At 39.9% G+C, this 72,089-nt stretch overlaps 1 protein-coding gene and 1 long non-coding RNA gene across 2 annotated transcripts; one reads left to right on the top strand and one right to left on the bottom strand.

Moving 5' to 3' along the window:
* Positions 1–16,612: 16,612 nt before the first annotated feature.
* On the bottom strand, positions 16,613–38,478 carry HADH (hydroxyacyl-CoA dehydrogenase). The gene is made up of 8 exons (XM_075200733.1): positions 38,273–38,478; positions 24,886–25,014; positions 23,203–23,360; positions 22,648–22,774; positions 22,244–22,333; positions 21,912–21,984; positions 17,594–17,710; positions 16,613–16,978 (listed from the first exon to the last, which is right to left on the bottom strand). Exons 1-8 carry the CDS (start codon positions 38,399–38,401, stop codon positions 16,860–16,862), a joined length of 942 nt encoding a protein of 313 aa, XP_075056834.1. The 5' UTR covers positions 38,402–38,478; the 3' UTR covers positions 16,613–16,859.
* Positions 38,479–42,288: 3,810 nt separating this feature from the next.
* On the top strand, positions 42,289–45,298 carry LOC142142998 (uncharacterized). Its single transcript, XR_012689447.1, has 2 exons — positions 42,289–44,203; positions 44,922–45,298. It is a non-coding gene; the product is annotated as an uncharacterized LOC142142998 (long non-coding RNA).
* Positions 45,299–72,089: the final 26,791 nt, after the last annotated feature.

Here is a 72,089-nt window from a genome sequence, read left to right as displayed (position 1 = left end):
ATTACGTTCCATTATGACTGAATTCCCAGATCCTAGAAAGGAGTTAGCTAAATGTCAGAAATTTCTTAAAGACTTAGGAAATGCCCACAAACCAACCAATAAGGATTGGCGTGTAGTGTTGAGGGCGTGTCTTCCTCCCAATACTAACATACAAAAATTTATTGAAGATTGTTTGTTGGAGGAAGATGACACCTTGACTGATGAGATTAACCAAAAGAATATAGAAAGAATTGTCAAACACTTAGCCATATATTTTCCAGTAGTGGTAAACTGGAGTAAGATTTTCACCATAAAACAAAAAGACAGTGAAACTGCAGCGGATTATTTTGGTAGAGCTCTTGCATCAATGACACAGTTTACGGGGATATCAGATATAAGGGAGAACCCACATCATAGGGAAGTAGCGGTAACAGTACTGATGGATGGTTTAAAGGAAAATCTAAAAACAAGAGTACAAACCTCAACCCCTGGTTGGAGAGGCAGCACGGTAGATTCTCTTAGAGAAGTTGCTGTGGAACACGACAAAAATATCTTTAGGAAAAGGGAAGAGAAGAGTGACAAGTTGATGACGGTGAGTATACAGGCATTAGGGGAAATGCATACACGACCACCAGCATATAACCCACATAACGGGAAACGCAGAATGTTCAGATGTTACAATTGCAAAGAAGAAGGACATATGAGAAAAGATTGTACAAAGGGAAGGTATAATCCTAATGAAGGGTCACATAGATATCCTCCAAGGAGGGATTCACATAGACTAGAAGACTCACATTTACCCGCGCTTATTACAGCAGCAAATGCTGCGCGGGAAATCAATGGTCAGCGCTAGGGGTCAGGTCATACCTGTAGTCTACAGCCAGTGAGGTTAACTGAGAGTCAGAGTGAAAAACCAACAATGATAGTTGACATAGCTGGTAGGAAACAAACCTTTCTTGTAGATACAGGGGCGGCCCGATCTGTGATAACCTCTCCTTTCAATCTACAGGTGACCAGTAAAACCATTAAAGCTATGGGGGTAACGGGAAAAGTGTTACATTATCCTCTAACTAAACCCGCCGAAGTTACTATCGGGCCTCTGCATACTAAGCATTCGTTTCTCTTAGCTGCAGCGGCTCCTACTAACTTGCTAGGGAGAGACTTGTTATGTAAAATGGGATGTGTCATATACTGTACTTCTGATGGTGTGTTCTTAGATATACCGGAGAAGGTCGCACATGAGGTACAGGATATATTGGACACCCCTCAAAGGTTAATGTTACACTCTCCTGTTATAGAACAAAGTCCATCTCAAGTAAAGGGGATGATGCTGGAAATACCAGGTTCCCTATGGACCAGAGATGGACAGGACACTGGACTGATGGCAAACGTAGCCCCTGTCATGGTCAATCTAAAAAGTGGTAGGATAGCTCCAAAAATCCCACAGTATCCATTAAAACCGGAGGTGGAACTAGGATTATATCCTGTTATTGAGAGGCTGTTACAACAAGGGATTTTAATTCGTACAGCTAGTACAGCAAATAGTCCCATTTTCCCTGTGAAGAAGAATGGGGGGAGGGGCTATAGATTAGTCCAGGACTTAAGGGGAATTAACGAAGTTGTTGAGAGCCAATTCCCCGTAGTGCCGAATCCAGCTGTCATCCTCATGCAGATTCCACCGTCTGCCAGTCATTTTACTATCATTGATCTATGTTCTGCTTTCTTCTCAGTCCCTCTTCACCCTGACTGCCAATACCTTTTTGCATTCTCCTACAGGGGAGTGCAATACACATGGACCAGACTACCCCAGGGGTTCATTGACAGCCCCAGTATTTTCTCCCAAGCCTTACATGACTGTTTGCAATCCTTTCAACCCCACAATGGGTCTGTTCTAATTCAATATGTGGACGATTTGTTGTTGTGCTCTGATTCTTTTATGTCATGTTTACATGATACTAAATTGTTGTCGCTTCATCTTTCACAAACAGGACACAAGGTGGCAAAGGATAAATTACAGCCATGTCAGACTAAGGTCAAATACTTAGGACACTGCCTCACTAAGGGGCTAAGACACCTGACAACCGACAGAATTGAGGCCATACAACACATGACTCTGCTGCAGAGCCAGGAGCAGATTCGTACTTTCTTAGGGATGTGTGGATACTGTAGATCCTGGATCCCAGGTTTTTCTATTCTGGCATTACCATTGCAGGAGCTAGTCTCTTCCTCAAAACCAGAACGTGTTGTACACACAGAAGAGTCAGAGCAAGCGTTCTTTAATCTTAAAGATAGTCTGACTAGAGCACCTGCATTGGGAATACCTGATTATGAAAAGCCTTTTGAGCTATTTTGTACAAAAGCTGATGGTTGTGCAGCAGGTGTCCTCGCACAGAAACATGGTGACGCTAGCAGACCGGTAGCATACTACAGTGCACAATTAGACAATGTGGCAAGATCACTCCCAACATGTCTCAGAAGTGTAGCAGCAACGGCTCTTCTGGTGAGTAAGAGCGAGGACGTAGTATTAGGACATAATTCAACTATCTATACACCCCATGCTGTATCAGCTCTGTTAAATTCAGCCCAAACCAGACATGTTTCTTCAGCTAGATTCACAAAGTGGGAACTAGCCCTGATGGCACCCTCAAACATCACCATCAAACGATGTAGCACCTTAAATCCAGCTACATACCTTCCGTATGTGTCTCTAGAGACACAAAGGGTGGGAGGTGAGGAGACCCTGGTTGATGATGAGTTAGGCAAGAATACTGACACGCATGACTGTATGGAACACCTGAATCAGACCTTTACTGCAAGGCCCGACATACGTGACACCCCCTTAGAAAATGTAGATTTTACATTTTATACAGACGGAAGTTGCCATAGACAGACAGAGACAGGAGAGCTATGTACTGGTTACGCTGTGGTAGACGATCAGGATGTGGTAGAAGCTGAACCCCTTGGCCCACCTCACTCAGCCCAGGTGGCGGAACTAGTAGCACTAAGGAGAGCGTGTGAATTGGCAGAGGGTAAATCAGCCAATATATATACTGACTCTAGGTACGCCTTCGGGGTAGTGCACGATTTTGGGGCCCTTTGGCGTCTTAGAAACTTTACGACAGCAGCAGGTACACCAGTGGCACACTCACAACACATAAAAGGACTTCTGACAGCGATACAGTTACCCAGAACAGTAGCCGTCATAAAGTGCAAAGCCCATACCTTTGAAGAAGACCCAGTGTCATTGGGCAACAACAGGGCAGACAAAGCTGCTAAATGGGCAGCAGGGCAACCTATGACTGTATCGACCGAGACTATGATGGTTTTTCAGACATTAGACACGCAGAAATTAATTGAAATGCAAGATTTGTGTTCCCTGCAGGAAAAGGCGGTCTGGAAGGCGAAGGGATGTGGTCAAGAGTCCTCAGGACTCTGGAGGGATGGACAAGGTAAGCCTGTAGCTCCCCGAACATACTATCCAAGCCTGGCTGAAGCAGCACACGGCTTGACTCACCTGGGTAAAGAAGGTATGTGCAAACTGGTGAGAGCATACTGGTGTGCTCCCGGATTTTCCTCTCAGGCGGGTAAGAAAGCAATGTCATGTCTTACTTGTTTGAGGAAAAATGTTGGGAAAACTATTCCAACTGAGCCATCCCACATCCCTCCTACAGACGGACCTTTCCAGGTAATACAAATTGACTACATCCAATTACCACCGTGCAGGAATCTAAAGTATGTGTTAGTGTGTATTGATGTGTTTTCCGGTTGGGTAGAAGCATATCCGGCAGCCACTAATACTGCTGTGTTCACTGCAAAGAAAATTGTACAAGACTTTGTGTGTAGGTTCGGTATCCCTAGAATCATTGAGAGTGATAGGGGTACCCATTTTACTGGTGATATCTTCCAAAATATGTGTAAACTCATGGGAATCAGTAGCAGACTTCACACCCCTTACCGACCACAAGCCAGTGGTAAGGTGGAGAGAGTAAACGGTACTATAAAGAACAAGCTGGGTAAGATAATGGCTGAAACTGGGTTGGCATGGCCTGAGGCTTTGCCGTTGGTCCTACATAGCATTCGAACCACTCCTAGACCTCCTCTTAATCTGTCCCCCTTTGAGATACTGTTCGGACGACAGCATCATTTGATCGTGAGTCCACAAGACGACTTGAAGTGTAATAATGAAGTGACTGTACAATATCTTATAAATATGAGTAGACAGCTAAAACAACAACAACAAAAACTAAAAATGCTGTCACCTGGTATGCCAGAGACGAACTGTCATGATGTTGAACCTGGAGACTATGTTATGATCCGCAATTTCTTACGTTCAGGTTGTTTAACAGACCGTTGGGAAGGCCCGTACCAAGTGCTGCTGACCAGTACTACATCACTGAAGGTTGCAGAAAGAGACACTTGGGTCCATTCCACCCACTGCAGGAGAGTCCATAATACGGAGAAAGTGCAAGATAAAACTAAGACCGACGACATAGCTGTCACTTGTGAGCCTGTACCGGGAGACCTAAAAGCCTGCAGTCGAGACACCTAAACCAGAGACGTTGCCTCAGAACTATCTTTCCAGCGATGAAGTGGCGGTTTTTGTTTTTCTTTTGTTCCAGGATTTTCCTTGTTTTTACTCTTTCTAGGACATTCTATTTTTGTGAAGGAGGATGGAGGACGAAGGAGAGTTCTGGGAGTGATACGGATGAAATGGAGGCCGAAGAAAAGTTAATAGGATACTCAGAGCAGCCCATTATCAAACTTGGTCCAGGGGTTATGAAAAGGTCTGCTAGCTCAGGAACTCGGAGGCAGTGTGAGGGGCTATTGTCTGATGAGTATTGTATCTGCAAGTTCTGCGACTCCCTAGTTGAAGAGAGATGCATCCAACGATGCCAGTCCCCCAGTACTCTGAATATAGGCGGGCATCCTTTGGAGGATTATCCCTCCCTGGTGGGTAAGGTGCTAAACCAAACCGAGTGTTGGGTGTGCTCTCACGTGCCTCAAGGGCAGCATAATATAGGACTAGTGCCATTCCCTCTAAACATATCTGAAGTACTCGAATTGAGGGGTGGGAGGCCCATAGAAGGGAGGTACAATAATACTAGGTCCCTTAGTCTGACGCTTCGACAATACTCCATAGGCAGATCTTTGCTGTGCCTAAACATATCTCATGCAAAGCGCCTGGAGAATTGGGAGGCTGACCTATCAGATCAGACAATGGCTCGCCACACTCATTTTAGAGGGAGACTAACAAGGTCACTACTAGGCAGGAATGTTGATGGAGGTCACAAATTAGGGCGTATAACCAAACATAAGAAGGTATCCATTGGAAAAGTCTCTACAGATAAATGTAAAAATGTCATTAATGCCGACACATGTCTAGAACAAATGGAGACACTGGGCATGGGTAGTTTTATCAGAAGTCTGTGTGATATAATTCATGGGCATACGGCTCCTTATGTTCTCCCTGATGATGTGTATTTTGTTTGTGGGAGGAAAGCTTATTCCTGGGTGACTCCGAGTTCCAAGGGCTTGTGTTTCTTAGCTAAACTGGTTCCTGAAATCATGACTATTACTCATGAAGAAATGGTTGATATTCACAAGACTACATCACCACCATACATACACACACAGTATGAACACCGTGGCAAGAGAAATATGATTCCTGGTGAGGAACCCATAGCTACAAAATTGATTAGTGAAACTGCTGGTTTCCAAGTTATGGTTGCTCTAGATCTCACCAGGACCGCTCGGGGAACATTAAACTTTAAATATATCCAAGACCTAGCCAAACTAATAGATAATATCACCGAGATGTATGATGACACTTTCAGGTATACTGGAAGGGAGCTACAAGCGTACAAGAAGGAGTTGGTGCAACATAGACTGGTACTAAATTATCTCACCTCTATTACTGGTGGGTACTGTGTGACACTGGCCACCCAGTTCGGTGTCAAATGTTGCACGTACATTACTTATAATACTGATGACCCTAAAGAGGTTATAGACCGGAAGATGGATGAAATTTTACAGCTGAAATGGGAATTTCGAAAGAGCCATAATTCTTCGTTATATGAGGTCGGGGAAAAGGTGGCGGGTTGGTTCTCGTGGTTGAACCCTGTGAAATGGTTCTCCGGTCTGGGGGAGTGGGTACAAGAAATGGTTGCTAGTGTAGGTAAGCTCCTTCTGCTTATACTGGGTGTCATCTTAGCAATTGGTTTAGTTGTCAAATGTGTTCCTACTGTGTTGAAGTGTGGAAAACGGTCTCATGGGAGTAACACTGAGAAAGAGACTGAAAGGGTGGTACCAGATACCGAGATCATGGTCTGTGAAGAAGTATTGTATAATCCTGAACTTGAAACGGTGATTGGGTGATAGTTTACTACACTATCAAAGGGTGGAGCTGTCGAAGTCAGCAAATTGGATAAAGTCATTTCAATTAAAGTCTAGCAAACTTGGTTGTCGCTGTCTGAAAAGATGCGTATGGTACGCATCTACGTAGAAGGGCACGCTACGGCATGAAAGGGCGTACGCAGCCACTACACGTGGCAGCAACAGTAATTGGTCTTTTACCATACATTCGCACAAACACGCATACTTATAAAATAGTATACATTAATGGTAGTTGCAACACATAGTCAGTTATGTCGAAATATAGTAGTATTTATATGTTATATCAGAGTTACATGCATATTAGTGAAATACACGGAACGGGTTGAAGGAATAACATCATGAGTGGTATCATAATGAACCTTGTTACATATCCTACTGTTTGGTTCACTCTGCGAAGGAATCGCAGAGTGCATACGCAAGTTATGAATGATAGGGAATTATGAACTACTTAAGACTAAGGAATCCTGGCGGGAAGAGCAGAACATACCCCCTGCAGAGATGACCCCCTCCTTTGGATTCCTTAGGATGAACCAGCCAATGATTGACGACCCCTTGGACATTCCTGAGACCCGGACCAATAGATGCAAGCTATACCATCTTCATTGTATTACTGTATTTGATTGTGTATATAAGCAGCAGCTTGTGATCCAGAGTGCAGACATCTTGTCCCCAGACTTCAGGATTGAATGACTGCACTGGATCCAGAGCGCCTGCGATAAGTAACGGCTGTATTTACTATTACTTCGCTTGAGCATATTATTCTACTTTTTGCGAATAAATCTTTGTGCTTTGGAAACACAAATCGAGGTTCGACAATCGTTATTGGTTAGCGACAATACGCACATAACAGAATAAATTCAAGTTAACTGGAATTGTTTTTAATGTTATGGAAAATCACCTATGGCACGCATGTATGATCCATATTTGTGCATGAAGGAATCTGGCATCTCAGACACATGTCGTGTGTGTCCGTGCAGCAAAATTGTATCTGGATCCTAATAATACATTTCATCCTGAAAACAAAAAGTGCCTTCTTACAAATGCAAACAGGATTCCATGTTCAAAGAGAAAAACATTCTAATGAGAAAAAAAATAGTTCATGACAGTTATTACAAGAAACACATATGTTAATATATTGATATACACTATGTGGACAAAAGTATTCGGACGCTCAATCATTACACCAATAGGGACTGTAATGACATTGTATTCAAATACATATACTTTAATATGGAGTTGATCCCCCTTTTGCAGTGATAACAGCTTCCACTCTTCTTGGAAATAATAAATAAATAATATCTGCATAAACAACGAGTTCTTATCTCCATCAATTCAATGTTCATATCAGCTGTGTACTATAATAAATAATGTACCCCCTCATTATAAATTATTAGGGATCTTAATCATCATCATCATTTATTTATATAGCGCCAGCAAATTCCGTAGCGCTTTACAATTGGGAACAAACATTAATAAGACAATACTGGGTAATACATACAGACAGAGAGGTAAGAGGGCCCTGCTCGCAAGCTTACAATCTATAGGACAATGGGAGTTAGAAACACAAGGGCATGTGCTACATCATATTGCACAATGGACCAGCTAGAACGCAAAGGTAAAAGTATTGAGTGGGCTGTGTGTGTAGCAGTGTTGGTCGGAGGGTTGTTGTCTTGCGTTAGCAGTGTAGAGGATGGTAATAGGGTAATCTAGGAAAATTAAGAAGGTGGTTGAGGAATATCATAACATTGTCTGAAGAGGTGGGTTTTCAGTGAACGCTTGAAGGTTTGAAGACTAGAGGAAAGTCTTACTGTGCGAGGGGGGGAATTCCACAAAGTGGGTGCAGCCCAAAAAAAGTCCTGTAACCGATGTGATGAGAGTGGAAGAGAGACGCAGATCTTGTGCAGAATGGAGGTGTCGAATTGGGAGATATTTTGAGACAAGTGAGGAAATGTATGTCGGTGCAATTTTGTTGATGGCCTTGTTAGTAGAAGAATTTATATTGGATTCATTGAAATACAGGCAGCCAATGTAGAGATTGACAGAGTGGCTCAGCAGAGGAATAACGGTTAGTAAGGAAAATCAATCTAGCCGCTGCGTGCAAAATAGATTGTAGGGGTTCAAGTCTGACTTTGGGAAGACCAGTAAGGAGGGAATTGCAATAGTCGATGCGGGAGATGATGAGTGCATGAATTAATGTTTTTGTGGTGTCTTAAAAGTGACCTTGGACCTCTGTTATCTTGTAATTTGGCCTACAGTGACTTGAAATAGCTATATTATTTACACATTATCCCATATATTATTTAAATGTCACCCATATAAATATAGTATTTGGATTGATCCCTATGTTCTAAGGGGCTCGGAATCTAGAGTAAATGATGATACAAGTGAAAATCAAAATATTAATTCACATTGTGAAGAAAGCAGACTTCACTAGGAAGTGGGCAGATTCGGGAGATTGCCGCACTCTCCCGGGAGTCCGAGAGACTCTCACAGAATGCGGGAGTCTCCCGGACATTCCGGGAGAGTTGGCAAGTATGTATATAAGCATGGGCTCCAGCTTTCACTTATTTTGCATGTACATTCTTAACTTTGGACACTGCTATTTAAGGATTGTGGATGTGTGCAGTTCAGAGTATAATGGAACTGTGACATTTAAGGGGTTTAACAGCACAAATTTCAATGATATTTTGTGTATAAGCCACTAGGTAAATAACATAAAGGAGACAGCGGTCCTGTGGTCTGAAACACATCACTGATGAAAAATAGTGACTGGGCTCCAGACGGCTATAGGTAAGCTCACAATGGAGTAGAACTGTGGATCAAAAGATACATATCAGATCACACAACTTCTTGTACCTGGTCATGGAAGTGATAAAGCAACAGAGGGGACTCTCTTGTCAGCGATGCAGGTGCAGCTCCTCATGGTCAGAGTACCCATCTAGTAGTTTACTGGTGGCTTATTAATGAGTGTTACTATTAGTACAGGCACATTACTGGCCCCAGTACAATCCAAATAACGTAAAAATTAATTATTAGGTGTTGTGCATTAACCCCAATGGAACCCCATCCCAGGTAAAAAATAAAAGGAAGAAAAAACACAAGAGTGTACATCTATTTTAGGTGACAATCATGTCTTGAATAATACATGTATGTCATTTTTCTTAAATCCATGTGAATCCAAGCGTGCAATTATGTGCAAAGAATTAATTTAGTGTCAAGCCAGGAACACACTCCATTCTGTTCTGTCCCATATTATGGCATTAAATGATGCAATCAGTCAGTGATAGTGCAAACCCTTTATGTAACATTGGAAAAGTAATAATGTGTGGTCCTTTGGAGCAATCAGGTGGCACATGTGAGTTAACTCAGAATTTAACTTTATTAAATAAGGATATTGAATGTGTGTAAATGAAAAGAGACTACACTAATAAACAAGGTAAAAGTGCTCAAAGCTGCACTACCAACTAGGAAAACGTTTCCTAAAGTGCTCACAGCACTAGTGCTAGAGTCCAAGTGTCGCTCTGTGCAGACGCTTCTCTTGGGGGGTCCTCTGTTTTTCTCGCAGCAATGGCCAAATAACAAAAACTCATAGGGGGGTTTAGTAGGGGTCACAAGCTACAATCAAAATACTGAGGCTCATGACTGCACCCCTGCCATTTAAAGGTGGTAAACCCAATGAATTTATTGGTTCAATGGATACTTTGTTTTTTCATGTTCATAAATGCATACAGATGAGTTGTAGCCACCAAGGACAAGGGAGAAGATGCATTGTATTCTTTGATATGTATTAACTGTTTGCAAACTCAATCCACTGAGCGTTCAAACAATGCACTGAGAAAATTAGTCTGTTAAACACCACACCTGAGTCCAATGTGGCTAACATGCAAAGAGAGATGCTGTATAGCAAAAAGCACCTCTTATTTGCTTTAACTGGTTTATAAGCATTGTAGGCAAGTAGAATCCTAAAATGTATACAAATCCTTTCTATAAAAAAACAAAACCATCAATGATCGTTAGGCAATAAACTAAACAACTGCTGTAACGTATATCAGACACAACCTTCCATTTTTGATTGCCTTATGGTAATCTACAATTAAATATAGAATCTAAAATGTGAGATCCCTAGTAGTTACTGGAATATATAATACAATAAATGGCAGCTGTATGGTATCATAGACCATGCTTTCCATCAAGTGAGATTTAAGACGTGAGAAGATGTTGAATTGATGCTTTTAATCTGCATCACGTCAATAGTTCAACACTTCAAACAGTCTTGTAGGTGAATAAAGGATGCAGAATTCCCTGTGTGCTAGTTACCACCAAAACACTAGAATATAGTGTAATATTTCAAACATCTGCATCACAGCCAGAGGGAACATTGTGCGCTGCACATTGCAGCCTTCCAGGTCTCCTTCGCTTGACTATGTCCAGATCTACAATGACAACTGTCCTTTTTAACCATATATTTGGCACTTTACCGCCCCCCCCACAAAAAAAGAATATATTTTTTACCCTAAAAGTAATTTTAATTTTGTGGCACCATTCAGAGTTTGAAAACTGAATCGCTGGGATTCAACTCTCTCTTAGAAGAGGTATTTAGTGCCCTCTAGTGTCAATCTAGGAGATAATTTGTTACAACTACATTTTTCTCTAGTTTAGGGTCCTCAGTTTCAAGCATGTGTTAGAAGACGTTTACTATCCCTAACGGTATACAAACAATAGTGTTTAGTTAGTATATACTCTGCATTGATTAGAGTTCCTTAGTAGAATAGATGGATGCTTGATGCTTAGTAAATGAACTGTCAGTACACACTTCGTATACTTCTGAACGCATATTACTGTATATTTTTGGTGCATCAGGTGTTCAGAGAAGCAGTGTGTACTGACATCAAGATCAATGATTTTTGTAATGTTTATTTTTAACTCAGATATCCAAGCTTGGTGAACACAACTTAAAGCACTGCAAGGTTCATAAACAGCTAAACATCAGTGTGTACATACACTGATTTATGGATTTTAGATTTTTTCCTTCTAGGCAATAAGTAATTGTGGTCACTAAGGTTACAGATATCAAAATGGGTTATTATGAGTGATTACTTATACAAGACAGGCTCATTCAAGTTTGTCTAAAGGTAGAGCTACACTTGAGTACTCTTAGCTGCTTTTGCATTCTGTGAAAGAATACAATGTAAACAAAAACACTACTCAAATTTATTATAAGTGTTCTCCAGTTAAAAAAAATACTTAATTCCTTCTGCCTCATGTGAGCCCCACACATTAGTACATTATTTATTATTTTTACTTAGCCAGCAATCCAGTGCCGATTGATCTATATGTGACACTGTACAGCACTCATCTCCCTGCTGCCAGTCTGCATGGAAATGGTCGGGTACAGACCCATGTAAGCATGCAGCATTCCTGCCTACATTGTACATTACTGCATCGGGCATGCTGTCTGAACCAAACAAAATATAGCAGCGCTAAAGTGGTTTACAGCAAATAATAGACAATAACTAAATCTATTTCTTGCAAACCACTATAGTGCTGGTAGATTTGGATCATTCATAGTTGTTCTCTCTTAGGGTGGCAGCATCTCCAATATTTTTTTTTAGTGGCAAGGTAATTAGCACCTTATTAGTTTTTTTTTCCATAATGGATGCTGCACAGAAACCCGGTTTTCCAAATCATTTCCATGCAAATTGCTAACAGGGAGAGGAGTGGTGTACTTTGACTTTAAGAGCTGGACTAGTGACTATATACAGGACTCATACATGTGTTGGGGTGGTAGTGGGAACTATAAATAAACAGACAATACTTACTGGGGACACAATTAATGGTCAACTGTGAGACAGATAAATCTCCAAAATATTCAGCTTATTTATTGAAATAGATGATACAGTCTGTTCAGACATATTCCGACGTCACAGCTGAGTTACACCTTAAGCTTATATACTTATAAAGTGATACAGAACACACAAACATTCTGGCTTGTGGCCATGTATGGTAACTGACCTCATAGATCCCAGGAAAATACTTGCCCTGTTATCCCAAGACAATAGAACACTCATGACATTATCTAGTCCCCTCATTTGATTATAATCAAATATCTAGCAACAGTGAGAGGGAAACAAAATGAATAGGATAACAAATTACCTTATCAGGATTTCAATCATTTTAGCTAGTTCCCCAGATAAGGAATTACCTTAATTGTTACCTATTTCTGCTCTCATCATCATTCTTACAATCTACCTTTTCCTTCTTTGACAACACACTTGGCCTATATTTCTTTCTCAAATGTTGATACTGAAGGACAAAGGGGTTCTTGGCCAATCCTCCGGACTGTCCATGGTATATAAAACTTCACCCACCAATTGCCATTTTCTTATACACAATATACCCCCATACCTGCAAATAAAAGGCACAGTATTCCCCCCCATGTACATTATGAGGGTTTTTAGTATATGTTATATCACTTTGATCTTCTATCTCACAGTGAGGCTCTAAATCCCTTCTGTGGCAGGGTGATACAGCGTTATGGAAATAACACCCCTGAAGCCTTCTCCAAAGAATCTTAACGAACAAATTCCCTTAGCAAATTATTGCATCTGCTTCCACATATGGGCAAGCCTCTACCCAACCAGAAAAAAAAAAGACCAACACAAACAGTCGACATTGAGGCCTTCTGTATACAATCATCTGTTAATTCCAAAGTGAAGGCAGAGTGCCAGTATGTGTGCTATTTGGACCTTTGCTGGATTACCAGCATAGTGCTTATTATGTTTATCTATAATATACCACAAGGGTTCCAAGGCATCGTACGTAGGGGGTTAGAACATACAACAAAATGGCACAATAAGTACAAAAGTGACAAAATTATCTAAACAAATTTACATAATTACAACCTGTAAAATTCCATAAGGAAAGCACTAGGAATTGCCTGCTCCTAAGAGCTATGCTATTGACAAATTACAAGTTTACAAAACTGTGAAATAAATGTGGAAAAAGAAGGCGAGATCAGTGAGCCGGTATCAACGACACTAGCTTATCTTTGTGCACATTTAACCTTCATGTTGAGACAAAAGTGAAAGAGGTGTAACAAGCTGGTGGGATGTGTCTCTCCAAACACCATCAGTATGTAACAGACAATCAGCTTGCCTTATCGATAGAATCCTGCAAAAGAGCTAAAATTTGTAAATTATGTATAGCTTGAGCATGATCAAGTGAACTTAAATATACAGCAGAGTAAACATTGCAGGATGAGTAACATCTGTAGTGGCCGCCGTGTCTGCGTGCCAAGAACAATTATTGTAAGCTTGGCATATAATGACTGCAACAGACTTAGGCAACATAAGTGCGCTAAACTGGAAACTGCAAATAGGTTTAATATTTCAAATAACGTATAGACCCGTGTAGCACACAGTCATAATTAAGCTATAGATGTAATGTAGGACATAGAACACAGTCTGATTAGATTTAATATCCCTTTATCATTTTGTAGTACTGAACTACCATACTGTGGCTATAAAGAGGTATTTGTGGGGTGATGGTGGGGCAATGTAATAGTGGGGACTATTATTTTAAGATGGGGTTGTTTGGGGGCTTTTGAATGTGGGGGTGAGTTTGGGGAGAATGAGGTCTCTTAAATGTGACTATGAATTATTTAATGGCCATGATGGTTGCGGGATATATATAATATATATATATTTGTGAGATGTAAATACTATTAATTTATTGCTGGGGCTGTTTTGGAGGGAGGGAAATAGGTTCATTTATTAAATGGAAATACTATTATTTTAATGTTGGGGCTGGAGGAAGGCCTAATTATTAATCGTGGGTGCTATTGATTTAACGCCGAGGGTGGTTGGAATTTTCTAAATGTACCCATTTTTTTCCCCAAATAGGGCCCCCAACATTCCAGGACCCAGACAAGCTGCAACTAAAGAAACCTGCAGTCACAGGTGGTGAAAGTGACAAGAACAAGATGGAGCGAGCAGGAGAGTCTGAAATGTTGTAATTCTAGTGAGCCCATCCCAATTTTTGGTGACTGTTTTGCTCAATGTAAGGTGCAGGCAAAGACTGAACTCTTTATGTACACACTGCATTCTTTATATACTACACTGTGGTGCTAGATGTCCTGAAAGTCAGGAGTGCTTGGACATGTCATGCTTCGGCGAATTCAGGGCTTAGCGCTTTTCCCCTGCTAGCCTCGCCCCCAATGGTATGACCACACACACTTATTTTTTTTCCATGCTCAACTATAAGGGGGCCCCCCCATGAAGTTATTGTACAGGGGCCCTGAATTCCTCTTGGCAGCCCTGCCTTCATCTACAGTAAAAACAGAGAAAGGGCCAATTATTCCCACTAGGACCCAATGATCGGGACCTGCCCTGTACATTCCTCTTCTTCGGGTTCCCTGGAAACTTGGAAGTTGGTTCTGTTTTAAAACATATACCATTATTAGTTGGACATTTCTAATTCACATTATAAAATTAGTTTACCTTTAATTTTCTACTCTAATTCCAAATACTTTCTAGTATTTTAGCTATAGCGAGTTTACTAGAATTATCTAATCCTGTATAAAGTATACTACCATGAACTACCGTTATCCAAAATAAAACTATTGTCATACTTTCAAAAAAAATGAAACACCATGGTCTTTTAACTTTACTTCTAACAAACTTTATGGGGCATATTCAATTGTCGAATATCCCCGCGGCATTAAAACTATTACGGTAATAGTAAGCTGGATTTCAGCTCATAGCTTCCTTAGCCGCAAACTGAAATCCAGCGAGAAAAGTACCGTAATACTGGTATTTACGTGCACTATTACCGTAATGATGGTAATAGTGTGCTCGCCACTAGATTTTTGGCTATAACGCCAACAATTGAATATGCCCCTATGTGGTATTCAATTAGCCGCAATTATTACTGTTACTACGGTAATTTCTCAGTGGATTTTTGCTTGCGGCTTATAGAAAAAAAAACGCTGTGGCTAATTGAATCTACCCCTATGAATACATGTCCTTCTCTGTACAGAAAAATGCAATGCTATAGCATCTTTCATCAAGTTTTTATCAGAACTCTTGCAGTTCTCTGAAACTTATGCTACAGCTTCTCTCACTACAAACCTCTAGACAAACCTCACTACAGTGTAACAAGATCACAATCCTTTGTGATTAAAATGTGTTGCATGCCAACTCACAGGGATGTCTTTATATAAAATCTTCAGAAATAACTTTACGATTTCCTAGAAAACAAAACCATTCCATAGCAATTTTACATAGCTCCATAAATCTAAAGTCACTTACTAAAACAAATTATTTTCAAACCCACTTTGTACTGTACATGAAACATTTTACAACCTGTACCCATTCCTTAGAACACATACCCAAGTGAAAACTGGCAGACATCTGAATCATTTCATATTCTCCCACATAAGTCTCACTTTCCGCTCTCTCTTTCCCCTCAGGACTCCCCCTTCTGTAAGCACACCTATTTCTCTACTCTTTATAAGAGTCAAAATCACCTTGATTTACATAGTAAATAGAGTTTCTTGCCAAAACTTGAATCTCTACTTACTCTGACCCATGTCAGATTATTATGAGCAAACAGTACAGACAACTCCTTAAAATCACCCCGATTTACATATTGATGAAAATAAAAAACATTTCACATTATAAAAACAAGCCTATCAGGGGAGTACCAACATACAAGGGGAAATCAAGTTTGTCCAGAATCTTTGCTGAAAACACTAGAATTACAGCCCGATTTAATAGAACAATCTGGTACGGTAAGGTAATGGTCCTTACTAGGCACCTTTTTGAATTTGTGATGTCTGTAGTCAGGGGTTGTTGAATTCTGGAGCCTCTCTACAAGATCCCACTTCTCACACCAAATAATGGATAAAGAAGCTTCCAAAACATTCAAACTGGTTTATTACAAGAGAAATGGTCTGCCCAGACATTTTTTAACTTCACAGAGCCACATTGTAAGCTTTTGTAGTTAGAGTGATAAACACAAAATTTTATTTTTATGTTGGTTTGCATGATAACTTTGTAACCAGCATTGCTTTACTGAAGTCTATCGATAAACTCACCTCAGCAAAAAACAATTAATCTCTCAGGAGATCACCCAAATGTATAGATTATAATATATAATAAGATTTCTGCTGCTGCTGCCGTATGAATGAAAGATACGCAGGTTCTTCTCAACCTATAGAATGTCATCACTACAGCAATAATAACTTTATCATTTTCTTTTTATTGAGTTCAGCTTGGTTATAACACTTCAATGTTTGTAAGTGGCTGTATAAAGGGATTTTAATCACAAAGAGACAATCCTTGCTCTAAGGCACTAGTGTGTGAACATTAAAGGTGTAGAAATAACAGATCACATGAGCAGTCAATCAGCAAAATGGTAGTGTCACAGTTATCAAATAGCCAGGACGATAAAAAAATATATTCACAATAGCAGTGTAATGAGTCAAATTATTTATATTTATAAAACCCTTCTCCAGTCTTCTTTCCCAACTTCTTCTCAGCTACCAGTTTATTAAGCAGTTCGCTGGGGGCAAAAAGAGGGTTTTCAGGATCCATCTGGTGCCAACCTGGGGTGTTCAAGGAGAAAAGAAATAAAATTTAAAAAATAAATAAATTAGCATTTATACCATATTTGACTTTTAAATGCTCCCCTTTGAGATCTCCCAGAGGGGAGGTCAGATGACACGTGCAGGAGGGGGTCATGATGATGCCATTGCGTCACCATGGCCCTTCCTCCTATTAAATACCAAAAACTCACGACACTGCATAGCTGGGGGCGGGGGTTGATGACGCAAATTGTTTCATTAGGTCCCTGTCTCCACCAAGACCCTGGGAGGATACCTAGTCTTCCTGAACTTTGAGAATTCCCCCGAAATTCAGGAACCTCCCGGAAATTCTGGGAGAATATGTAAGTATTCTCCTAGAATACTTGCCAATAGAACATGTCATAAAAGCAGGAGCACAATGAATGATACCTGGCCACATGAAATAACCAAAATAAAACTCAATATCAGCTACTGTAAAAGTATTCATATCATTTTCTAAGACAAAGACTGAGCGCAGCAACCAGATTTTTATTTATTTTGACAGAAGACTGCTTTAAGCAAAATATGATAAATAAGGTCATTCAACTAAAAGATCTTCGTTCTTTTATGGGAGCTCAAATAAATTATTGTGCATACCATCCATGATGTATTTACTGGTGTCAAGACCAACATAATCCAGGAGTTCAAAGGGACCCATTGGGTAACCGGCTCCCAATTTCATTGCCACGTCAACGTCTTCTTTTGATGCATGTCCTAAAGATATATATACACACACAGATTAGAATAGGCAAATGAGAGAGTTCACATCACAAGCTGCCTGACTCAAACCAGAGGAGACATATGCAAAATTCTATTGGACAGGCAGCAGTTACAGTTAAAATGGCTACTGAACAGTAAAACACATACATGCGTGTGTGTGTGCGTATGTGTCTATGTAAAATGTGTAATAGAGATATATATATATATATATATCACAATTCAAATGCCTTAAGAAATTGTATTTTTTTTCTAATATTGTTTATGTGAATATCTCTTCAAACGTTCTGTACACCCTCCCTCTGTATATGCTGATCTCTGCTTTTGACAGGGATCAGTGGTAGAGCTTCAAAAAGGTGTACCTTTTCTAAGCTCTGCTACCAATCCCCATCAAAAGCAAGCACTGACACAAGGTGTACAGCCACTTTTATCAAATTCTTTATTTAGTCAGGCAAATAACATTGAGCAAGCCAATTTACAGGGTGGAGCTGCATTAAATCAAGTAACAATACATTTGTATATAGGCAAAAGACAATAGATGCAAGAGTGCAATAGATCTGTAATAGAAGGAATTAATAAAAATTCAGGTAAGAGACAGTCGTGGTAGGGTATGTATAACAATGGGGTAACAAGTTATTAAGATTTATAAATTAATAAAACATACGTGGTTTAGTATTTCTACATAGGTAAAGGTGTTGTAGTACAATGAGGAGATTTGTTATAGTATATTAAAGTGGAGGTTTTTAGTACAATGAGGTTTGTAAAGTGGATGTACACAGTTCCTTTAAAATGAACCCAGGAATATCATGTGCAAGACGTGTCAGGAAAGCTGGGCAGAGTAGGGTCTGGAATTGGGATAATACTAGGAGAAAAATTAAAAGCTTTGGAGGTATAGGTCCCAGGCATTTGCTAGTGACAGCTCTACATGTCCAGAGCTGCATTTTTATTTTGTCCGTAGTGTAGGGAGGTCCAACCTGCAGCCGCATATAAGGAGCAGCGATTGGTGGAGAAGGAAAGACAAGTGCTAAAGTATGTCTAATTTACGGAGATATGAAGTAGCACATTGACTATGTCAACTTTTCATACAGCCAATCAGGGAAAGGAATGTAGACTGAGCTAGCATCTGTAGTTCGTAGGTGGTTTAACCTGAAAAAAAAAAAGACCTAGGGGTAGATTTACTAAAATTTGCCATAGGAGGCAATAATGATTTATGATGCACACACATGGCACTGCATATTTTCCCCATAATATAATACAATAAAAATAAAATGTTAAATTTTACATTTATTTTGCCCCAGAGTCAATATTGTCTCCTCGTGTTCTGAATGGCAAGACAGCTCAAAAAGCTCACCGTTTGTGCAATCCCACCTCTCACAACCACATTTTGTTTTGGCTGTTTTGCTGGTGGTTTTTCAGATGGTTTGTCAAACAGCAGCTTGGTGAATCTGGCCCTTTGTATTCTGATCCCAGTAAATGCAGGATGATTTGTGTAACTATTGTTTTCAGACGTTTTACTAGCAGTTCCGCCTTTACATTTACAAAAGCATAGGCAGAAAGCAACCATATACTGTAGTATTATATAGCTTTTTTTTTTTTTAATAAGGAAGTAGCAATAACACATACATTAATAAAGTTTATCCTCCAGGTGGTCAGGGACGTCTCTCCCATTGGGCACAATGGGCAGGTGTCCTGGGGCCCTGCAGCCCAGGGGGCCCGTCAGACAGTGGGAAAAAAAAATTGTGAAGAAAATACTTACCTTGCAGTCAGCTGGCGATCCGGCTCCCTCCCTGGTTTCCTCCTCCGTGCGGCGCTGGCAGTGCACGTCGGGCGTGACATCATCACGCCCGCCTGACATCCATTGCGGAGCGCAGCACGGATGACAATTCAACCATCCACAGAACCAGAACATGTGTCGTCACCCAATGGCTTAACGAGCATGACAGAGATTAGCTATTTGTTAGAGATGCAGCAAGATTGGTTCTCATGCTCATTCACCAACCCCCTTTACTAAAATGTAACATCCATTAACAAAACTATTTTGACAATTCTATATTACAGAACTGACAAAGCCCAGGGAAAACAGACTGCATGTCAGTATAGTGAACTCACTCTTAAAATGTGCATCAAATAAATAGAGATGAGTGGGCTCGGATTCCGCTAATCGCAGCCCACCCGAACAGTGCGGATCCGAACGGGATCCGAGCACTCTTCGGATATTTCCGGCAGGCAAAAAAATTGAAAACGAGGCTCTGTCGTCCAAGTCTCGCGTCGAATCTCGCGAGGGGTGGGAGGGAGGGCCCAGAACAATTCCATCTTGTACCTCTTTTTTTGGCATTATGTGCTCAAGCTACCTCGGTGCAACCTTTTGGCCTAAAAACAATATTGTGAGGGTGTTCAGAATAGACTGGAAATGATTGTTATTGAGGTTAATAATAGCGTAGAAGTGAAAAAACCCCACAAAACTGGTTTTTAGCACTTATGTTTTTTTCAAAATAAATCCGAACCAAAACCTTTCGTCAGATGTTTTGCGAAACAAATCCGAACCCAAAACCTCAAGCAAATCCGAATCCAAAACACAAAACACGAGATACCAAAAGTGGCCGATGCACATCCCTACAAATAACGTTAATGCAGATGAGTAAATACTATTCATTCTGTCCCCACTAGATGGCAGCAAACATTAATAAATACGGCTATATAGCACCAATACCAACCCTGCAAGTCTGAAATTGTGTAACAATCTGGAGCAAAGCCAAATATCAGGCTAGCTACAAAAATAAAGCTGGTTTGGGAAAAAAGTACATACAACCTATTGGTATGCATTAAAAAAGAAATTTTATTAATGCCTTCTATGCAGGGGCAGGCTGGGCTGTGGGGCAGGGGAGCATCTGCCCCCCAGGCTGGTGCCATAGTGTGCTAACTTGGGCTGGGTCACCTGCATTTTTTTACCTTTAAAATAGGCTGCCGAGTCAAGTCTTGCCACCCGGGCTAAAATTTGCCAGCCCTCCCCCGCTTCTATAACAGCTTAAGCGTTATTAACCTTTATTTTCATAATCATGTTTCCATGAGCAGGGAAAACACAAACACATACTAAACCAGCAGCATTGAGGCAGCTTTAAGCTAGGCTATTAGCATAGAGGCACTTGTCTACATTAACCTGGGGAACTCAAAGCTACAGTGTTTATAGAGACTATCACTGCTCGTGTAACAGGAAGTCAATACTTACACCGCCAGCTCTCTACAGGAAAACAAACAACTGGAGCTGAATGTTGACAAACAGATCCAGTGTCTGTGGGATATGGAAGCTTCATGCTGCCTGTGAGAGTGACAGAAAGTGACTGTGGTCAATAGGAACCCCAAAAATCATTGCAGAAATTGCCAATAGTGGTTTGGATCTTTGCGCAGGCCGTGCTGTAATGACCATGCCGGAAAGGATCAGTGGACGATAAATAAATAGAAAACGGACACTTTCTGGCAAACATTTGAACACCTATCCGAAAAGCTCTACTTCAGTTTTCACCAGCTATTTAATCACTTATGTGACGAATGCAAAAGAAAAACAAAGACTTCTATGAAATACTTTGCTTAAAGGCAACTTTAGGTCTGCTGAAGTTATGTTTTTATCTTTGTAACATCAGTCAGTGCAGAAAACCTGCCAGAGTGACACCTTCTAACCACACCCAACATTGGTGCCATCATTATCTGGCGGGGAAAAAAAAAAGTCCCCCAAAAAAAATCAATGTAGCAGAAAAGGCTCTCATGCGACACCACGTCTGATTAAAAAAAAAATTAAACAATACACTTGACCAGTTTGTTCTAGAAAAGGGGGGAGTCATACATAAGCAGTACTTTACACTTCGTTACACTGTCTTTATATTAACTCCATTGTATTCTTTCATTTGAATGCATTGTTTTAACTAATTTTTGAGATTAAGTGAACTTTGCAGCCCTTTTGAAGGCTAGATGGCCAAGCCATGCGTCCCCAGAAGTGTATCAGGACGCCCATCACCGGTTTACAGGTTAGAAAATGAAAGTAGATTTCCTATTGGTTGCTATATGGCTACGCATATTCCTGAGCACCAGTTTACATAAATATTCTTAAAAGTCTACCCTGCAGTATGCCGATGGTAAACATACTGGGCGATTTCCACATACACGAAATGCAGGAAAAGAACAGGTACACAATACAGCAACATACCTCTCTCATAAAGCCGGACCGATTCCATTAAGTAGGGCACAAGGAGGCGGTTTACGATAAACCCAGGAGTGTCCTGGTGAAGAAGCAAAGTAACACATCTAAGGGAAAGTAAAATGCTCTGTTGCACACATTTACTCTGGTAAGTGGATGTACTCCATAATCTTATTGCCTTGAGAACAGTCTATCCATTCTGATCTGCAGCCAACAGAACCGACTGGAAGACTAGGACCCTGCCTAATCGTGTGGCAGCTCAGTACAAGGAATAGGAGAACACCCACCTGGGACCCCCATCTTATGTCATTCATTTTCCAGTTAAAATCTTTCCTCTTTACCTTACAGAACACAGGAATTTTTCCAAGTGCTTTACTGAAATCTGTGAGAGAGTCAACAGTCGTTTGGCTTGTCATTGGTGTCTTAATGACCTGAAAACGGAGGAAATATATTTATTATAGGTAATATTGCAGCAAAAAAAACAACAAGCAGGAGTAAGCAGCAATGATATTCAGCTAAGAACCGAGCTACAATGTACCTTACTGGACATCACTGTTAAACACATAAAGTTACTATTTTTTTTGAACACACAAAATATTAAGGGGAAACAATTGTGCTTCCAACTAGTTCTACTTCTGGCTGCATGTTCATTATTGGACATATATTTTTCTAAAATAACTGACAACATATATAGTTTTGTTTCATTTAAGTGAAGAACGAGTGCTGACCAAATTTCCAAGCTTACCTCTACAAGCTTCATCATTGGAACTGGATTAAAGAAATGCAGCCCTCCAAACCGGTCCTGCCTGGATGTGGAATTGGCTATGTCAGTTATTGGCAATGATGAGGTGTTGCTGGCGAATATGGTATGCCTGTAACAAGAGCAGTCAGATAAAGTCAGCCAGCTGTCAGTCAAGAGTTGGCAGATGTGTCTAGCTGCACAAGGGTCACGTAAAACAATGCCCCTTTTTCACCACTACTTACTATTCAAATAGTTTTAATATCTATGCAATACACATGTGCCAAGACCAATCCATTGATTATATCTAGAAAACGCACTGCTAATATTCCCCACTTCTCATTATCTAATTACAGGAGCATTTGGCTATAACGAGACAAATTAATTACTTGAAATAAAATGGCGTTCAAGTACTATTACTTTATCAGGGATAGTGTCATAAGCCATAGAAAAACAAAACTAGAAACAACCTTCCAATTAAACACCAACAGCTGAGGAGCTCAATTGAGGCTTTATAAGCTTTCACTGAGTTATGTTGCAGAATCTACCAAAGTGACCTACTCAGGGGCAAATTTATCCAGCTTCTTGAAGAGCTCATTTTTCACTTCCAACTTCTCAATAATAGCCTCCACAACCAGATCAGTGCTGTGTACCACGGCTGCAGGGTCTGTGCTGGTGCTGAAGTTTGATAATGTTTTCGCAATGAACTGAGAGGCAGCCTGCAAAACAGAAGTCAGGAAGAAAACTAGTTACACATGTTTTAAACACATTTTCAGTTCCCATAGTTACAGTAAGAGCTCCGGTCACAAACAAAATGGCAACTTTCTGTTACGATACCTATTGTCATGCTGCTGCACTGTCATGGGTACATGGATTAGTAAGGGTCTTTGAGAGGTGTAGAACATTTAATTTGAAGAAAAATGTCCTTACCACTTAGAATAAACGTATAAAAATTTTCTCATCTAGATCCTGGAATCTAGCAAGAGGTGCAAAAGGTTGCATTTCCTGATGGGAGGAATTGGGGAGTTGGTTGAAAGATGTGGTCAGGGTGTGTGTCTTTATGCTCATATGTGAAACCAAGATTTCATTTTGTGGGACAAAAAAAATGTAAAATATAAGTCTCAATAGGTGTATAAGGCACATTTAGAGGGACATTCCCTGTTCAGCTGGGTGCCACAGAGTATTTTTCTCCACAGAAAATAACTATTTTCACACACTGTTGAGGAGATGGATTGGGCCAATACTTTCATCACTTTTTGCACCGTCCCACCACATTTTATGCATGAAAGCGTATGTATAGGCACTTTTCTACCAATGTGAGAATACAAACATTTAAAGATACAATAGACACACATGAAATAGACACACATGAAATAGACAGTCTCAACGCCCCAGTAGCCTCATGAATGAGTAGTGTTTTAGGAGAAAAAAAAAAAAAAAAAAAAAAAAAAAAAAAAAAAAAAAAAAAAAAAAAAAAAAAAAAAAGAAAAAGCAAAACTTGAAATGAAAGTGTTTGTCATAAAGTGATAGTTGGATGAAAGTGAAGCTTTTGCGTTTCCACTATGGGCATAAGATCTACAATCCCATAAAGGTTGGCACAAAGTACTTTGCCATGGGCAGTTGCAAAATCTGGAATATGCACCCACCAATGCACAAGGCACTAAACTGGTACAGCCCAAAAACGAAAATGTGTTGCCCAGCTGTTCTTTACTGGTTCAAAAATGACCCTTATACTCTAGAACAGTGATGGGCAAACCAGTCCTCAAGGGCCATCAACAGTTCATGTTTTTAGGATTTCTTTAATCATGCACAGCTGAGTTAATCTATTTGTCTGAGTCAGTAATTATCCCACAGACAGAAGTCCTAGGATTTCTGTCTGTAGAAACAGGTGGGATAATTACTGACTCAGCCAAATAGATTAACTCAGCTGTGCATGATTAAAGAAATCCTAAAAACATGAACTGTTGATGGCCCTTGAGGACTGGTTTGCCCATCACTGCTCTAGAATATGCTATATCCCTTTGCTAATTACACACATTATTCTTTGTCAGAATCTTGTCTGAGCTAAACAATCGGGTTCCACCCCAAAGCTCAATTAAAAATCACTGTTTTGCTGCTTGAGTGTTGACACTAAAGAATTCGGGGTAGTGGTTTAATTCATGAGGACAAGTGCACTTACGTATGTCTTTATGTCTCAAAAAGCATAAAATAGATGAAAGTAGAAATAAAATACCAGAATGTCACCTCAGGCTTGTCTGCAAACATCTTCTTGGTGACTCTTTTCAAGCTGTCCTCAATACTTTTACTGGATTTTTTCAAGATGTCCTCCGTCTGGTCCACTAATACCACAGTGTGACCTGTAGCTGCAGCCACCTACCAAGAACAATAATTACATTTAAATATCAATAAGCTATATTTCCATGCTAAAAAGAGCTCTTAAAATGTGTTGCGCTATAATATCCAATATGAAATAAATTATTGAATTATTTCTAAAATAGTACACCATCAAAATAATAAAATTTAGTTTGGGTGTAGTTCTGAAATTTAACAAAGAATATGCACTTCTACATACCAGGGGTATCAATCTGGCCCTGTGACACTCCTAACATGGTGGGTATCTGAATCAAGCCACCATGACAGCATAGAGGACAGTATCATTAGCCGGCTAGAGCGTCAGATTAGGTAATACTATGCAGTACAACGTCCAGGAACACTTGTCAGCTGAGCAGATACATCTAAGCTTGTCACTCTCAGCACAGTCTCTAGATGGACCTTTGTGTATGCGAGGGTTGATTAAATTGTAAGAAATACATTTTTATTTTACTTCCTAACTAAGAAAATGTGTATGACAGTTATACATTAGTTTGACCTGAAGAGATGTGTGTATTATTTCTAATAAAGGTACTGAATACATATGAAACATAGAATTTGACGGCAGATAAGAACTGCTTGGCCCATCTAGTCTGCCCATTGTTTTATTAACCTATGGTCACTTTAAACTTTATTTAGTCCCTTATAGTTTATAAGGATATTCTTATCTCTATCCCAAGCATGTTTAAACTGCTCTACTGTATTAGCCTCTACCACCTCTGATGGGAGGCTATTCCACTACCCTTTCTGTGAAGTAGTTTTTCCCTAAATTTCCTCTGAACATACTTCCCTCCAGTTTCAGTACATGTCCTCATGTTCGAGTACTTCTCTTCCTTTGAAGAATGTTTCCCTCATGTACCTTGTTCAAACCCTTGATAAATTTGAAAGTTTCTATCATGCCCCTCTTTCCCTTCTCTGCTCTAAACTATACATAGAGATCTTTTAGTCTTTCCCGGTAAGTTTTGTGCTGTAGCCCATGCACCATTTTAGTTGCCCTTCTTTGTACAGTTTCTAATGTCTTTATATCCTTATGGAGATATGGCCTCCCAAACTGAACACAGTATTATAGATTAGGCCATACCAGTGACCTATACAGTGGCATTATTACTTCTTTCTTTCTGTTACGGATTTCTCTCCCTATGCAACCAAGCATCCGACTTGGCTTCCTCATTGCTTTGTTACATTGCTTACCTGCCTTTAAGTCACCTGAAATAGTGACTACTAGATCCCTTTCCTCCTCAGTAGTTTCCATTATTCATCATCATCATCATCATTTATTTATATAGCGCCACTGATTCCGCAGCGCTGTACAGAGAACTCATTCACATCTGTCCCTGCCCCATTGGAGCTTACAGTCTAAATTCCCTAATATAGACACTCACTCACACACATACAGACAGACAGACAGACAGACAGGTAGAGACTAGGGTCAATTTTGATAGCAACCAATTAACCTACTAGTATGTTTTTTTTTGGAGTGTGGGAGGAAACCGGAGCACCCGGAGGAAACCCACGCAAACACAGGGAGAACATACAAACTCCACACAGATAAGGCCATGGTCGGGAATTGAACTCATGACCCCAGCGCTGTGAGGCAGAAGTGCTATCACTTCGCCACTGTGCTGCCCATTATTATGCCATTAATACTATATTTAGCCTTTGGGTTTTGATTTTGCATTTTTTGGCATTAAACTGTAGTTGCCACTGTCTTGCCCATTCCTCTAGTCTACTTAGATCATCAATCATTTGTCTGACACCTCCTGGTGAGTCTACCCTGTTGCATATCTTTGTGTTATCTGCAAAAAGGCACACTCTCCCTTCATTACGATTTGCAATGTCTCCAATAAAGATATTAAAAAGCACTGGTCTACGTACAGATCCTTGGGGTACTCCACTGAATGTTGTCTAACATTCTTTCAGGTGTCAGTAACGTGGGATAAGCACACAGAAAAGTCGGTCCTTTATTTTTGTACAGTGTTTAGATCGGTCTTAATTATATTAATGATACTTAATTTCTTTGTGTCCGTTTTATAATGTAGGCTAAAGTTGAAAAATGTAGTAAGCATATCAATATTTCTTTGAGAACCTACTATCATCATCCATGACATGTAATGCTCTCACCTTTTTTAAATTGAGTTTATAACTTGAATCAATATATTTAATATTAATATACAGAATAAGGGACATTTTATTGAGCAGGTAGCCACTACTGAAAAATAGGAACATTTCCAAGACAAGTCCTTATATCCAGAGAAGTTTAGGGACATTCGGCACTATACGTATAAAAATAGTCAGGTTCTGGGCGCTTGTAAAGGAAAGATATATCAATTTAATATGGATAGGTCCACAATACGCTCCGGCCGGAACGAGACAGCTTAGATGTGTTAAACAATTAACATGCATCAATTGACACTGCCGAAAACAATGATAATGGTAAAAAACACTACAAACTCAGTGTGATTGCAAATATGGTTAGAGTGCACTTGCAAGCTACTAAAATATGAAATGACAATTGATATGAATCGCAAAAAGAAAATGTAAGGAAATATAATGTCCAGAGTTGTAAAATAAAAATGTTGGCGATGATGAAAAATGCAAGCAAAAATGAAATTGGTAGCCGTTACTCACATGAAGCAGGGATGTCTGGCTGTCTATAATGCAGACAGGCACTTAGTAGCAGTCCCAGAGTCTGTACTGATGAGGTTAGATATAACGTTGATTTCAATGATAAAAAGCACCCAGCAGAATGCCAATTATTAAAACAAGAATGAGGAAGAAAGTTCTTCTAGTTACTAAAAGGAAATCCTCTCCTTGTTGAAAGAAAAAATGATCCCGCTCAAATAGCGTGTGCACGCAGCGGGATATCTCCGTGTTGAGATTAAATGTATGGATATCAAAATGCCTCCAATAATGGACAGGTACCCAGCAGAATATAGGTGGTGATGATCCAAATGTAGTCCTCCTAATCCCCAACGTAGTCTCTCTCTTTCTCATAAAGTTGAGGCTAAACAGGGGAAGCGGTAGTGCCGCTGCGGATGAGCGCATACACGCTACAGGCTGGTCTCCGATGTGGATGTAGTCCTCCTAATCCCCAAACGTAGTCTCTCTCTTTCTCATAAAGTTGAGGCTAAACAGGGGAAGCGGTAGTGCCGCTGCGGATGAGCGCATACACGCTACAGGCTGGTCTCCGATGTGGATGTCTGTATATGGTAATGTAAGATGCTAGCATGCAAGTAAGTTGAATAAAACTGAGTTGAGGGACAGTCTCTAACGCGTTTCGCCCGGTGGCAATGGCCAGTGGGCTTCCTCAGGGATAGTAATGTCCAACTGGTCTTCCTAGCCAGTTTTTAAAGAGATCCGGATGTGCCAATCAGCCAAAAGGCAATGGAGTAATTAGTGAATAAATCTGAGTACTGGTGATTGCACAACAATCCAACAGGCATGATGGAAAAAACAAAAGAAAACAATAGTGCACTAGTTGCAAAACAAAAAAGAGCATGTTTGAACATATATAGAAAAATATATATAAATAGATCTGGTTGCATAAATATTAATGGGTGATGTACATGGTATATATATGAAATGAACAAAAATAAATAAATAAAAATAAAAATAAGTATAAGTATAAAAATAAAGTGGGAATATGGTATAGCTGGCATATTATTCCCATTGTATCAATGTGTATAAGGACAAATATAGTGGATACATTATGAGTGGAGAAAATAACCCAGGTCAAAATCCACATTCAATCCTTTTGGGATCAGGGTTTTAAGATTAAAAATCCATCTCGCCTCTTCTTTTGAAATGAAAGAAATGAAATCTCCACCTCTCCAAGGTTTATGAACTTTACATATTTCTAAAAACTGAAGTTTAGTGTGGTCGTGGTTATGATGTTTAACAAAATGAGATGATACAGTATGATTATCTAACTGATTGGTGATGTTGCGAAGGTGCTCTGAAATTCTAACATGAAGTTTCCGGACAGTACGCCCTACATATTGTAGTCCACATGGGCACTCCAACAGATAAACCACATCCATAGTATCACAGGTGATTTTGGTTTTGATCTGAAAGGAGTCACCTGTGGTATGAGAGTGGAAGTTGGTGATGGGCTTTGTTCCCTTATGACTAATAGTTTTGCAAGCATGGCACCTATTGCAATAATAAAAGCCCCCACTTTTCTCTTCCAGCCAACTCTGTTGGCATTTTTTTGCAGTTGTTTTTGGAATGCAGCACTTGACGAGCTTAGTGTTAAGCGAATCTGATTTTCTATAAATGATCCTTGGATGTCCGGGAAGGATGTCCTTCAGATGCTCATCCATGCGTAATATGTGCCAATGCTTCCTTACAATTCTTTCAAGTTCTTTATGATTGGAATTGTATTTTGTGATGAGGGCCGGTGGTAAAGGATTTGAAATGTCCTTATTTACTTATAAACTAAAAATTATATGTTTTGGGCAAAGTTATTCTTTAACAGAAATGAATTGTGGAGTAGGAGATTTTATATTACTGAACCACCCTCCTTAGTGCTCATCATACATTGCGACCTATTTCTAGTTTTGACAACCCCCCACAAATAATAATTTCTAGTCAGAGCCTACATAATTATCATCATCATCATCATCTTTTTGCTGTACATTGATGGGATCATAACACAAACTAATTACATACAATATGAAACATAAGGTAAGGAAAGTCCTGGCCAAATGAGCTTACAACCTAACAAATTCAATTCTGGATTGATGCAGTCACAGTCTGTGAGCAGCCCAGGACAGACAAACACAAGGGGATTACCAGAGAGGAAGACAGATAAGGGAACATTTTTAATAATGTACACTATGCATAATAAAATTATTTTCTCAGGTAAAGGCCAGAAATTAAATATAATTTTTTAATGTTACAACTTTGTTGACTATTGTGTCATCATAGCACTGAATGGATCTTATTCACAAAGCGCTCTCACAAATGGGTAATTAGTGACTCTGACAAGGTTATTTTTTAGATGTTTTATGTATGCATCTTATTTAACCTTACCTCAGAAAGTTGTGCTGAAACACAGTATTCCCACAGACGTTGCATTAAGCAACTGCCATGTATCAGTTTGTCACCACAGCTACTGATAAATTATAACATGAAAACCCAACAGGGTTGTTGATCGATGGCGTGGTTTAGGTACAACAGCATCACACAAAAATAATCATAAAGTATAACCAAATATCTGTCTCCTACAAAACATCACAACAGCAATAAAATCACGTGATGTAAAATAAAAATTAAAAAATACGGAGTGCACAAGAATGAGGCCGAGGATGTTGATCTGGATTACCAGGAAATTATTACTGGTACAGCCGCTGCTGTTCATGACAGCTGGATTATGACTGAAAACGAAAAGTCATCTGAACCATTTCAGAGGAGGACCATGTATACTAGTAAATGCAAGCAAGGTGTCCTGATCAATTAGAATGCACATTTCTAAGATGACCCTCAAGGGTGCGGGAAAGAGGCAGGATATCAAAAGCCACTGCAGAACAATAAGCAATTAGTGTAGTCCAAAAGGTGAACTGCAGATGAAAACGTAGCAGAAATCTGCAGTCTATTCAAGGTCCACAGAGCTGAAATTAAACATTAACGTCTAAATAGCCTTTTTCTTTTCTCAATTATCATCATGTTGCGAGAAAGTCCTCTGAAAATATTGCAGACACCAGAATCATTGCTCCTGGTGCCTGCACGCCTCTGCTGACCAGACAAGCAGTAGCGTAATTTGCAGATCAGACGTTAATTTCAGAAAATTAGCTTGGAAGGGGCGGAGCTCTTTTTCCTGAACTCAAAAGAGCAATTTTCAAATACAATCTTCAAGTTCCGCTTCACCAGTTATTTGTAAATTCTGTAGGGTTGTAGTCTATAAATAGAGCCAAGGCTGATCTGTGGTATAGTTGGGGTATAATAAAGGAAAAGTTTGGCTGGAGAAACATGTGAATTTCCACACCCAAACGTGGAATGGGGTGAATTTTTGGTGGAACACTTTTGAAAATTTAGCTCATCTGAGATCCTTTCTTTGTAATTTGAACATGAACGAAGTACATACAATAAGCTAAAAAACAGCACAGAGTATGGTATTGTTAATAATTTAGTTTAAACAAAGTAATGATTCAGTTGTGGCAGACAAACTTACAAACCAGCCTTCAATAAAAATCTTTACAGAGAAAGGAAAATTAGTGTTACTATTTTGAAACTACCTAGATTTTGTAGATCTCATTTTTTTAACTAAACAATAATAAGGTTGTTTCCTGCATAAAGTTAACAAGCAGCTTTTTTTTTTTTTTTTTTAACGATTTCCCTATCATGTCACCTCCGTTGCAGCCTTCTTTCTGGAGGACGCAGTCAGGCTAATTAGGTGCCCTCAAATAGTGGCCTTATGGGCCTCCCATAGGACACCAGGAGCTATGTCAGAGGTACAGTTTTCTAGGAAATAGTTCGAGATGGAGGTTTTAACATGTAGGAGCATTGTTTGATTAAGCAGGAGGGAGTCATCTAAGCGCCACCTGCCACGAGGTCGTGTATGTTTGAGGAGGTCTAAAAGCAGAAAAACCCGAGTGGTCTGTCCAGGAGAGCAGATATATGCCTGCTTGAGTTACGTGAAGAGTAAGAGAATGGGAAACACAGAGCATATCTATGAGCGAGTATAGTAGGTGTGGGGCTGAGAAGTGTGTATAATCTCTGGCATCGGAGTTACATAGTCGCCAGGAATCATACAGACGGTGGTGGGTGAGCAATATAGCGAGTGAGGTGAATTCAGAGGAGAAAGGGGTAGCCCGCCGGGAGGAGGGAGGAGAGGATTTATCCAGGAGAGAATCAAGAACTACATTAAAGTCTGTCAACAATCATGTGACCTTGCGCCAGTTGCTAAAAGTGCTTGGAGAGTCTGGTGAAAAAGGGTTTTTGTTTCTGGTTTGGGACATATACTGAGACCAGGGTGACGGGCAGAGTGTAGCGTGACAATCAGGAGGCGACCCTCTGGATCTGCAAAAGTGTAAGAGTGCAAAAAGGGGACTTTGCTGTGAATCAAGATAGCCATGCCCCGTTTCTTGCAGTCCGCAGAGGCAAAGAAGGTCTGAGAAAATTGCTTACCCTGAAGCTGTGAGTCGACTCCAGTAAGAGGAGTTTCTTGTAGAAAAACAATGTTACTCGTTCTCTCCTACAGGCTCTCAAGAGCGTAGTGGCTTATGTAGGGAATTATGGCTGTTAACGTGGACAGAAAATATTTTTAAAGACATAGCTCTGCAGGGGGGGGGTAGAATCTCACAAGGTAAACTAATGCTTGAGGAGAGAAATACAAATAATTAGTGTGTCCCTGAGTTAGAGTATAAGAACAGGAGAGTAGTAGGAAAAAAGCCACAGACAAAAAAGTAGAGAGAAAAGGAAACAGTAAGCCCAATTGGGCAACAACATTGAATAAAAGGAATCCGTAGAGGGTTCAAAGACATAGTGGAGAGCCTATGCATGATACAATGAACAATATCAAAGGGTGTGTGGAGTCCTAATCCTGAGGAGGATAGGCGTCAGGACCGAAGGACCCGCAAAAGAATTCTTTAGAAAAAAATAATAAACCAAAGAACAGTGTGTGTAAAACAAACAGTATGTAAACACTAGACATGCTGCTTTAAACAGTTAGGCAATGTCACGGGCACTAGGAGTCTTTACCCAGGGATCACCAGGTGATGGGCTTACCAGAGCAGTATAGATGGTAATATGGTACTCTGGTAGCGGGGTGATCACGGAACAGGAGACAGCAGATGATAGAGATGCTCGTGAAAGTCTATGACTAGCAGCACTGGTAATATATATGTAGAAGTACACGAGGAACTGAATGGACAAAAGAACGTGAGGGTAGTCAGTGGTCTGTGGTAGCAAGTTGTACCGCTGTCTGGGTGAAGGAATGGAATCCAAGTGGAGGTATCCGGGGAGTCAGTGGTCTGCGTTAGCAAGTTGTACCACTGCTATGTGAGAGGATACTGGAACAGGTGACACAGGAAACAGGGATCAGTGGTCTGCCTCTAGCAAGTTGTACCACTGAATATATATGTGAGGAGGAGCACGGGGAGAGACACGGGCACCTTGAACTTGATCCACAATGACATTCACAATATAGTAATGACTGAACAGCACTGTAATAATACAAAGTCACAGAAACTATCCGGGCAAAAGATAACACAGTCAATGATGGCAATAGTCTCAGCGGATAGTAAACTCCAGAGGAGAACAACTCAGTCCAGCAAGATATGCAATACACCAGCACAGTCAATGAGAAGTATGCATACCGTGGTTCAGGAGCAGGCTGTCAGACAGGAGTGCAGAGATACCTGAACGGTTGGAGGCCGGCAGGATGCGAAGTCCCTGGAGGGTGAAGCGGTAATCAAGTAGGTGCAGCGCACAGGTAGGTAGGCCAGCAGGGAAAGCAACAAATACTCAGGAAGCAGAAGTATGTAGAACTGGACTCCTGGAGGACCCTGAAGAGTAGCGATGGTCTAGCCGAGATGAAAGCAGCGAGGCGTAGATCCGATGCAGACTGGCGAGTAGACACCGGCAGGAACACTGAGAAGAACGGAGAGCGGATCAGCTGCTGCAGACACAAGTAGAACTGAGGAGTAGCAGCCAGCAGGACTCTGCAGGTACACGGAGAGCAGCGGATAGGAATCAGCTGTTGCAGTCTCGAGGAAACACAGGAGAGTTGAGGTGAGCTGAAGACTGTAGTGCACGGAGGCAGCGGATAGGAATCAGCTAAACAGTCACGATGAAACACAGGAGGGTTGAAGTGAGCTGAAGACTGTAGTGCACGGAGGCAGGGGATAGGAATCAGCTAAACAGTCACGATGAAACACAGGAGGGTTGAAGTGATCTGGAAACCACAGGAGAGTTGAAGTGGTCTGGAAACCACAGGAATCAGCAGCGCTGAATACACGAGGAAACACAGGAACACCTTCAGAGGCTCATGGGGAATGAGACTCCAAGATCAGGCAATGAGGTATGGAACTCAGGTGCTTTAAATAGGGAGTGTTGCCTGATCAGCCAATTAACTAAAAGGAACAGGTACTGAAGGTTTGAAAGGGCTGCGCATGCGCAGACCCTCAGGATGGTGGACGGCCACGGTTCCTAAACACACGAGAAGAAGCACTCACAGTCTGGTGAGTGACAGGCAATTAGGTAAGGGAAGGGAATAGGGGGTATAGATGGGGAGGAGACTTAGGGACCGAAGACAGCACTTAAGGCAGTGTGCTATAAAGGCCTATTGGAGCAAAATAACGTAAGAAAACTACCTATATGTCATACTTAATGCAAGGAAAACAAGAGGGCTGGAGTTGTAATCAGTGACTAACAATCCAAGGCTCCAATTACCCGAAGAAGTTCACCTGTGAAAGCAAAAAAAGATGACAAAACAAATTTCAAATGTCAACAATAACAATTAACATGTAAAGGTGGAGTAGCATCCCGGGCCAAGTGGCAAGAGGTACGGGACCACTCGGGACCACTCAGGTTGCGTGGGAGCAAAACGTTGGGCTCTTGGAGGTGGAGACTGCAGGGAAGATGACATGGGCAGGATGTCCAGCTTGGTAAGCAGGTCTTGACCTTGGTTTAGGGTTTTGACAAAATGAGAGGTGTTGGCTGCAAAAACCTGGAGCGGAAAAGGTAAGCCCCTTAGCGATAACGGACGTTATGTTGGCAGAGTATCCTTGTATCAGGTTGCAGATCTCAACGTTTCTGGATCATTGTTGGGGCAAGGTCCTGAAACAACTGGACATCCATGTCTCGAGAAGAGAGAGCAGACCGATCTCTAGTTGCTTGTAGAATGGGGTCCCTGGTACAAAAATAATGCAACCAAGCTATAATGTCCCGAGGAGGTTGACCACTAACGGGTTTGGATCTCAGAGCCCGATCCATGAGGCAGTTTGCATCAGTGAGATCTGGAAAAATGTGAAGGAAAAGGCCTTTAAGACAAGCTTGAATTTCCGCCGGCAGGATGTCTTCAGAAACATTTCTAATGCGAGTATTATTGCGCCGGAAATGGTTTTCAGAGTCCTCTTGTTTCTCCTTAAGGGACTCAATGTCGTCGTGGAGGTTGGATAATTCTTTGTCAAGAACCGTCTGAGAGCGGCACAGATCATCTGTTTTGGATTCCAAGGTGTCTGTTCCGGTGCAGAGGGAGTTCAATTCAGTTTTAAAGTCATTGACTGCCTTAGAGAGTTCTTGTTGTAACGCTACTTTTACTTCCTCAAGAAGGTTAGTCATTACTGCATGAATCTGAGGATCCAATTCCATCTCCGAAGGAAGAAGAAGCCCGACACATCTCGGCAGTCTACATGAGGAGGAGAGTGCTTGGATTTTGATCAAAAGAAGTTGGCCGAAGTCCCAGGCTTCTTTGGTTTGGTAGACATAGTGAGATTGACAAAAGAAATTAGATCGCTTGGGGGGTTGGAGAAGATGGGAGAGAGTCAAGATGAGAGGATGGGGAAAGGAGAGGGGCACACATTGTGTTCAAATCATATGAGAGGGGTCCGCCCGAGTCTGGGTCACGTAGAGATGATCACATGACCTTTATGTGTAGTGAGCAGCAAATTGAGGGAAATATTTGAAAAGGAGGTCTCGGGTATATAACAGATGACAGCCACTAGCTTATAGTTCTTGGTGGACCGACAGTGGGAGCACCGAGACAGACACAGGGTCATATTACGATAAGAGCCATCGCTCTTATCGTAACATTATGACCCTGTGTCTGTCTCGGTGCTGAAGTGAACAACAGATTATATATAGCAGGAAGATAGAGTGTAGTGACATATCAGCTACCGGGTGGCAGCACTGGCACGGCAGAGGACAGATAGGTTCAGGCAATTTGATTGTGTGGATCTGCTTGTACAGGATAGATTGAGAGCAGCAATAAATTTAATGCCCATGAACCCCTGTCCCTCCATGGGGGTCCTACAGATCTGTGTGGCAAGGAGCCCCAGGAGAACTCACATGGAATGTGACAAGTGGAGTGGAGCTTCTCACATCTATGAGATGAAATGGAAGTGGACTTTAGCTAATTGGATCTTCTTACATACTGCAGGAGTGTGCTAAATTGTGGGTGATCCAGACAGGGGAAAGGACTCACCCCTTATAGAAAGGCACAGGCAGGTCAGTTTGAATCCAAGCACTGTGACCAGGAAAAGCAGGTCCCACTCCACTCTGCAGATGGACAGCTGGCTTTGTAGTTTTTCTGCACTTAATTTGGAGCAGCCTGTGGGTCAGAGAGGTCCTGGTGAACAGGGGGGAGGGGAGGACACAGCACCCAGTAATACAGTCCTAGTGGTCCAGCGAGGGGATCCGCAGCAGCAGCTAGATGGCAATCAACAGGGCCAGAAACCGAGGCCACGGCTTTTCGCTGCGAGTTAGGTCTCCTACTAGCATCCATTTTAAATGCAGCTGCTACACTAATTTCCCTCCCCAAAACGTCCTTCTGCTGATACTTCATTCTTTACAGAATCCAAGATACTTTTAACATAGAAATTTAATAGCAAAATTGCACCAACATAGATATCATGACTTGTTTCAAAATATCTCCCAACTCAACGCTTTCCACTATGCCCAAAAGTAGCACCTCTCATCCAAACTCATTACTTGCTCACATTTTTAGTTACAGGACTTTTTCAGGCTGCATCCAATCTTCAGAATTGCCTCCTTCATACAAGACTTTGTGCTACCCTCTAACCAGTCCCTGATAATAAACCTCTTCGGGCAAGTTTATCAGATTCCTGGAAAACCCTCTCTACCTAGGCTAATCTACCCAATTATCACACAGTCAACACAAAATTTACATTTATTCTGCTTCCATACTCCCCCACCCTCCCCAAACATTACTGTGTAAGTGGATCATATAGTCCAACAAAGCACTTCTTCCCATTAATCAGACTGGATCTATATGTGCTATGTTGTGCTTAACCTCACGCTTAAACTTACTATGTTCCTACAGAATTTAAGCAGATACTGCTTACCTCTTTGTCTTAATACTTAGGGGCACATTTATCATTTATCGTAGAAATAGAGAAATGGTTATCAATCCTTATCGGACGGATAAGTATTGATTCATTTCTCAAATTTATCAAAACCGGAGCACAGAAACAGCAGTCCCGATAATCTGCTGTTTCTGTGAAAAGAAAAATCATACTTACCCCTGCCTCTTCGGACGCGCTGTATTCCCATCTCCTCCTCCTCTTTTTTTTTTCCATTTGTAGATGCAACGGCGCATGTGCAGTCTAGAGACCTCCAGGCTGTGCACAGACACGAGACTAGTGTTTTGGCATCTGTAGTCTGAAATGAGATCAGATGACAGGGAGGGATCACAAGATCACTCCCTGGACATGCGCTGTCCAGCTCTTCTCTCCGTAGCAGAGCTGGACATAATGAGGAGGAAAAGAATCTGTAACAGTTCCGATGATGTACGCCAGCAGCTGGCGTACATTTACATTACAAGTTTCCGAAAAATTAGTTTTTCCGGAACTTGTTAAATGCCGGCCCCGAGCAGTCACCATACTGTTGTATGGTGACTGCAAGAAAAAACGAAGTGCAGAGAAAATTACTGGTTTTGGAGATTGAACAGTCCGATGGAGCTTTCATAAATATCAATTGCAGACTTCCTTTACCTAATTACACAGTAGTGCAATACCGTCAATTGTTAAATGTGCCCCCAAATACCCAGTCTTGTTTTATTACTGTGTTTGTTCCCAAATAAAAAGTAGTGTCAGTTTAAATAAATAATACTACAAGGCCTTTGAGTAACTTTTTTATATGGATAAGCTCACAAAATAAATTGAAGACAATCTACTTAAACGAATGATGTTAAAATATTATGAGCTTTACAGTTTGAGAATCCTATATAATTTGACAATTCATGCTGAAGTGCCAAAAAACTGCACAACAAGCCCTATCTTCTGTCGGCCACAGAAGTCAAACATCGCATAAATCCAGTGACAGGTCATACCTAATGGGCACAGGACAGCAGGTGAAAGGTAAGGGGAGGAGGGTCACTGGTTTCACCACAGATTCACCACTGGGGAGTAAGCTGGCACACACACAAAGATCGGTAACCCAGTGCTCTTAGCTGATAAGGAACTACAAGTCCCAGCATACCTTGCCTCGCCTATGTTCTGTAGCTCCACACTTTTGCTAGGGGGTGTGAGCTGCTAAACACAGGCTGTCACCAGGTCCCTGCACCTGCCGAGGCTCTCACCTGAGCTATCCCGGCTCCCATCAGTCCTCCTCCGATCACCGTCACGTGTTTGATGGACAGCTTCTTCCCGGCGGCCGCGGCGCTGCTGGACATACATCGTACAAGGAGCTGCCTGCTGGCGGAGGCCATGTCTGCGGGTAACGGAGAGCTCGGGACTGAAGGGCAAACGCGGAGTGACAGAGAGTGACGCCAACACGCAGCGCAGGAAGAGGGCCGGGGAGAATGAGTGACGTCTGGGTGGGCGGAATAAGAATATATAGGAGGGTGACATGTGCGTGTTCATAGTCACCTCTGTGCCTGCAATCTAGAGGCACTGGTCTGATACTAAGGTATACAATCATTCACTAGATGCTGCTTGTGATGCTACATCATATAAATATAATACAACTGAATTCAATGGCTGTCCAGCTTGTTTCTTCCACAAAGAGTGTGTACGTTTCGGGGTTTGGAGGGATGAATTAAAATGTCGATCTGACATTAAAATGGTTTTGTGTTGTTACTACCTGGGAAATGCCAGTGGTGAATGTACCTCACCTCAAAATGTATTCATTTCATGTAATTAAAGTATAGAGAAATTGCGGGAAATGTAAATTACATTTTAAAACCCTAAAAATCTTAAATGCATTTGTCCCTAGTCAATGCCAATTGAGAATTTCTGCTCTTTATTAGAGAAAAAGTGATCCATGATGACGTATTATACGCCTATTTGTATGAAACTGATATGTGTGTATATATATATATATATGTGTGTGTGTGTGTGTATATATATATATATATATATGTATGAAATGTACATGATAATGTCTAACAAAGAACGGCTCAAACTTAGGGTAGGGCTGGCACATCTTAGCCTGGGGGGGCAAGACTCGATTTAGGAACATTTTAAGAGAACAAAATGCAGGTGGCCCAGTAACCCAGCCCAAGTAGCCCACTATTGGACCAGCCTGGCCCCCCCAGCTCAGCCTGCCCCTGTTTTTAGTGCAGCTGAATATAAATATAGTCCTGATATTGCACTTAATATATATCATCTAAGTGAATGATTATATAAATGGTAGAGTGAGTGGCTAATTCACTATATGGATCGTGATCATATAAGTGCTTCAAGTATAATCAGACTGTGATACTCCCTATGATGTGCATGTATTAGAATGTAACTGTAAGTTACAATATGTGGCAGGACAACTAAACCCTTGAAAGCACACTTTAGGGAACACAGAAGGAATATTATAAATAAGGTTCAGACTCATACATAGTGTTTCTAGACATTTTTCCACCTTTCACAACAGTGATCTGACTAGTCTAACGGTAATAGGAGTAGAGCATATAGACAATACTATTAGAGGAGGAGACAGGTTTTCTAAACTTTGTCTCTCCGAGTCAGCGTGGATTTTTAATTTAGTTACCTTGTGTCCCTTAGGTTTGAATGAAGCTTTGGACCATAATTGTTTTAATTAGTGTTTGGGTATATACATTTTTTTTTGGGTTCTAGGTGGTTTGTTCTGCTGAACTCTTAAGTGTGTATATTGGATTATTCATTATTGCGTTTTTATGATTATGTTATAATTTAGGGAGGATATATGGTGTATTAATGTTTATTTTTATTAACTGTATATTTGTATATTATTTTTCTAATATTTTTTATGTATATATATATATATATTATTTTTATTTCTTATTTTCAATAATTTTATGATTTTAATGGATTATTTGTTATATCTGTGTTTTTTAATGTGGCCAGTGATTTATGAGAGGGGGATATGTCTATATTTCTTTTTATATCCCTAGTTCTCTCTCTACATATATTAAATAGGATTGGTTCTTTCTTTATTATTATTATTATTATTAAGTTTATGTATACGTTTTTGTTTATTTGATTGGGAAGACATTATTATCATGAGTTGTATTCTGTTTTTGTAAATGTTTTGTTGATGATATGAGTTCATTGGTTGAGTTTATATTAGCTACATGATTAAGTGGAACATCTGTGTATATGTAGTGGAGGTTTGAAGAGTTTCTAATAGTTTTGAGAAAGTGCTGTATATCAGCACGAAACGAGTCAGAAATCCATACTTTTTATTCTATGCTGGATGTGGACCCTGTGTTGCTTCCTATTCAAGTTTATCAGGCTGAGAGGAGTTTGTTCATATTCTACATTTTCATCTGCTGCATTTTCATCTGCTTACACGTTTCCATCTGGGTCGTAATTAGAGATGATATACCGCCGACCCGGCGTGCGGAATTAGATGTGAGATGGTCGTCAGGACTGAACATTTATGAGCATTGTGTTATAATCATTCCCTCCAGAGGGTGAATACTTGGCCAGTACCTGTAAGAGACTGTTATCTGTGTGTCACACCTACTATTATTCTTGTGCCGGAATTATATCCATGTTACTTCCCCAGGAGAGTGTAAGGAGAAGATTTTTTATGTCCATTGAGGTATGATTGTCGGGAACTGACAACTCCCCCTCTATTGGTGGCACTATTGGGAACTACAATTTTTGCGTGCTTGCAGCTGTTAAATATGATTTTTTGTTAAGGCCTCATAAGGCCTTTGTTCAGCCATTTTATTGTAACTTGTATAGAAATATTATTTGCTAGAAGAGATTATTCATTTTTCTGTTAACTTGCAGTTTTGCAATATGTGAGCCTATGGCCTTGAAGTTGAACTAATAGAGAACACCTGAAGAATGTAACCAGTTATGAAAACAATAATGAGCTTCATATCCAGCTGGTAGTATGGGAGCTGTATCCATGGTGCTGCACATAGCATATCTCCAACTCCCCTTGAGATAAGAAATAATAGGCTCATCTGTCCTTAGAAGGGGGAGAAAAGTAAACACCTCAAGAATACGTGAGAAAGTTAATCAGTAGCGCTTCTCATAAACTAGTGGTATAAACTATTGTATGCATATGACGTAGGATTCATTTATTCAGTAGCCTATAAAAACCTGTATCTTTGTATCAATAAACTAGAGAATATTCCTTGCATACAGAACTTGGACTGTGTCAATTCTCTCCAGCTGATTGAAGCGCTTCCAGATATACTTGACACCACAGGCTGACTTGGGTCAGAATTTTAGATTTAACAACTTGGAGGTCGCCACAGAGATTCGCTGTCCAGCAGGCTACAAGACAGACAACGGAGGTTTCCCAGCACATTGAACCCCAACATCCGCGGTCAGTAGATTTCTACTCGTTGGTCTTCCTAGTCTGGGTCACCTCATGTCTGTCTGAGGCACCTGACACGCGAATTTGTGAGTCTCAAGTATCATCTGATTAATATAATACAGTATTAACCCAATTTGTTTACTGTAATTGTATTGTTGATTAGATTTTTGAAAGATGATTGAATTTTGAGTGCATGTGTTTGTACCTATGTATGATGTATAAAGCATAAAAGTCACATAAGACATTGATCAAAGAAGCATGTAATGGAATAGAGGGATTTAGAGAGTTATTGTTTTGAACATTGAGTGAACATTTTAGACACCATCCCCAGAGGTATATCAAAGAAGGGAGATTCTGTAATCTGCCCAAATTGTGTAAGAGAGATTTCCAAAAGACCTTCGTCCCAGATACTGTCAAAGAAGCTATTTAGCACGGACATCCAGTACAAGGAGTCCACAGAACGGGACGTCCAGTGCAAGGACAACCCACAGAAACTAGATAAGAGTCCCGATTTGGACTCAACAGAATACTGTCAATACGAGTAATATAGATAGTAAACAAATGACAGCAGCTCCCTCATAGATATGATGCACAAAGACTAAAGGAAATGGGGGAGTAGAAGGTCTGCAGGGAATTTTTCAAGAAAGCGGGGATAGCCAAAGATATGTGTGGATGGAGAAACAAAGGTGTTGCAAGTGGTAATGTGACAAGAACAAAGGGGTATTGAGATCAAACCCCAAGAGATTGTTTGAGGTGGCACAGGAAAGTTAAGAGATCTGAAAAGTCGAAATATATGTGGATATGCTAAATGCATCGGAAGCTGAATAATGAATCAAGTAGGTTGTATATTATAAATGTATGTTTGATCCTGTGCAGCTGAATAAGTGAAATGTGCCCCTCCCTTATTCTGTGTAAATGATTTCAGTGTGTTGAGATAAGAAGCACACTGTTTTTTGTTTTTTGACAATGTATGTAAAATTAAAGAAATGTGTCCGGAGTGCTGATTGATGATAACATGTTGAAGCTAACTTGTATTTAGTGTAATGCTGGGACTTGTAGTTCCACAGCAGTAGGCTGGAAGATGTCAGTTAAGTTTTCTTTCTCTGTATGTGAGTTTTGTCTCCGTCTTACTGCGTGTGAGAGAGATCCGTGATAATTCACATTGTTTGTTCTCTGTCTTAGTGCTCTATAAGGGAGATGTTTGATTTACTTTAAATCACAATGTTTGTCTGTCTTGTCCGTTTTTTACAAGAGACATGTTTCAAGGTTGAAAAAGTTGTACATTCATTGCTTAATGATAAGCTTTTAAAAAGATACAAAAGAAGTTTTAAAATGTTTGGTCCGATTGCACGGACAAGATTGTAAATAATGTACATTATCACTATAAGTACTAGTGTCAGAACAAAGCTGGCTGGGATCCAACAAGCCGTTTCTGTATTTGAACAAAATAATTTTGTTTCTGAAGTTCAGAAATATAGCTTTCTCTTTAATGAAGTTGAGAATTGTGGGAGTGAGCTTACATGCTGTTTTTATCTGTGTTAAAATGGCGCTGATGAATGTTCTCAGAAATCAGGAGGGTTTGTTATGCCTTTAAAGAAATGTTACGAGATAAAATGTCGTCTGTGAGCGAGACTTAAGTGAATATATTTTTACTTTGAACACGAAAATCACAGAATCTAGAAATATTTGTGAATATTTGGTCACGGGAGAGAGATTTTGTTGAGAAAATGTTGAATGATTTACAGACACAATGTATTGTGTCTAACGAGAGTACTCTGATTTATGAGACAGTGCTGCTTTTAAAATGGTTGAATACTTGGAACCAAGATTCCAGATTGAATGTTTCTAAACCCGGAAATTTAATTAGTGTCATTTAAAAGGGCTGTACTAAGAGATGATAAGAAAGGAGTGGCTTTGAACACTCGCCCAGGTCTCGTCACTGACATTCTCTATTTGTGAAATTAGGGACTGCCCCTTTGAGGAAATCAAGGCATGGAACGCATAGCGTCACAGTTAAGCTTTTAGCAGCTGTTCACTGGTTACCTGATAACAGTATACACGCATGTTACAGTTACAGTAATTCCTAGTAAATAAATGTTAATCTCTATGCAAAAGTTTTTTTATTCACAGGTCTCCAGCTGCAAAGACCCATTAGGCAATCCAGATTGCATTGATTTAACTTCCAATGCACCATCTTTGCACCACAACAAACATAAGTATAAACTAATGAAGGATTTAAATAACGTAAACTCTTCTGAGTAATGATTACCTTGTTTTGGAAGAGATATTAGAGTTTATGTGCTATTCGCATAGCAAATGCATGAACTAGGTGGTTTTTCTGTATGTGCAGAAAGCAAAAGGTTTTTATTTGTATCCTCATTACAGTTTTGAGTAAATCAGTGTTTGTAAAGACATTTACTGCCCTTATTTACTGTGCTATAATTGTCATATACTGTAAATAATTCTCTTTATTGTGGGTATGGTAATGCATTGATGGGAATTCTATATTTTTACAGAAATGAAAAAGATTTAAGACTTTAAGAGCAATTGTATGTGCTCCTGCATTAGCACTTCTGGATCATAGCAAGCCATTTATACTCTCCTCTGAGCAGAACCAAATGTTTAACCAATTTTAAGCTGAAATAACTTCAGCGCCAGCACTGGCTTTGCCAGATTATGACAAGCCTTTCACATTATTTTGTAATGAAGTCAGTGCACATGTACAAGGAGTACTGACACAAATACATGGTCGCAAGCTAAGGTCACTTGCATACTACTCTGCTTTAGTGCTTGAAAAGAGTATAGATATTGTGCTAGGACACCCAGTTACCTTAACGGTATCGTACGTTGTGACAGAAACCAAGCACAAGCAAAACATTTGTTACCGGCCAGATTTACTAAGTATGAAGATATACAGCACAAAGGACATTCCCTCCTATTGTGAAATGAGTGACATATAACACTTGCCGAGCGCACTGTGTATTTTCTTCCTCCCTTTCCTTTTTTATTAGAAGAAAAAAAAAAAAAAAAAAAAAGGAAGCACAAGAGGCCCCAGAGCCTCTCATGTTCACAGATATATGTTAAGACCTTCAGACAAGGGGAATCTGAGTAAACTGTATTTTAAGTTTTTTAAAGGTCCAAGGGAGACCAGAGAGGGGAGTTCATTGATATTAGCAGGAGGAATATAGATTGCACGTTATTTTCCTTTGCTGTGCGCTGTAGATGTGTACTAGACTAGAAAGGAAAGCCAAGTTTGGAAGAACCAGACTCAGGCCCATAGTAATGTATAGATCATTATACATAATTAGAAAATTCTAATATAAAAGTTTAACCCAACCATATAAAGAAAAGAGCAACCCATGACTACAGGGGTTTACACCCAATGCAGGAATGTGTTTGTGAGTATTGTGGCCCAACACATTATTATATACACTAATAGAACTGATGATGTGGCTTATTAACAGGTTATTTAAGCTAAGTGTTTCTCTTCCAGAAGAATTAAAGTTACCACATCTGTCTTAACCGTTGTACTGTACACTCCATCTAATGAGTGTAAACTTTGTGGAACTCAGAAACCAAGAACCTTGTCCTTGGATTCCACATGCTCCTTACTGAAGCCTATCCTAATGAAGTAGCACTGCTTACTCCCAGTAACGTTACACTTAAGCAGTGCACAATGTTGAATCCTGCTGCCTTATTGCAGCAAGTTTCAAAAGATGGGAGAAGTACCTGTATATATTGGGGTTACCCTAGGGATTTGGGGGAATTCCATTCCAGCTTGAACAGAAAGAAAGGAAAAAAAAAATGCAAACAAAATTTTTCTGAACATGATTGCATAGAACTAATGAAACAAGAATCTCTGGTTTTATCTCACATTAAAGATAAACCATTACCAGATGCAGACATCACTCTTTTTGTAGATGGTTCACACTATCACATAGATCCTGTCCCGTATACAGGGTGTGCTGTAACCACACACACAGAAATAGTGATTCAACAGACTCTACCGAGTCACATGTCAGCACAAGAAGCTGAACTAAAGGCCCTGACACTTGCATGCATATATGCAAAAGGACAAAGAGTAAATATTTACACTGATTCAAGTTATGCATTTGTAATTGCGCATGATTATGGCCCTGTATGGAAAAGTAGGGACCTTATGGGTTCAGCAAGCAAACCAGTCAATATGATGAACATACCAGGGCATTGTTCACTGCATTCCAGCTGTCCTCCAAACAGTGATGAAGATGAAGACACACACAGAGATACTACCCCCGAAGCTAAGTGAAATAGACCAGGCCGCACGAGAAGCCGCCATAGCCCCAGTACCCCAAGGGGAGTCTATTTACATGGTGACCCCCTGACCCCTGTTTGACCAGAGCACACTCCAACTTATGGAAAGACAAGCAACAGAAAATAAGAAAAAGACTTGGGCAATACATGGAGCACTAGAAGTGCAAGGAGTGGTGTAAAGGTCAGCGTTTGTGTCTGCCAAAAGTAGTTTATCCCATTATGGCCAATATAGCACACGAGAAAGTGCATCTGGGAAAAGATGCTATGGTTGTACTCACTAGCAGCTTATGGATAGTACCAGGGTTCGCCCAAGCAGCACAGTCGTTAGTGGCAGAATGCCTAGTCTGTGCACAAAGTAACCCGAGTAAGTCTGTCCTATGGAAAAGCACACCCCAGACATAAGATCCCTATAAGAGGATACAGATAGACTTTATAACTTCCCAAATGCTCGGGCTTTGAGAATGTGCTTGTCTGTGTCAACTTCTTTAGTCACTGGCTGGAGACATGGCTGTATAGAAAAGCAAATGCTAAAGCATTAGCCAAGAAAATTGCGAATGAGGTAATCTGATGATATGGTGTACCAGAGGTCATTGTAAGTGACAGAGGGATACACTTTACGGGGCAAGGATTCCAGAAACTATCACACCCCCTACAGATCCCAAAGTTCAGGATGTATGGAGCGCCTTAATGGTACACTGAAATTGAAAATGCAGAAAATAATGGCTGAAACAGGTCTGCCATGGATCTCATGTTTACCTGCACTCAGTAAAAAATACTGCTAGGAAAGACACAGGTTTAACACCATATGAGATATTGTTTGGCACAGCAAACAGAACAGGCTGTTATTTTCCATAGCAACTACACCATGTATATAGTGATTTGTTGAATTATGTTGCCTTATTATAGAAACAACTAACTGAAATACATGGTCAAATATTCTCCTCCATTGCAAACCCTAATTTTGATACAGGTACCCATAAACTGCACCCTGGGGGGCTGGGTGGTCGTGAGAAAGCACATCAGGAGAAGTCTTGAACCCAGATACAAGGGTCCTTATCAAGTCCTGTTGACGACTCCCATGGCAGTGGAAGTACAGGAAAGAGACACCTGGATTCACGCATAACACTGCAAAGTCTTCAAATCAGGGGAGTCTTGTTCTGATAAATAGAAATGACTGTCTCATTGTATTGATATGTCTTGCCAGAATAATTGTGACTGAAGTAGGGATTAAGGCCTCCCTAACCCAGTATGAAACAGACAGTTAAGTGACATATTGCCTATGCCACTGTGAGAAACATATGGGAAGGAGTGCTCAACAATTTGCACTCATAGTAGAGTAAACTCTGAAAATGTCTTTGTGCAGATGCATAACCTCATTGGTAAAGTTGTCAGTAATGATTCATGTTGGATATTGGAAATATTGGCATTAGTAGCAAATGGTTTAGCAATCCTGTTGATCGTATAGGTGATAATGAAACTAAATATATGGCTGATTAAGAAGTTACTGACACTTGATTGTTGTCTCTCCAAAAAGGGAACCACTGAAAATCCCGAACCTCTGATGATCACAGAAATTACTTCTGAAACCTGACCAGACTATGAGTGTCATGAATTATTTGGACTAGCAAAGCCAAAGAACTGCAGAGTTTGCAACAAGAAACTACTAAAGATTGAACAAAGGACATGCAAGGCCTGCAGAACTACTATAGACTCATTAACTATCTTTTAAGAAACCATCTTTTAAGAAACCATCTTCTAAGAAACCATCTTTTCTAGACATGGACATTTGCCAAAATGCATCTCCTCATAAATCAAGTTAGGACAGGGAGGATCACAGGCTTATTAGTGGGGGATGAGTTGACAGATTCCTAAGGGGACCAACTCTATGCATGTGGCCTCCTACATGTACCTGCTTATTAAGAATGTGGTTCTATAGATAGGATTAGGTAGGTAGGAGGAGAAAGGGTCGAAAATTGAATAAAAGATGGGAAATGTTAAATATGATTTTTTGTTAAGGCCTCATAAGGCCTTTGTTCAGCCATTTTATTGTAACTTGTATAGAAATATTATTTGCTAGAAGAGATTATTCATTTTTCTGTTAACTTGCAGTTTTGCAATATGTGAGCCTATGGCCTTGAAGTTGAACTAATAGAGAACACCTGAAGAATGTAACCAGTTATGAAAACAATAATGAGCTTCATATCCAGCTGGTAGTATGGGAGCTGTATCCATGGTGCTGCACATAGCATATCTCCAACTCCCCTTGAGATAAGAAATAATAGGCTCATCTGTCCTTAGAAGGGGGAGAAAAGTAAACACCTCAAGAATACGTGAGAAAGTTAATCAGTAGCGCTTCTCATAAACTAGTGGTATAAACTATTGTATGCATATGACGTAGGATTCATTTATTCAGTAGCCTATAAAAACCTGTATCTTTGTATCAATAAACTAGAGAATATTCCTTGCATACAGAACTTGGACTGTGTCAATTCTCTCCAGCTGATTGAAGCGCTTCCAGATATACTTGACACCACAGGCTGACTTGGGTCAGAATTTTAGATTTAACACAGCTATATCTATTTATTTGCTTCCTGTCATATGATAAGTAGATTTTTATCTAATTGAAGATCAGCATCTATATAAACTATCAATTCAGGAGATTATCCCATCAAGCTGATGTTTTTTTATTATTTTGTGTTATACTGTACATTTTTATTTATTCATGTGATTAAATATGTGTTTTTACAAGAACCAATCCTTTATTTCAATTGTAATGTGAGAATTTTCTCATCTCCATCTTTATACACTTGATATTTGGATTTTAATGTCCACAGCGTGGTCCTTTTGTTTAAGTTTTACTTTGTTGTATCTGGGTTATTGCAATAGACCCTGGACAAGCTGCAGGGGAATACATTTTCTGATATGTTATCATTCTGACCCTTTTTTTAGTATCTATTAAGTATTTATTTATTACAATCTTTTTTCACTTGTAAGCGCCATATTTTCCCTTCTGGGAGCTGTTTGTCAAGTATAATTAGATGTAAAACATCTCCGGTTGATTTCCCAATGGGTTAACTCTGTGGGCTCAAACACATAGAAATAGAGTATTCTCACTCATAGAAAAGAGTGGTCTCACCGGAGTTGTATGAGGGGCACTTAGGGAGTCTTTTCCCCTTTTATCCCTTTCCTCCAATCTCGCTCTCTTTTCGGAACTTGCCGATGTTGTTTGGGAAACTTTCGTTGTTCTCAGTATCACATAGTGTGTAGACCTCCCTCTACAGCCTGCTGAGACACTACGGAGTTAATTAACCCTGATAATCTTATCATTGCTCACTACAAAAGAGCTTCTTACTGTTGAAATCTGCCAAATAAATTAATCGTTATCTGTAAGTCATTTTTGATTACTTAAACATAACTCTTTTTCTGCTGCACACGTGATATATACTCCAATTTCGGAGACTTAAACAGGTTATAGTGCATATATTATAGGAGACAAGGTTCTCATGCAATCGATAAACTGTTCTGTCAAGCAAATATTAATCACCAGTTGGCTTAGACGCTGGATTGCTACTTAGGATTGTTTCAGACAATTCTATGAGTTTATATATAATTACTCCTACTTACAATAAATCCCTATCTGTTGGTGTCCTTTTGTTTTTTAATACATGTATGTATGTGTGTATACTTGGATTTTTAATATTTCACCTTTTTTTCCGGGAGGATATTATTATTAAACAGTATTAATAAAAGTTATATTTTAAGCAACACTAGGAGTTCTAATATGTCCCTCTATGATGAACCTCTGTTCATAATTCTTTGTTTATTATGACAGCACAACACCATAAGGCATTCACAATGTACAGGGTAAATGGTAGCGTGTACCCTCCAGCAGCCCCTTTCAGTCAGCGCTCCATAGTAACAGTCTCAGTATCTTTCAGAATCGTATCATCCTGCAGTATTTGGCTGGATACACTTAACAAAGGGTTACAATATTACATCAGAGAATAACATGACACTTTACGTTTGCGTGAAGCATTAAGACATGATAGTACATAAGTCTGAGATACATTTTGATACAATAACATTTATATTGATAAATATTAATACATTTCCCAATGCTCTTTCAGCCACTAGTACTGTGAAGACACATTGCACATAATCTGACCTAATTATCTCTCAGATTACCTGTTGACCTAGATAACTAACATTGGCTGCCAGTTAGCTATATTAACAGTCACTCAGACATTGCTCTGATTATTAACAGCCCAGACCTAGGCCACACATCATAACAATGGGAATTTGAGACAAATGTTAACTACTTTAGCTAACACAACTTTCCATCCTGTCATGCAATATGGCATCTGCTGTCCTCTATTTTTACACAATATGGCACAGTCTTTATACTACTAATGAAAGAGATAAACGCTCAACACAGACTAATGATATGATCAATGTTTGTGCAACATAAATAATAGCATAAATAATACCAATTTATTACAAGCAATTTATTAAACACGGATAATTGCTAAGCTAAAACAATGAATGGAAATGTCTAAACATTGGTGATAATAAATACTAAATGGCGCAAAGATGCAGAATAAAACAACAATAATGGTAGTAATAAAAAATATATATAGTGAGAGAACTTGGTAAAGTCCGATGGCTAGATCGAACAATAAATCCTGCACCTATGGTCAAACCACCATTCCATCAGTCAAACCCTTCCGATTTTGCAAGTGAAACGAGGTGAGCCAGGTTAGTACCCTGTCCAAATAGATGGGAGAATACCTGGTACTGTAGGTGTCTAGAGAGAGCAAAGTCTGAGATCATGTTTTCCTTGATCGTTTTGGACGCTCCCATGGATTAATGAGGTTTGTGGTACCTTCATTTCCAAGGTGAAACCCACGCCATTGTGATATCGCGGAGAAGCGCTCTCTTTACTCCCTACTGACCTCATCCTAATAGAACCCGTCGCATTTGGATTCATAGGACCTTACCAACCGCAAGTATAGCGAGAGGCAGTGCGCCCTTCTTACATTTACAGGACTTACATCAGACTTTGCCTGCTTGCATTGAGAATGGTCAGATACTTTCCAATCGATTTTTAGGATAGATCTATCCTCAGGATTTGTTTACCAAGTTCTCTCTCTATATATATTGTAACAAAAGGAGGCATTTAGCTGGCAATATACAGAGAAAGCAGGGAAGTAGAGTAAAACATTTGTGCAGTAATGCACCTAGAGTGAAGACTTATGTATGAAAAGCAATAGTTTAAATTTGGTTAAACTTACATGATCTGAAATCTTTCCTCTCAGCAAACAGACAGGGCATGTCTGGTTTTGCAAACAGAGGCAGTGATGGGTGTTTTCTTTTAAAGAAAAGGTGGGTGTGTCACCTGTTCATCAAGCTAAGGCTGGGGGAGGAGCATCATGTATAAAAGCTTGTTTGTTTAATTTGTTCAGGGAGACTAACGCTGGGGTAGCTGGCTAGTCTTGAGAGAGAGCTGGTCTATGTATAGCAAGCGTTTAGGGTCTCCATAATTGCTGTGAAAGTATACGGTGTCAAAACATTTATTTCCATCCTGACAATAAAGAACCATAAAAAGGAAGAAGTACGCGTGGGCTTCACCAGTAGCGGGCTCTTGCCACAATATATATATATATATATATATTTTTTATTATTACCACCTTACTATTTATTATCACCAATGTTATCACCAGTGTTTAGAGATTTACATTAATTGCTTTAGCTTAGCAGTTATCTGTGTTTTAACTATTGCTTGTAATAAATTGCTATTATTTATGCTATTATTTATGTTGCACAAACATTGATCGTATCATTAGTCTGTGTTAAGCGCTGATCTCTTTCAACAGTACAGTATTTATGTGGGTTGGATCATCCTGCTTATTGAATCTAGCTGCTTCACAGACTTTACTCTGGTTAGTGCGCAGATTGTTACATTGTGTTTATACTACTAATACATACAATATTGCAGGTAATAGCAAGGGCAAAATGTACCTAATAACAAGAAATAACAATACACATAATATACCGATGCTCTGGAGTATATATTATTAAAGTCATTTTATCGCTTACCAATTAAACATTGTACAATGCGATTGTTGTGGTTCCAAAGCACAAATATAGCAGGATTTACAGCAAGCCATTTTTACGCATTAAAGATGTTACAATAAAGCAGGAAAGTATAAAAACACTGAATACATTCCATTTTTCTTATAGTGCTTCACCCAGTCATGGACACATGTAGTCAGGATCAGAGAGAGAGAGAACAATGGCCAGCATGCTTATATGATAACACTTAGTGAGGTCTTCATTGGTCCAGGGTTAATGATATTCCAGTTGCCTGCTGGTCATAGGTCAGTTCATTTGATCCTTTAAAAAAGTGAGGGGCGACTTCCCCCAACTATTGTCTACCTGTTTTCACTCTGAACAACCAGTTCAAACTGACCCACACACAAAAAGTACTTTTGAGTATTAATCTCCTATTGCTTGTATCTTGCGATCGCTAAATGCAATCGCTACTCTGTCCACACCGGGTTAATGCTGGTGAAATAAGCTTTAATATGAGACCAAACTCTTTACTTTTTAAAACACCTGAACCATAAATACCATACTATAGTATTATCTATGCATAAATAAACAATCTAATACATTTTACTAATAAATAAATGTGGATTGGAACCTAAATAAATGTGTATTATTTACAAGTGTAAGTGTGAATGTAAATGTGTATGTTTATGTAAATTATATGAAATGTAAATGAACCCGTAACAATATTAATCAATTTGGTTTACTTTATCCAATTATTTGACTTCGAGAATATTTAGACTGGGCCAATAATTAAAAAGTACAATAAACTGTGAGAAACGGTTCTCAGTCCAGTACGACCCCGTTTCATCACAACCCATAATATACACAAAGTTTACTGAGATGTTAAAATAAAAGGGGTGCAAATTAGCCTTCTGTTTTGCACATAAGTTAAATACTGACTGTTTTTTCATGTAGCACACAAATACTTGATAGCTTATTTGTACACTGAAATTTAAAGTTGATATTTGTGTGCTACATGAAAAAACAGTCAGTATTTAACTTATGTGCAAATCAGAATGCTAATTTGCACTCAGTCCTCACCGGCAGTGAGGACTGAGCCTCACTGCCGGTTATAGCGTCCTGTTTCAGTACTGCTGCCTGCTACTTTGTCCCTGTGTTTGGTGTTTAACCTAAGATTGATTTCCCGTGTATGACCATTGCCTGTTCCTGGACTCTGAACCTGTGCTTCTGACCCTGATCTATTGCCTGAACCCAGATTCTGATTCTCTGCTAGTGACCCTGATCTTACGCCTGTCCCTGGATCCTGAGCCTGTGACCCCTGACCTTGGTTTGTTCTCTGAATACGTTGTCTACTGCCGGTCCCAATTCTGGCCCGGACCCCATGCTGCTATCTGTCATAACACTCTATTCCTTAGCCGGTACACATCTCTCGACCCTCTGTTTGTCTGCAGCCAAGTCTGTCCCCACTACTAGGGGCAACAGTGAACACCAGACTTCATCGCAGACTCTGGGTTTTGCTGTACTGGCTGGAGGGGTTCCAAACATGAAGTTCTTCAGAAGCAGAAAACAGCAAAGCATAACAAACAGATAAATCAGCGTGAAGTCATCATACAAGTTGGTTTGAACTGGCCTCATAGCAGCATTCTAATAACTTCTTGTACTTTTTAGAACATATGTGTCTCTATGCAATCTACAAATCAGCATGATATCATAGAATTAGTTAAGGTGATGTCAGTTTAACTTTCCCAATCTTTAAACAAGTTTCTGTAAAATCGATATAATATTTATATCCTCCTCTCTTCTCCTCCCTCCTCCTAGCAGCCTAGATGTGGGCAGGCATCAAGGCCTGGCGCCACCATCTTGGTGAAGCCGATTGGCAGCTCCATATTGTGAAGCCCCGCCACGATGGGGGTCACAGTAAGAAGTAGATCGAGGAAATAAATTTCACATTTCTTTTCTTTCATCACCTTTATATATATTTTATTTTACTGCTTAATTTAATTAATATATAACATCATCAATGTACTTTTCCACAATAAAAAATCCTCCAGGTGGTGTTGTTCATAAGCAAATTCCCTCCCATCGGAGCACACAGATCAAGGCCATGAAACACAATTACCAGTCCCCAGCTTATGTATTGCTGCATTGCCATTCGCCGGTAGCAGTGTGTTGCCAACCAATTAACTGTTAACCAATCACTCTCCCTTCAGCCGGACCTCCTATGGTGGTAGGGGAATAGGACACGTTACCAACACTAGACACCATGGAGGGAGCGTGTTATAACATCCTCGCTGTGTGAGGGAAAGCAGAGCCTCCCACAACGTGCTCTGCTATACTTCCAATGCAAAAGAAATTGTGGCGATCCCTAAGGAGAGGACAGTGTTGTACGAAGCCTTTTCCAGATGTGGATGTGGCGGAGATGTCTTCTGCTTCCTGTATCTATGGGATTTGAGATAAGCTATTGACCATTCTATGCAATATATATATATATATAATTTAGACATGTAAAATATCCCTGGTCATTTAAAGGTCTAAAGGTCTACCCTATAAACCATCCTTCACGCTGGGGGGAACAGGAGACCTCCAGTGTACTGAGATCACTACTTTTACAGCATTGCTAAAGTGTCTAAGTAATGAGTTTTTGTACTGGGAGGTTGAATAACCAAATGTCTAGTCCCCCAGGCACTGGGCTTCGCATAATTTCCATAGCATATTCTCTAACCCAAGACATCAGTGTGCATTTTACAAAGTTGAGACGGACACTTATACCACGAGAGAGAACCTTGAACTGCATTTTCACAGAAAGACTGGTAGAGCAGACTTTAGTCCAAGTCCAGTAGCTACTTGACCTTACCAGATCCTGGTACCAAGACCAGGTGTAACACAGTATATAATAAGCATGTTATAGATGTTAGAAATTGTATGTTTAGGTTTTTGGGAGAAGTCCTCAAAACTAGTCAGACTGATTCCCACCCCTACCAAAATTTCATTATTATGTAAATATCTAGTTTGCGGGTTTAACAAGAAACAGAAAAGGCGCACACATTAGCCACCAGCTGACCACTCCTGATCATTGCTCCTTCAGACCATGACCTAAAAGCCCATGGTGACAATTCCGGCAGAAAGTCTGGCTTGAAGGTTAAGGGAGTGAGAAGGGATAATAGGACATTTTAATGTCCGTAGTCTGGTGCAGCATTGAAGAGTTGGACCAATGGTTGGATGGGATGAGTGTGGTAATTTGACCCTCTATCATGACCCATTGTTTAGAGTCAATGGTTCTAATCCATTCTAGTATGCTATTAAGTAGCATGGTCTGGTAGTATTTGAAGAACAGAGGTGATTGCAGACTTCCCTGTGTTTTCCGCCTATAGAGGATGTCGTGATAAAATCTAGGGGTTTTCCCCACCCAAACAAATTCACGGACTTGCCTTTAGAGATCAGTAAAATATCAGGGAGGAATGTAGATAGAGAGTGTTTGTAGGAGATACAGAAGCTTTTGTAAGGTGTTCATTTTAATGTTGTTGATTGGCGTCAGTCAGGAGAATCCCCGAGACTGGCAGTTCCTAAACTCTGTGTGGAACTTAGAAATTGAGGGGACAAAATTAGCTTTGTACATGTTAGAGAGATCATTACCTAATAATACCCCAATATATTTGATGTGACTGGGGTGCCAGGTAAAAGGGACTGATTGTTGGAGCCACTCTAGAGCTGTTGTCGATATCAGACCCATAGATTTGGCATAATTTATTTAGACGCTAGATAGTACCAAACTGCTTGATTTCTATAACAATTTGCATAATGAAATCACAATACTGGTGATGATTGTCAGTAGGTCAGCTGCAGATACCACCATTTTATGTCCCGTCCCCCCCAGCACCATGGACAGATCAGAGTTAATTCCAATATACTTGGCCAAGGCCAAATTCAGGGGGGAAGCTGGCAACCTGGCCATATCCTATTGTTTAAAGAGAACATGTCAGAAAGGGAGCCATAGGAACCGTATAAAGGCCTCTTGTGTTTCTATCGTAAAGCCCTTGTCTTCATTCTTGATCAAATCTTTTATATTTTATTTGCCTTCATTGATCCTATGGTGTTATATATCTTATATTCTATTTTTGATTATTTTTCCTTTTTCAGGAATCTTTAGTATGTAGCTTGTGGTAATGATCACTACCTTTTGCTGTATTTTGTGGTTTGGCCCTCAAACTGTCTCTCTCTTATTGCCAGGATTTTTTGCATATTTCACTTCATCCTTTAATATTATTTTTATTTGTGAAAATCTACTGCACTATTTTAAACTTAGCCTGTATGCTCAACATATCCCTTTCTTTCCTGGATCTAACATATTGAGTGCCTTTTTTATATTTAAAATCTTTTTTATCTCTACTGTATTTTTTTCTAAGTAATCACCTTCTCCCTTTTATTGAGCCGTTGGATAATTCCTTCTTCCATCTCTCTAAAATATTCAAGATCAGAAAACAGAGAAACTAATGATTTGATCTCTTGTTCTAAATGTATTGAATCTTTTCTCCTGAAGTTCATTTATAAATATATATTTTTGCAATATCACATTTGTCATTGTTTTTTTTTTTAGGTATTGTTGTATGTTTTAAGCAGTATTAAGGAGACATCAAAGGATAAAGAATCATCTAACATCCTTTTATGACCTATAAGTGAACACATCACCAACATAAATGTGAGTTTAACTCACTAATATCTATTTATTTTTGTATGTTTTCGCGTTATTAGACTAAGTTGTTTTTGTAAAAAAATGTTGAGGTATCGATTGATATGCTCCTATGTATTGATTAGTTTATTGAATCTTCCTGAGTCTGAAAACCAATTAGAGGCCATATATCTTCTGGGAAAAAAAAGATTCTTTTAACTTTGGACTTCTTCATTGGAATATTATTTGTATGTTTAGTATTATGTTTGTGTCTCCCTTAATGTGTTTTTCATGTGGCTACGGGTGCTGTCCTATAAAGCATGGAGTAATTGGGGAAAAATGGATACAGATATAGAAAGCGCTATAGGGACACCTTTCATGTCACGGTTTTATCACAATGGCGCTACCATTGCCGTTACCATTTGACTTCATGTTACTATAATGTAACTCCCAGAATCTTTAATACGTTTTGACTGCAGTATAAGTTCGAGCTGCTTGGGGGACTTTTACAGCAAATAACAGAAGTGAATTATTCATAAGATTAGGAGTACAGTATAGATCCATCCGGAGTTATAATGAAACGGTCATCAGCATTATCTTCCCCAGACCAAGAAGTTTAAGTGACCCTGGTAAAAAGATGACAATGATGACTTCAGTCTACGTTTTAACTTTGTTTAAAAAATAAATATATCAATAAACAAACACATTTAATAAAAAATTGTGTGACCAGTTAAAAAAAAAATCCATCCTGCACTAACCCCCAGCCCCAAGCTCCACCGACTGGCCATGTCACACTATGATGGAAACCTGCAGATTGGGATCCCCCTGTTATAAAGGGGGAAGCTGCAAACAAATGATCACTGAACAGTGATGAGGTCAAGAGTCTGATTCTGCCCAAGGTCCAATCTGGTTGGAGTTTGTATTTCTCCCCTTTCTTTGTGTGATACGGAAATTAGACTCTAAGCTCTACTGGGACATGGACCGCTGTGAATGATAAATATTTTTCTATACCGTGCTGCATAACATAGTGGTGTTATAGAAACAATAATAATAATGGCAAAAAATTATTTTGACTCTCGGGTTGCCACCTCAATTGTCCTAGTGTAATGGGACCGAGGTCACTAGTAACTTGCCCCATTATAGTAAAATATAATAAGTACATTAATAAAATATACACAATGGTAACAAAACGTTAACCGAGTATTAAAAATTAGTATTTAAATAAAGAAATTCCTCTTATATAAAAAATAATTTATTCATCATTGGTGGAACAGCAGCAGCACATGTATCTGAAAAAGATGGGAAAAAAATGAGACGTGCTAACAATCAGAGATTTGCTCTGTATAAGTAATTGTTTCATACAAAAGAGACAATTTGTTTTGAGACACTGTAAAGATTTTTATACATACTATATTTAAACGTAAGAACTAGTGTTCTGAGCCCATAGTATTATTCTTGTTACCCACATGTCCTTAGAGCTAATACACGTGTTCTGATTATTTAACCATCTCATCTATCAGATACTTGGTTCCTTGACATCCACAGTACCTGGGATTCATACTCCTAGATTGTCTGGTGTGTGCAGGATTCTGGATTGGGATGAGGTCATCCAGGTTTACATGAAGGGATGATAATGTGGAGGTGCAGATATCAGATCACAGGAGAGGTCCCCACATTTTGTTTTATTAAGTAAGAAATGTAGGGTAGGGGACTTTTCTTCTGTCCTCCAGATTAAATGCACATTGCTACATTACATAATGTGATCAAACAATCTATAATACCAGATGTATTACACTGTTATATTGCTATAAACCCAGACTAAAGGCCTGATCTAGATTTAGATGTAAGTACAGCTACAAGTCACATTTTGCCACACTGCACATGTGCATGAAACTGAGGCTGGATCCTAAGCTTTGAGTAACTTCCCAGGACGAGTCACCTTAGAAGGGACCATACCACAATGATTACTCACCTTGCTATTGACTGGAAAACATTCCGAAGTCTGCTCCAGATTCTGCCCCTGTTAACACGAAGGAAGATTGATGGTTTTACAGAAATGTCTTACATAATAGCTGTGTTATAGTTCAGAAGAAAGAAATCAGACTTGGAGGGACAAATTTTGTGGGGTCTGGCTGGGGTTAGGTACAGTCTGTATATTAATGTAACCTTCATCTCTGTGTCATTGAGGCACTTAGACATATTTGGCCTGATTCATGTTCGGACGCAACCTGCATGCAACTTGTGTTTAAAAAAAGAGCACGAAACTTGAGCAAAGTTTAAATCCAAGCGGATGTCAAGGTACAATTTGAATCTGGGTGTAAGTACGTTCTGTCTAAAGTTTACTTGTCGTATGTTAACAGACAGAACACAGTGCAGGATACGCACATGCACAATATACAGTCCCATCAGAAGACATGCAAAAAAATAAGTCTTTAAAATAAATTAACAACTCATAATACTATAATTATTAATACCAATGTTTTGAAAAAAATTGTTTTTTCTTTTCTTTTTTCCATTAAATACAAAAATCTGGATGTTCTTAATGCGTACTGTACATACCACTTACACCTGTAGCTGGTGTAAATGATACGACTAAAAAAAGCATATTTACGAGATGCCTGGGACTTGCGCAGTTGTAAGTGTCATTTGAATTTGGACATGAATTGCATACAATTACATTAATTGACATAAGGTCCTTTACTGAGCATGTACAGAGCTAGTTCACACAAGATACTGCACACAAATGGACTTACATCAGAAGATGAATCAGACCCTTGATATATATTCACATATATGTTCCCATTTGAGTTTATACCACAAGGTGATGCCCCATAGCCACCCCATTTGTGAGATTTATTAGTAATAATGAGGGAGGTTGTTGCAGGGTACTGTTGTCTGTTACCCTGACTGGGGGATGCTTATAAAAAATCATTAGAGGGAAGATGAAATTGGTCTTGTATTGGGGGTTGTTTAGCTGATGAGAATCAAATTATCAATGTATTGAGCTAAATAACTATTGTGCTGTATATTGTATTGTATCAGATCTGTGGTCTTATCATATTGAGTACCTTCTGTTCGTAGATTCCACTGAAAAGAAGAGAAGACATATTGTAAACAATTGTGAAACATATCAGGATTATGCTTTAAAAATAGTTTGTCTCTAAAGATTAAATTAAAGTTCTTCACTTTTTGGCCAGGACCCATATTATGTTTGTGAATCAGCTCTGCAGCCCATGACTCTATAATGTTTAGGTATTTGAGGATTGTGTTCCTTTCTGTAACAGCTCATGCACCTTTATAACAATGTCTCTGATTACGTATATTCTGTAAATAAAAGTGTATTAAAATGTATTAATGCCATTATAAGTCACACTCCTCCAGACTCCACCTTCACTATAATCCAGCTTAGGCCTGTGTGGTACATGATTCATTATTATTTAGTAGCACACAACAGGTCTGCACAGAGAGGATCATGGGAACCCACCATAAAGGCTGTGGAGACCCATGTTTTGGGTCCTGACCAATCAGTAATAAACCCTTGGTGTATAGGACTAGTGATGACACAGTACATACCTTGTTCAGCAGGTTCGTCATTCTACATTTAATGCAAAGTACAAGAAAAGTGTTATGTAGGCATTATATAAATAACTGGTAATAAGTGTTATATTACACAAACTAAACACAACCTGAACCCCCCCTATCCCCAGAAAGTAACCACACTGCTGAGGCTGAGGGATAATTACATTAATATACATTTGTGCTACCCTCTGAGAGATTATAGAAACATGTATAAAAATATACTAGATTAGGGGATGTAAATATGTTAAATTATATCACATCTACAGTATAATACAATTGTAAAGCTGTTGTGGAAATAATACCACACAAAGCGGCTGCACCCAGTATTCACGAGGAAGGTTTTATGCTAATCTATAGGAGCTCACTGTTCTATACACAGTAGAAGCAACATAAACACAGTGTAGACTATATTCTGGTTTCTATGTAGCAGATGTTCTACAAGCGGTAACTACAACAGATCTGTAGGATGCTGAGGAAGAAGAACAGTAAGGAATCATTCTGTAACAAAGAAACTGTCAGCTTTTACCTATTACTTTCAGGGACAACTAAATGCTGGCACTACTGACTATATAACAAGGTGTTTCTAAGTATGGCTTTACATCAAGTAGAAATTACTGTGTGCCATATATGTACCATGTATGTGCCATGTATATGCAATGTGTGTGCAATACGTTATTAGTGTATACACTTACCGTCTGGTCTTTTTGATCACTAAAAGAACGAAAAAACAGGTGTAAGTCCATTTCTTCATCACTCATTAATGCATGTGGTAGTGTGTGTAGTGGTATCAGTGTACTGTGGTCATTTCTGGGCAGTGTTATATAGTCACTTATTACATATACATTATTATTGTTCTTATACATTAACATCTGTCTTATTGATATGAGTCCTGTAGTATTATTATTATTATTATCCCTGTATTATTACATGAACCCTGTCACGCGTAACTAATTGAGACATTACCAGAGGTTGTCTTCAGTGCTCCATCTGAAAGAAAGAGAATTACAAACACTGATGTGAATGTTCCCGGTCACTGATGTCAATAGTCGGCCTGGACCAGATTACTGACGTGAAGACAAGAGACAACGAGGGGCAAATAAGAGACCAAAGCAGAAGACAAAAGATAAGGGAGGCAGCTAAGTGCATCAGACAGGAGACAGGTGTCGAAGTCAGCAAATTGGATAAAGTCATTTCAATTAATATCTAGCAAATTTGGTTGTCTTTGTCTGAAATTATGCGCAGAGCACACTACGGCGTGGAGAAGAGTATCCAGCCGCAACATGTGGCAATAACAGGTTTTACACGTTTACACACATTCACACGAACATACACATTTGTAATTAGTACACATTAATTGTAGATGCAACACATAGCTATTTATGTTGAAATGTAGTAGTATTTATGTTTAATATTATAGGTTATATACATGTGAGTGAAATCAAAGGTTTAGGTTGCAGGAAATATGTCATGTTTAGTATCATTTTAATCCCCTATTCATCCGCAGTTGTCCAGTTCATTCGCCGAAGGAATCGCACATTGCATACTCTAATTAGCGATGTTAGGGAATAAAGGTTTAAAATGATGCTGCCAGTGTAATGTAAATAGACTAGTTTAAACTGGATTTTTTGCAGGAAAATCAGAGTGCATCCCCTGGAGAGCTGACCACCACCTTTGGATATTTTGGATTGAACTGGCCTATGACCTGCAGTACACTAGACCTTCCTGAAGCCTGGACCAATAGAAGTAAGCCACATCATCTGCATTGTTTTACTGTATTCACTGACTGTATATAAGCAGGGGCTCTGGAACTAGTGGCCAGTCTTCTTGACCACAGCCTTCAGACCTGAATGACTGTACTACTGGATCCAGGGCGTCTGCGATAAGTAACAGCTGTACTTATTTTATTCTAATTTGTTGTTCTGCTACTTTTGGCTATTAAATCACTTTGTGCTTTGGAACCACACATCGGCAATCGACAATCGTTATTGGATAGCAATTAGACGTGCATAACACAGGTTACACAGACATCAGATAAGGGGGGACTGACATTGGACACACGTGTAAAACAAGGACAAGTCCTAACTCTAAATGGGCTGTTCCAAGAGGGGTGTGACATAGCAGGGACTGATTTAGGGGTGTGTTTATCATAGGGAGAAGAGAACCTAAATCCGGTAAATAGGGGTGTATTCACCAGACGGCTTCTCCCTATTTATCAACCTCCGAAGCCGGCACTAGGTATCGCCTTTTCCATCTGTCTCCTGCAATAGCTTCGCCATGCATGGGGAACCCTATTAAGTAGGATTGTGACGGTATCTGTACTGCCACAAACCACTTATTGCAGCAGCCTTAGAGGGGGAAATGCTTTATTTAATTAAATAATGTTTCTAATTAAAATTATTTTTCAATAGTTATTTTTTTTCAACTAATTTTTTATGTTAATTCACTTGTTTTGTTTTAATTTTCTTTGAATCAGCTACTTTAGGCCTAAACCCGAGCGGTCCGTTGAGTGCGCATGTGAGAGCTGACAATGCAGGGTCACACGTGTGCAGACCCAGACTGGCCAGCGAAGAGGTAAGTCTCTGCTTACCGCTGCTTGCCAGGGACACCGGGGATCTTATAATGATAAATAACAGTGATAGAAGATAGCATTGTATATGTCTTTCAGTGAGTTCACACAGAGTCGGGGCATATTCTGTCTCTGAACTATGAGTCACGAGCAGTCACACTGAGTGACATCCTACACCAGGGTTTCCCAAACCCAGCCCTCGGTGCTCCCTAACAGTGCAGGTTTTCCGGATCACATGTGACATAATTAGGACCACCTGTGGATTTGTTACAATGTATCAGTCAGTAATGAATACACCTGTGCTCCAGCAAGGAGATATGGAAAACCTGCACTGTTAGGGAGCCCTGAGGACTGGGTTTGGGAAACCCTGTCCTACACAATGACATCTCACTTCTGAGTCTATTATGTGCCTGTTCATTGGTTGGAGATACAGGGACAGGTGAGTGTATGCCATTATGTATGTAGATATATATTTTTTAAATGTAATCTGATTCAGAGTAATCTGATTCAAAGAGAGCTTTATTTAAATAAAAAAATGAAGCCTTTTTTTGAGTAGTATCTCCCCTGCTGTCACCAACCTTAAATAGCGATAGCAGGAGAGCAGCGTTAATTGTACCCACGATGTCCATGGTAAGTAGGCTTCTCCATGGGAAGCTATCACCAGAGACCGCCGGTGAAAGGTGCTGCTGTTGATACCCAGCGATAGCTGTCACTGTCCCGGGAGCTTTTCTCCCTATCATCAATAGGTCCTTTAATCTGTTACATTTATTCATAATACTAGATTCATAAAATCAGTATATGACCTACTGCGCTAACAATCATGAACTTACCTATTAAACATAATGGGGGGGAGGCTCGCGGGCCTTGTGGATTTTGGCCTGTGTGAAACAAGATATTTTGTTACAGACTTTATGAATTTGGTGGTTACATAAACCACTACAATCACTATATGTGCCTAAAATGTTTCCTTTTATACTCTATATAGACATATTTAGCCTTTTCCTATTTTCAGTGTATGAAATATTAGCGCTTGCTTGGACAGGTTATACATTTCTGCTTTCTCTACTGTGTGATGCTTTTTAAACTAATATAAACACAATGAGATGAAACCTTTCATAGGTAAGAATTTTGAGACTTGGACAGGTCAGCCTAGTTGTCAGTACTAGAACATTCTGTGTCATTTAATCTAATTATTATTGACATGTAAGAAGCTCTTATATCCAGATTACAGTAGATTAATGCTACTTGCACCCTGTACATTAACTATACAGTAACTCTAGGGAGCCTCAAGTGTAAGTTTTGAGTAACTTACATGTGCGGCTCCCTACACCTGGGGCGGGCAGATCAGGGGCAGGTTAGTATAGTACAGCAGGGCAGGTAAGTGTAGCACACACTCTGGAAGGGGGGGGTGGGGGCAGATCAGGGGCAGGTTAGTAGAGTACAGAAAGGGCATGTAAGTGTAGCACACACCCTGGGGGGGGCAGATCAGGGGCAGGTAAGTAGAGTGCAGCAGGGGCATGTAAGTGTAGCACACACCCTGGGGATATGGTCTGGTCAGACTTGGCTGCAATTAGTGTATAGATGTGGGCTGATGATGATGACAGCATCAGATGTATATTACGTGTGTTTAACTATTATAGATATTTACATATGATTCCCCTCCCAGAATAAATAGCTAGGACCAGGACTATGGACATTTAGAAAATTAAATCATTGTTTCTTAGTATGTCTCCTACATGTTACAATGTAGCTGTATGTTAGTCTGCTCCCTACTAATAGGAACGTTACACTTACTTAGGCATTTCCTCCTCGGCCTGCGCTTTATCTGAATCGTAGCTAGAAAAAATAATGATTGATATATTCCAATGAGTGTCCCGATTATCTTACATACAATACATGACATAAAGCAGTATTAGGACTACATGTGTGTGATGTACTGCTCTTGAACAAACAAGCATGTTATCAGTGCTGGCCTCCTTCAGTCATGACACATTACAGCAAAGACATTGTTACCTGCAGTACTTCTTCTACCCAGCACATGTGTATGAAGATCAGTTTGTCAATCTTCATGTTATACTTCTGACCCCCAGGGATTTAATAACCCATAATTACATAACATTCACAGGGAGATCTCTAATGAAATGTGTGTACTCTTGTGATGTATACAGAGGATCCTAATATACGTTTTGGCTGAAAGTATTGACCGTCAGATTTAGTTTGTTATACTTATTACGTATCACACACTGGGGGTTTGTTATAGTGTTCAAATTCATTTTCAATGTGCCTGGAATACACAGTAATTCTCCACATTTGTGTGAAGGTTAATAGTCTCATAACACACACCTGAAGCTAATATATGTATAATCTCCTGTAAATAATATCTTGTGATGTGTTGAGTTGTGATGTCTTTGTCTATAATCCATAAATTCCAATGTCATCAATTCAGTGTACACTGCTATAAGTTATTATGGATTTGGAGAGTCACCTAGAAGATTGTATACCAGCATTCAGTCTATGGCCTTGTGTTTGTTTAGTTATTTAACACCTCGGTATAATATCCTTATAATTTACAGTAGGGGGTACATTATTCCTGATAAAGTTTGCTTCATGTTATTTTGTACACTGGCTGCCTGATCTGTGCCTCTATTAGTAAACAGCAGATAATACAACAAACATTACACCACTAAGGGGAAGTACAACAGTGTAATGTAGTAACAACTAAATAAAATAAAATGATCCCGTACAGCTGCACTTAAACAATAGATTCCTGAGGTTCTAACTCTTCAGCTATAACTTATTACTTGCAGCCAGCGGAGGACAGCAGTAGTTATTCATTGTTATATGAGCGCAGACTACAGCTGCTTTTATTTTACCACTTTCCAATATCAGGAATTATTTTACAAGATATAATAAAAGTTACATTTATATTAAATCTATCTGAGAGAGTCATTTTTTCATTGCTGAACTATCCTCCTGTGTGATTTATTGTAAGGTAATGTGTGTGATTTATTGTAAGGTAATGGGGCTGATGCATAGTGAGACGTAAGCCAGTGTGAGTAGCGCGCCTTGTGTGATATCGCTCTGCGCATGCTCAGATTGTGGCTGCACACTGTACACCTATGTAGACTTGTTCCTATGTGACACCTGCACCCCTTACAGCTGGAGAGGTGGGAAGGGGGGTCCTGACAATGGCCGAGTACAGTAAGGGCCAGCTTACACAAGGCGGCTCATGCAGTCCTACAGAAACACACATATATGTCTGGTAGGAGGGGTATCTTATACATCTGCTATAGGACAGGTGCAAATACTGGCTTATGATATGACGCAGACCAGGCCCATATGCTGCTGATGCGGAAGCATCAGGAGATGTGTGCAGCTCTGCGTGTGGGTGGAAATACACTATGATTCTGTGCTTTTATTTAAGAGTAATTTACTCCCATTATACAACCAAGTCGACATCAGCCCCAATTTGTGCAGCTGTACAGGGTGGTTGTCTTTACTTTTTATTTTATTTAGTTGTTATACCCATTAGCGACTTATTGAATTGAGCCAAACAAGCCCAGAACACATGCACAAACACATAAGTAAATGAATGTATTTCTACATGTATGTTACATGAACCCTGTTACGTGTAACTGATTGAGACATTACCAGAGGTTGTCTTCAGTTCCCCATCTGAAAGTAAAAGAATTACAGACACTGATTTGAATGTTCCAGATCACTGATGTCAATAGTCGGACTGGACCAGATTACTGACATGAAGACAAGAGACAGCGAGGGGCAAATAAGAGACCAAAGCAGAAGACAGAAGAAAAGGGAGGCAGCTAAGTGCATCAGACAGGAGACAGGTTACACAGACATTAGATAAGGGGGTCTGACATTGGACACGTAGATAAAACAAGGACAAGTCCTAACTCTAATGGGGCTGTTCCAAGAGGGGTGTGACATAGCGGGGAATGATTTAGGGGTGTGTTTATCATAGGGAGAAGAGCTCTAAATCCGGTGAATAGGGGTGTATTCACCAGAGTCGGGGCTTCTCCCTATTTACCAACCGCCGAAGCCGGCACTAGGTATCGCTGGGTATTGCCTTATCCATCTATCTCCTACAATAGCTTCCCCATGCATGGGGAACCCTATTAAGTAGGATTGTGACGGTATCTGTACTGCCACAAACCACTTATTGCAACAGCCTTAGAGGGGAAATGCTTTATTTAATTAAATAATGTTTCTAATTAAAATTATTTTTCAATAGTTATTTTTTTCAACTAATTTTTTATATTCACTCACTTGTTTTGTTTTAATTTTCTTTGAATCAGCTACTTTAGGCCTAAGCCCGGGCGGCCCGTTGAGTGCGCATGTGAGAGCCGACAATGTCGGGTCACACGTGTGCAGATGGGACCCAGACTGGCCAGCGAAGAGGTAAGTCTCTGCTTACCGCTGCCTGCCAGTGACACCGGGTATCTTATAATGATAAATAACAGTGATAGAAGATAGCATTGTGTATGTCTCTCAGAGAGCTCACACAGAGCCGGGGCATATTCTGTCTCTGAACTATGAGTCACGAGCAGTCACACTTAGTGACATCCTACACAATGACATCTCACTTCTGAGTCTATTATGTGCCTGTTCATTGGTTGGAGATACAGGGACAGGTGAGTATATGCCATTATGTATGTAGATATATATTTTTAAATTTAATTGATTCGGAGTAATCCGATTCAAAGAGAAGCTTTATTTAAATAAAAAAATGAAGTCTTTTTTTGAGTAGTATCTCCCCTGCTGTCACCAACCTTAAATAGCGATAGCAGGAGAGCAGCGGTAATTGTACCACCGATGTCCATGGTAAGTAGGATTCCCCATGGGAAGCTATCACCAGAGACCGCCGGTGAAAGGTGCAGCTACTGATACCCAGCGATAGCTGTCACTGGCCCGGGGGCTTTTCTCCCTATCATCAATACCTCCTTTAGTCTGTTACATTTATTCATAATACTAGATTCATATAATCAGTATATGACCTACTGCGCTAACAATCATGAACTTACCTATTAAACATAATGGGGGGGAGGCTCGCGGGCCTTGTGGATTTTGGCCTGTGTGAAACAAGATATTTTGTTACAGACTTTATGAATTTGGTTGTTACATAAACCACTACAATCACTCAATCACTATATGTGCCTAAAATGTTTCCTTTTATACTCTATATAGACATATTTAGCCTTTTCCTATTTTCAGTGTATGAAATATTAGCGCTTGCTTGGACAGGTTATATATTTCTGCTTTCTCTACTGTGTGATGCTTTTTAAACTAATATAAACACAATGAGATGAAAACTTTCATAGGTAAGAATAACTAACAATCATGAACTTACCCTCCACTATATATGGTGGGCAGGCGAGGGGGCATTGACACCTTTCCCCATTTTTTTCTGCGTGAAACAAGATATTTTGTTACAGACTTTATGAATTTGGTGGTTACATAAACCACTACAATCACTATATGAGCCTAAATTATTTCCTTTTATACTCTATATAGACGTATTTAGCTTCTTCCCATTTTCAGTGTATGAAATATTTAGCACTAGCTTGGACAGGTTATACTGTTACATTTCTGCTTTCTCTACTGTGTGATGCTTTTTAAACTAATATAAACACAATGAGATGAAACCTTTAATAGGTAACAATTATGAGACTTGGACAGGTCAGTCTTGCTGTCAGTACTAGTACATTCAGTGTCATTTAATCTAATTATTATTGGCATGTAAGAAGCTATTATATCCAGATTACACTAGATTAATGCTACTTGCACCCTGTACATTAACTATACATTAACAGCACAGTAACATTAATGGTCATATTGTATAGTTTTGGTTGTCTAGGGATGTCTGAATACCTAGATGACGGTACATTGATGACATCACCATTTCCATGTCAGCTGATGACCGCGATGCAGGGGTCAGTAGCTGTCCTGGTTTTACATTCTAATTTACATTCTACTGGCAGCCCTAAGAAACCTGCCCATTATAATGGAGCCATATACTATTATGTAGGATGGTATTGCCGTATTATATTTACTAATATCATACACTATAACACTTTTTTTTTAAAGTAACCTGTGCTGGTAAATTCATTTGAGACAGAAATATATTTATTTATTATTTATAATAACTGATTATTTTGCTTCCATTCTTGAGACCAATGCTAATGAAACACTATTTTAGGTTTTTTTTCAAGACAACACAATGTCAGACTGTTAATAATAATGTGATCATTACTTATGTTGTTCATTGCCCAATGCTGTAATAAAACATTTTTCACCCCTATAGATTGGTGATTTTACAGTGTGATGACATCTATACGTGAACAGCTACTGATCACATGTCACGGCTCTGAAAGATTTTAGTAGATCCCTTGCCTCTACTATAGGAAACTTTGCCCAGACTAGTATAGTAGAGGATGGTGGAGGTAGAACACAATGATATTCACAGGTTTAAAAGTTCACGACTCATAAGCATCACTGATAATAATAACACAGGAGATGACCCTGTGTATAACCCATATACAATAAAAAATGGAGTAGAAGTAGACTCATGAAACAAATTATTATGAGCAAACTCTGCCCATGGCAGGAGATCCATCCAGTTATCCTGTGAAGCAGAAGAGAACATACGAATAAAGGTCTCAAGATCTTGATTTACTCTCTCTGTCTGCCCATTAGATTGTGGATGATATCCGGATGAAAAGTTAAGCTGGACTCCTAGAGCTTTACATAACGCTCGCCAGAATTTAGAAGTAAATTGTACTCCTCTGTCAGAAACAATCTCTTGAGGGCACCCATGCAATCGAAAAATTTCTTGAATAAAGTGTTGAGCCAGGATTGAGGAAGAAGGCAGGCCCACAAGTGGTACAAAATGAGCCATCTTTGAAAAGCAGTCCACCACGACCCAGACTGTATTGTGACCCCTGCTGGTGGGGGGATCGGTTATGAAATCCATGCTGATGTGAGTCCATGGTTTGGAGGGTATAGAAAGCGGTAACAGAGGTCCCATAGGAGCCAGACGAGAAGATTTGTGCTGGGCACAGACATCACAGGAAGCAACAAAGTCCTTAACATCAACACGAATGGATCGCCACCAATAGGAACGGGATATTAACTCGTAGGTCTTCAGAAATCCTGCCTGGCCAGAAATTTTAGAAGCATGGTACCAACGTAACTATTTTTTCAGGAGTGTTTTAGGAATGAAAGATTTACCAGGAGGAGGAGATTGAGACACAGTAGAAGTCAGCAAGCACTTAGGATCCAAGATGGGACGATTAGTAGACGGATTTGAATCTGCTGAAGTATCAAAGGCTCGAGACAGGGCATCCGCTCTTTTATTCAAATGTCCAGGTTTAAAGGTGACATGGAGATTAAAACGAGAGAAAAAGAGGGACCATCGAGCTTGCCGAGGGTTGAGACATTGTGCCGTTTGTAGATACAGCAGATTTTTATGGTCAGAAAAAATTATTACTACATGTTGAGCCCCTTCCAAGAGATATCGCCACTCAGATAATGCCAACTTCATCGCTAATAACTCTTTATCTCCAAAGGTGTAATTTTGTTCTGCTGGTAAAAATTTTCGAGAGAAAAAAGCACATGGTAACAAGCGGTTGGTAGATGACCGTTGGGAGAGGACTGCTCCAACACCAACTGCTGATGCATCTACTTCCAAAAGAAGGGTTGCGAAAGATTTGGTTGTTGGAGAATGGGTGCCGAGGAAAAGGCCTTCTTGAGATGAGAGAAAGCCTCTAAGGCCTCCACTGGCCACTTTTTTGGGTTAGCCCCTTTTTTGGTGTGGGCTGTAATGGGAGCCACAATACTGGAGTAATTTAAGATAAACTGTCGGTAGTAATTTGCAAAGCCTAAGAAGCGTTGAATGGCTTTGAGTGTAGCTGGAAGTGGCCAATCCAGAATGGACTGAACCTTTTCTGGATCCATCTGCAGACCCGATCTGGAAATGATGAAACCTAGGAAAGGCATAGAAGCTGCTTCAAAAGAACATTTCTCCAATTTGCAGTAAAGATGATTCCTGCAGTGTCTAGTTAGTACTTCGGCCACATGCTTCCTATGAGTATCCAGGGTCTTAGAGAAAATGAGAATATTGTCTAGATACACAACAACGTAGGAGTAGAGGAGATCCCAGAATATCTCTTAATAAAACTTTGAAAAACGGCTGGGGCATTACAAAGTCCAAATGACATCTCCAAATATTCGTCATGGCCATCGCGGGTATTGAAAGCGGTTTTCCACTCATCTCCGGACCGAATACGAATTAAGTTATAGGCACCTCTGAGGTCCAGTTTCGTGAAGATCTTAGCTTCTTTAATTTGGTCAAATAATTTGGTAATCAGAGGGATAGGATAGCGATTTTTGATGATCACCACATTAAGCCCACGATAGTCTATGCAGGGGCGAAGAGAGCCGTCTTTTTTCTTTACAAAAAAGAAGCCAGCCGCAGCCGGGGAGACAGAAGGTCTAATAAAGCCTCTTTGGAGGTTCTCCTTGACATAAACTGAAATGGCTTCAGTCTCTGGTTGAGAGAGAGGATAAACTCAACCTCAAGGTGGAATTTTGTCAGGTATTAATTCTATGGGGCAATCCCATAGACGATGAGGTGGAAGGGTCTCTGCACGAACTTTATCAAAGACATCAGCAAATGATTGATATTGAGAAGGTAACATAGAAGAGTCTGACGGTGTAATGACATGGGCCACTAAGTGATTCCCTTGGCGTAAACGGAGTATAGCCATGGAGGCGGAGGAGAGTCGACCAGGTTCATGGAAAATACGACGGAACATCAACAGAAAGGATGCATAATTAGAGAGAAGCGGATCATCCCTCTCCCACAGTGGGGAAGCCCAGGCTAAGGCTTGGCCATTTAGTAAGGAGACCACATATGCCACTTTGGATCTATCAGTGGGAAAATTTTGCGGTTGAAGCTCAAACTGAATTGAACACTGATTGAGAAAGCCACGACACAATTTTGGGTCCCCATCAAACTTGGCCAGAGTAGGTAACCTAAGCGTAGAGGAATTCACAAGGGAGGCCTGATGTCCCGAAAGTTGCTCAGGAGGAGAGACTGGCACCGCTGGTTGATTTGTTTGAAGCGAGTCCAGACGACCAGCGAGTGTCTGAGGACATTGTAACAACTGGCGCTGTGTGTTATCCTGCCGTTCTACTCGAGCAACTAGATGCTGTAGCAAATCCTTCGCAGAAGGCTGCACCAGGGGATCAGACATTAGGGCCTGTTCTTACTGTCACAGCTCTGAAAGATTTTAGTAGATCCCTTGCCTCTACTATAGGGAACTTTGCCCAGACTAGTATAGTAGAGGATGGTGGAGTTAGAACACAATGATATTCACAGGTTTAAAAGTTCACTACTCATAAGCATCACTGATAATAATAACACAGGAGATGATAATAGTGCTGCAAAGT

Source organism: Mixophyes fleayi, chromosome 1 (genome assembly GCF_038048845.1).
Source record: "Mixophyes fleayi isolate aMixFle1 chromosome 1, aMixFle1.hap1, whole genome shotgun sequence".
Taxonomy (NCBI): Eukaryota; Metazoa; Chordata; class Amphibia; order Anura; family Limnodynastidae; genus Mixophyes; species Mixophyes fleayi.
The sequence above is the reverse complement of the archived record's forward strand: the minus strand, read 5'-3'. Positions and strand labels throughout refer to the sequence as shown.

Coding starts and splice junctions, on each gene's coding strand:
- HADH (XM_075200733.1), bottom strand. CDS start 38,401: ATGGCCTCCGCCAGCAGGCAGCTCCTTGTACGATGTATGTCCAGCAGC. Junction 22,775..23,202: donor CTGGATAAATTTGCCCCTGA/GTAGGTCACTTT, acceptor CTCTTGTTACAG/GCATACCATATTCGCCAGCA. Junction 16,979..17,593: donor CAGTAAATACATCATGGATG/GTATGCACAATA, acceptor TGAACACCCCAG/GTTGGCACCAGATGGATCCT.